Source organism: Vigna unguiculata, chromosome 6 (genome assembly GCF_037176805.1).
Source record: "Vigna unguiculata cultivar grain cowpea cultivar isolate G323 ecotype 2 chromosome 6, ASM3717680v1, whole genome shotgun sequence".
Classification (NCBI taxonomy): domain Eukaryota; kingdom Viridiplantae; phylum Streptophyta; class Magnoliopsida; order Fabales; family Fabaceae; genus Vigna; species Vigna unguiculata.
In genome coordinates, this window is record NC_140797.1 from 8,998,274 (window position 1) to 9,058,896 (window position 60,623).

At 35.5% G+C, this 60,623-nt stretch overlaps 1 protein-coding gene across 9 annotated transcripts; it reads right to left on the minus strand.

Moving 5' to 3' along the window:
* Positions 1 to 3,303: 3,303 nt before the first annotated feature.
* LOC114188717 (Major facilitator superfamily protein) lies at positions 3,304 to 38,020 on the minus strand. Of its 9 annotated transcripts, none has more exons than XM_028077343.2 (12): positions 37,879 to 38,020; positions 37,488 to 37,794; positions 35,414 to 35,614; positions 24,962 to 25,061; positions 23,672 to 23,784; positions 18,321 to 18,414; positions 18,100 to 18,256; positions 17,677 to 17,823; positions 17,521 to 17,594; positions 6,306 to 6,394; positions 3,944 to 4,058; positions 3,304 to 3,838 (listed from the first exon to the last, which is right to left on the minus strand). In XM_028077343.2, exons 2-12 carry the CDS (start codon positions 37,517 to 37,519, stop codon positions 3,656 to 3,658), a joined length of 1,305 nt encoding a protein of 434 aa, XP_027933144.1. In that variant the 5' UTR covers positions 37,520 to 37,794; positions 37,879 to 38,020; the 3' UTR covers positions 3,304 to 3,655. The 9 variants fall into 9 exon arrangements, with proteins under 9 accessions (XP_027933144.1, XP_027933145.1, XP_085531380.1 ...); XM_028077344.2 differs by having other exon boundaries at positions 37,488 to 37,791; positions 37,879 to 38,016; XM_085675254.1 differs by having other exon boundaries at positions 37,961 to 37,978.
* Positions 38,021 to 60,623: the final 22,603 nt, after the last annotated feature.

The following is a 60,623-nucleotide window of genomic DNA, read 5'->3' on the forward strand; positions in this document are numbered from 1 at the left end:
ACAAAAACAAATAATTTCCACGAAATCAAATGTAGAAATATACAATTTAAATAAAGAACAGAAAAGAAAAAAAAACGCCAAATAAAAAAAAAATTCAACCAAATTGGAAACAACCTTAGGGGTTTTACTCCTTACAAACGAAACAAAGAAAATTTAAAACAAAAAAACATAGAACAAGCAGACATTGAAAAATTGTACTTTTTTTTATATGATAGAAAAATAACATAGAAGAGGAAATTCAAACCAGAACCTTGCTCTAGATACCAGATAATACGATCTTATCCAGGAAAGAGTATGATGGTTTCTGAATTTGAATCCTCAAGAGGCACGACACGAATAAATAAGAGAAGAACGCAGAATAAGACAGAGATGGAGGACGCCACAATCTATAGATTGATAAGTCAAGTGAAGATTCGCCACAAAGATGTTAATCTTTGATAAGACCCAGAGGCCTAAGCCAAGAACAAAGAGAACCATCTCTTTAATGAAATCAAATTTAATATATGACTAAAAGTGTCTACATCAGTTTTTAGTACCTTTATTTATAGGCACATAAGTTTAAGCAAACTTGCAAACCCTACAAGAAGGCCCAAGCCCAAAACATAAAAACATAAACTAATTATAAAAGAAAGCTCAAAACCCAAAAACATAAAACATAACTAATTTCTAAAAGAAAACCCAAAAGTTCATTTTCAAGTTCTTCTTGTATGAAATCTTGGGATAGTCCTTTATCATTCTCTCCTTCTTGAAGAGAATTTGTGCTAAAGTTCGTACCACTTGAAGTTTAGGAAATAGACTTCTATCATACCCTCCATCTTAAAGAGAATTTGTCCTCAAATTCGTCTCACTTGAAGATTCTTTATCATAATGTTACCAGTGTAAACTTAAATGTTACCTGTATGCACAATGATAACAGACAAAAGTCAAAACATTAAAAGAAAAAATGTATAAAGTCGAGTTGAGAGACAGAAAATCAGATATTATCCTAATTTGCTGACGACCATTGTATTTTATTTTCAACTCTTTTGCTAAATTTATCGAAATTCTTCACTAGTTTATTTAGAAACCCTTACAAAATCGGAACAAGTGAACAAGTGAATATTAGAGACTCAAAGACCTTTACAAAAGAAATTGCTTTTGACATCTCAATTTTAAGTGAAATTTCATTTAGTATCCTCAGAATCTTTTCTTTTACCTTTATAAGCGTGGAAAAGTTCAAATTGTCTATGTATAAAAAATATTCCAGATTACATAATCTACAAGTTTATTTTGAATTATGCATTGTAATATTGAAAAATGTATTTTGGATTGTATAATCCAAGAATGTATTATAGATTGTACAGTTTTGTTCGACATGTATTTCTAAATTATATAATGTGGATACTTATTTCATTTTGGATTGTGCAATCCTAAATATTTTACAATTTATATAATATGAAAATGCGCTATAGATTAGCATGGATAAGTGCACCCTAGGAGCACTTGTTTTCTGTAATTGGTTTTTCTGGTAGTCTTTAGTCCTTCACTTGTAGTGCCTCTCAAAACAGTTTCTTACCTTGAACATAAAACTACATGTACAACCTATCAAAGTTCCAGGTAATGTCTTCCAAAGTAACCAACCACTTAATTCCTAACACCACATCACAATATCTAAAGGGTATACGAAGTATATTTGATGTAAATTCAGTGTTGTAGTGTTATGAAGCATCCAAGGAAATTGCTTAGCAGTTGAAGTAATAACTACCGGAGTGCTATCAGCTCATCCTCATATAGAAAATTACAGGTACTTCCTCTGTCAATAAGTATATGCAAGGGTTTTTGGTTATAGTAGCCTGCCACTCTCATGGTTTTGAAGCTAGCTATACCCATCAGGGCATTAACTGATATTCAGGGTCCAAGGAATTACTACCCTCTTCTTGAGTGTCCTCAAATTGATCCACCATTTTTACCTTTGTATCATTCATGTCTACCACATGAATCTCAGGTTTCTTCTATGTCAATGCATGTGTAGGGCTATATGTGAATTGGGAGGCTTGTCTATTAGGGTTATGTGCAAAAAAAATGGCTTTGTACTAGTTTGTGGTTTCTGGAATGTAGGAAAGGTTTTGGTAGTGATGTTTGAACCGTAGGCTGATTCATACAATTTAGCCAACTGAAATGCCTTTCTTATATCATAAGGTTTGAAACCTTCTAACAGTCATTTGAATGTCGTTTTTCAATCCTCCTAAAAATCAGCTTAACAAGTGAGCATCACTTAGGATTAATCTAAAGGTTATTATTGCATAGAAGTTTTCATGGTACTCTATCAATGCCTTAATTGCATAAGCTCGAACATGGGATTATCACATATTTCACCAAAACGGTCTATTATTAGTATTTTTCTAAGTTCAAGCCAATTAGTTCAAAAATGAGGTATGCCATTATAGTGCCTTCAAAGTGGATTACAACCAATGTTACATGAAAATCCTCACGTTTCACAATGATAGATCCATTATTAAATTGCATCATGTTATGAATAGTCAAAGTGTGAGTCAAAGTCCCACATTGGATAGAAAAGACAAAGTTAAATACTATATAAAAACAAAACCCATGACAATATTGCCTTAAGGTTTTAGGGTTAACGTAGTGTCTAAAGTCTTATATGTGTAAGACTAATGTCATATAACCATATATGCCGACTACAATTTCTCAATGACCATGACTATGACAATATGACCATGACCGTAACCCATATATATCCATATATATGAAAAAATATATAACCTATCACATCACCACTTAAGTGTAAAATATCAATTTGTGCCAACCACATTCCACAAGAATAATTGGAACTCGAAGGAAGATCTCCTTTTTGTAATGTCTCTAATATTCACCGATCAACTGAAGAATGAATTGCATGTTGAACTGGAGGTGTAATTTCCATTAGGTATGCTTCAATTTTAGACTTCATTCTATTCTCCAAACGTTCCTTTTGTTCACGTATGGCTACTTGACTACGAGTTGCTTCTGCCATAACTGTGGATGGAAGGTTAGTATTTCTGGATCCAGTTAGTATAGTAACTTCCAGAATGACTGTTCCGATTAAATTCAAAGCAAATTAGATCTATCAATCCAGAATATGTCATCAAATTAGTTATTCTGAGAAGAATATAATAATTTTTGTTAATTATTTTAAAAACAAAATATTGAAGGATAAAATGGTACATTATGTAAAATTGAGGGGGCAGGAAGAAGAATATGGGATGCAAGTGAAGATGGTACAAATACCCGAATATATAGTCAATGAATACTTTAAACATATACTTAAAAGCGAAAAAAATTATTTAATACCCTTAAAGTAAGTTCATTACACAAATAATTGTGACAATAATGCAAAGTCTTAAACCCAGACATCTTACCAACTGATACCTGAATTTTGACTATTAGTAAAGTAAATATATCACATTTTAATGATGAATTCTTATATTTAAGAGTACAAACCTCAAACTGATTCAATATATCAAAGTTGTGGTAATGCCAAATTATGTTGTCTAGATTACATAATGAAATCAATCTTCAAACATCCAGAATTGCTATCAGTTAATCTCATTGATGCTTAACGCCAAAACAAAACCATCCCAAAGACATGGATCGGTATACCATAAGATTCACCGGTTCAAGCTTTCACATTTAAGGATCGTTCAATTTCTTCTAAAGAACGACCCTTAGTTTCTACTATGAAGTAATAGGCAAATGTTGCAGCTGATAGGGAAACTGCTCCAAAGCTGGCATATATAGGTGCCACTCCAAATTTCTCCACCAACTCAAGGAAAAATAATCCCACAATAAAATTGCACACCTAGATATAAAGGACAAATTAAAATAAGCCCAAAAAATTCCATCACATTTAGCAACTAAATTGACATGAAAAAGCTTTCAATAGAGGAAAGGTTTCAATACACACCCAATGGGTAGAAAAACTTAATCCCATTATCTTCCCTCGTGTCCTCGTACTGCTAAGTTCTGATATAATGATGCCAGTTACGGGTCCAGCTCCAATTGCAAAAGAGAATATATACCTGTGGAATAATATAAAGGAAAAGTGGGCCTTCCTAGTGTGAATCTTGTAGAGAATATAAAATACGAGGAAAATCTTCAAGTTATCATCTATGTTCACGTTAATAAATAATAAAGGAATTATGCTAATAGTGGCAATTGCTTAATGTTGCAATGCTATAATAATGTGTTGCATGAATATTGTATATATAGCAGTTGAAAAACTGACTCCTTGGTTATTAGTTTTGTTACTATTACATATCTTAAATCGATTAAGAATAACGTAAAATTATAATTTATAAGTAAAGTGCAATCCTCACCTTACAAGTCAATTTTGAGAGGTTTTATTAAGCATAAACCCACTTATTAAGATGGCAACAAAACTATTCAGAGCCTATCTATAATCAAGTTTTTTGGGGCTATTATGCTACCCTTATCGAACTCTTGTTAGACGACATGTAAATATATCATCCTATGCTCAAGATCGACTAGGAATAAGGCCAGATTATAGTATATATAAGTGAGGTGCAAAGTTTATTTTACAATATGATTTTGAGAGGTTATGTTAGGCACAAACCTACATATTAAGATCTCAAATTTAAAAAAAAAAATGTTTTTTCAATATTTCAATAATGAGGCCATTAGACCTATAAATACACGAGCTTAATTTAGAAAATATACAGAGCTAGTTTTAAGGAAACAAATCCCTGTAATTGTGAGATTGTCTTTTAATACATAATCCTAGTTTTAATAGTAAGTCTTTGATACATTTCTTCGTGCACTACAATTTCATCCTTTGCAGTTCCTAACTTTATGTTTAGATCAATTGGAGTACTAGTTAGTCTGCAGGTTGTCTTCCTCGTTTTAATAACATACTTTTGTTGAGATGTGGAGATTCCTTTTTTGGAATGAGCCACTTCAATTTCCAAATAATACTTAAATCTTCCTAATGTCTTTATCTCAAATTCCATTTCAAGCATTGACTTAACATTTGCTGTTCCCTTTTGTCATCCACAGTTACTATAATATCATCATCATACACCAACAATATTGTTACCTCCCCTAAACTTGCAATGCACTTTCTCTCTCCTAAGCAAACTACCCTACATCCCACTACCTGCCTATGATGAGTTCTTGGTTTCCATCAATACCACCCACTTTAATATCAACCTTGTCCTCAAGGAAGAGGAAATAAACTTTCCCTTGATAGAAGTCGTTGTCTCCCCCATCCAGCCTTTTCAACAAGCTAAGATACTTGAGAATAAATTTATGAGAAGAGGTACTTCAGAGATCTCTCATGAATCTCGGTTGATTAATATATATCGTTGAGTAACAAGGAGATTTATTAATTAACCTGTCAATTGAGATATTGTAGGAACATGAATAGCAGTTATTAGGTTTGGTTTCTTAATTTTGATCAGCCACAAGAATATTGGGTGCCAAGGAACCTTAGTGCTATAGAAACTAGTGTAGGTTTGCCTATTTCTAAGGATTGAAATTTTGTGAAAATGAGCAAATGAAGTTGTATTATGATAATCATGCAGCTCTTAATACTGTCTCGAGAGAACTAAACATATGAAGATTGATTGTCATTTTCTTAGAGAGAAGTTGCTGTCCCAGATCTTATTACAGGGTTTGTCAATGCTAATGAACAACTCAGACATTCTAACTACATCTCCAAGAGGACTAAAGATCCAATGTATATGTTCCAAGCTGAACAAGCTTCCAGCTTGAGAGGGAGTGTTGAAATATAATGTTCTTTAATAAATATTTCCTTTGTGGGTACCCAGCTTTAGGATTAGGGTTTTAGTTAAATGCGTAGGCTTTTTTTGTATCCTATATATATATATATATATATATATATCAATAAAAAGCACAAAAGTGTAGGTTGAATACACTGTTTTCTATCCATCTTATTTGCTCAAGGAAAACCAAATCAACAAACAGGAAATGGATCAACGAAATGGAATAAAATTAATTCATATCTCCTCTGTTTATTGTAATGATTTGTTTTCTAAGTGGAGATAAAGCAACTGTGCTGTCTCAATCACACGATAGTTTAACATACCTATCTAGAGCCTCATTGTAACTCTATTAATCAATGAATATGAAAAATAAGTATTTCAAGATAGAAAAATAGAGAAAGAAGCAAATAAATTTGAATAGCATCTAGTAATTGTTGGCTAACTTTTATTGTGGATAGAAAAGCTAGGTTTATTTTGCAAAGACAAATGACAGTAGACTATTAGCAATGCCAAGTAAATGCTTACATAATAGTTCCTAGTATTGATAAGTTGTTGCTGAGTTGCTCGTCCAATGGACAGAAGACAGCAGAGGACACAAGAAACATTGAAATTGCCTACAAAGATGCACAGGTGAAAGTCAACTGCAATAGTCTTGGGCGAAAAGATAGACTCTTTAGAGATATATATGAAAGAGTTCAGTGTGTGCCTGTGATAGAAACTTATAACCATAACCCCGTTTTAATGATAATGTTCATCTTTTCATCTCCTACTGATGAGAAGGAGAGATCAGAATGTGAATAACAGAAACAAAAGTAGCAGCTGTCTCCTTTCCCCCATCACATTTTATGTTAGGAATATCATAACCAATAATGACATCAATAACAATATAACAACTCACTCAAACCTTTCATAACTCTGGTGTCTCACAACACCATTCACAAAGCCTATTGTATTAAACAACAATTTAAACATATCATCATAGGTTCAAAACATGTCATCACAACAATTAATACAATCACCACTTGAGCAACCACCCTTCCTGCTTCTCAAGCCTTACAGATAGGTTTCACTTGCCATCACTCTCCTTGAGAGCTTTCCCGACGAAGTATACAAGTGTCACTTTCCCTCACTCTCCTCGAGAGTTTCCTTGACGAAGTACATAGGTGCCACTTCCCATCAGTCTCCTTGAGAGCTTCCCCAACAAAATACATATGTGCCACTTCCCATCACTCTTCTCGAAAGCCCCCGGCAAAGCTCATCTCCGGTATAGTTACACAGAATTACCTTTTGCTCTACTCTCCCAGACACTTAGGGGTGGAGTCAACAGTCAAGGTCACACTCAAGCTCATCAGTAGAGACTGAGAGAGTGCCCACCTTTCGCTAAGTCACCACCACACAAGCATACATTTACATATCATTACAATCATACTAAATAACATCAACTCCACAATTTCTACTCATAAAATAATACATCACATAAAACATTGTTCACGTAACCCTTTACCCTCTCCACTTTCTTCCTCTCAATGTTCCTCCTTTCAATGATTATCATTACCTTAAAAATATACACTAATCGTCCCAAATTCCCAATATCGTAAGATTAAACTCTGAATTTATTCCATTCAATTCACATCAACTCACCAATTTTCTCAATTGATTCAACTTTTCTTAACATAAGCTTAACTCATTTTCCTTCATCTAACCTCAAAGAACCATTTCACTACATCAAAGAAAAACAAATCCATCACCCTTCAAACTTAATCACACTTTCAATACAATTACTGAGTCATTCTAATCCTACACCAATTATCATGATTTCATATATCACCATATATTCATACCACATAATATTAATTAGATCTTACTCAAAATAATGATCACATTTATGAAACAATATCTATCCATAAACCGAATAAAATAACTTAGCTTAATCATGTCATCTCTTACTATGAGAACTCAACAATCCATCATCAAAATAGTTAAATAACATTCAGAATATCCTCATGTTAAAGTGGAAATCCGTTCAATTTATTTACACACTAATCTCACTCAAAAACCATAAGTTTATACCTCATACATACTTTGACTCAAATCTTAAATTTTCCATCACAAAAATCTCTTAAAATCCTTGTAACTCTTAAACTCAATTTCCACCAATCACAACCCATTTGAATAACAACAATCACAAATTACCAATAAACACTTTTATTCCAAAGTCAAACCAAAAGCACAAATAAGTGCCTCACAACTAGCCAATAACTCAAATTAATAATGCTCTTCAAATTTAAAGAACCAAAAAAGAAAAACTTGTCAGAATATGTGAAAAATATTATATATTTATTGTACAATAAATATAGTATTATTTGAAATCCCTAAAATTAAGTGATTGGGATTAGGAGTAATTTGGCATATTTGCTCCTGATGTAGGATCTTTGTTTCAGGTAATATTTCTTTTATGAGTGCCTCATATAGTGGGAACTCTTGGATTGTGGATTCAGGAGCTACGGATCTTATGATGCATTTGTCTCAATTTTTTCATTCTTATATGCCATCTTCAAGCGATAGGAAAATTATTGTTGCTGTCAAGGAGCAAGCTGTTACAATAGCCAACATTAATTGTAGATTTTTTATTTATTGTGTCTTAATTAGTTGAGATTTTATTTTAATGTTAGGAAGATTGTAATAAGAATAAAATCCCGTAGTTATAGGGATTTATTCTTTCTAAGAATATGGTCCGTTACATATGTATATGTTTAAATAGGTCAGTTGACCTAATAATCATCAATAAGGAATAAACAGTTATTCCCTTCTGTTTACAAGATGGTATCAGAGCTCCTGATCCTAGGAGTCTCTGACCGTAGCCCAAAACACTAAATCGCAGTTGCCACTACTACGCAGCCTTTACCCATTCTGTTTCATCGTTGCCTCTTTTTTTTTCCACTGTAGCCTTCAATGCTGTTTTTATTTATTACTGCAGCCCATTGTTGCATCTTCAAGCAGTCTTCGTCACTGCATCTGCAATTGTCTTCCTGCAGCCTTCATTGCTGCACTTTATCTTTTCCATTCCATTATTCTTACTTCTATGGCCGAGGCGGTGAATTCTATCCCTGATTCAGGTGACAAATTCGTCCCTAATAATGAAGAATTGCAGAATATTCACTCTCCATACATATTCAACGGAAAGAACTATCTTAAGTGGTCCCAACTTACACGAACCATATTAAAAGGCAAAGGCAATCATCTTACAGAAAATCCTCCTAGTGAAACAGAAACCAAATTTAGATCATGGGAAGAAGAAGATTCAATGATTATGGCGTGGGTTTGGAATTCTATGATACTTGAGATTAGTGACACATGTATGTTTCTAAACTCAACCAAAGAGATTTGGGAGGCAGTCGAACAAACCTACTCAAAGGCTAAGGATGCTGCCCAAATATATGAGGTAAAGGTAAAAACTATGGGAGCTAAATGTTAGAAGTGGGTTTTAAAGCCTAACTCAACCTCACAAAACCAGCTTGTAAGGTGAGATTTGCACCTCATTTATATACTATGAATTGGCCTTATCTCTAGTCGATGTGGGACTTCCAACACACCCCCTCACGCCGAGGTATATTCATCTCGTGCGTGGGACAAGAAATTAGTGGGTGGTTCGTTAGCGGCCCGATTTCGGGTGGAACAAAATGTCCAAGAAATCTCGCTAGGATAGGCTCTAACTTTGGCTCTGATACCATGTTAGAAGTGGGCTTTTAAGCCTAACTCAACCCCACAAAACCGGCTTGTAAGGTGAGATTTGCACCTCACTTATATACTATGAATTTGCCTTATCTTTAGTCGATGTGGGACTTCCAACACTAAACAAGGCAATAAATTTGTCATAGAATATGCTAATCAGCTCAAGTCCCTGTGGATGGAATTGGATCATTATTGTGTGATAAAAGCAAAGTGTTCAGAGGATTCAGTGCTACTCAATGAGTATATTGAGCAAGACCGTGTATATGATTTCCTAGTTGGCCTAAATCCTGAATATGATCAAGTTCGGATTCAAATTCTATGCAAAGAAAGAGTTCCAAGTCTGAATGAAGTCATAGCCATTATCCGAAGTGAGGAAAGTAGAAGAAATCTGATGTTGGAAATTCCTACTACTGAGAGTACCGCAATGAAGGTAAAAGAGGGAGCAACAATGGTGGTTAACCAACAGAAGAACAATTTTCCTGCGGGGTAAAAGAAACAAGAAGTGTGGTGTTCTTATTGCAAGAAACCACGTCACACAAAGGAGAAGTGTTGGAAACTACATGGGAAACCACCAAACCGAGAATGGGGCAGCCAAAAATTTCATAACCAAAAGAGGGGAGGCCAAGGACAAGTAAAATCTGTAACCGGGCATAATGAAGAGATGGGGAAACTGAATCATGAAGAGATAGAAAGAGTAAGATCCTTTCTAAGTAAGATGGACAAGTCTACAGGTATACCTTGATACATTCTGGTAAGATTACATATTCTCTTGGCTTTAATGTTTCGGATCCAAACTTTTCACACTTGTGGATATTAGATTCAGGAGCCACAGACCATATGACACCTCTACCTCTATATTTTTCCACCTGCCTATCCTAGCAATAAAAAAGTTTCTACAGCTCATGGAACGCTTATAACTACAGCTGGACAAGGAGAGATCCACATAAACCCATCCCTCACATTAAAAAATGTCCTTCATGTTCCTAAATTATCCACTAATCTCATTTCTATTCAAAAACTTACAAAGAATCTCTCCTGTAGTGCTATATTTGACAGCAATGTGTATTTTACAGAACAGGAACTCGAGGAGGACGATTGGACGTGCTATAGAATGGAATGGTCTTTACATAGAAAATCCCAATTTGTCTACCAAAAGTCACTCTCTTGTTACAAAATCTGCCATGACCGATAAAGAAAAAATTCATCTTCACCACTGTCGAATGGGGCATCCTTCATTTCAAATTGTAAAAACTATCTTTCCCTCTTTATTTGAAAACATAGATATAAGGAGTATGTGTTGTGAAGTTTGCGAGTTAGCCAAACATAGACTTCTCCCTTTTCCTATTAATAATAAACTATTGATCAACCTTTTTCTCTTGTTCATACTGATGTCTGGGGTCTTGCGAATATTCCAACTTTTTCAGGTGCTAAATGGTTTTTAACTTTTATTGATGATTGTACTAGAGTTACTTGGATTTTTTTATTAAAACACAAATCTGAAGTCAGTTCCATGTGTATAAATTTTGTCTCAATGATCACAACTCAATTTGGTGTCACCATTAAGAAAATCAGATCTGATAACACCAAGGACTATTTTAACATAACTCTAAATTCTTTTTGTAAAAAAGAAGGTAATATTCATGTCTCGTTCACACACCTCAACAAAATGGGGTGGCTGAGAGGAAAAATGGGCATCTTCTAAATCATACTAGAGCCCTTCTTTGTCAAAATCATGTCCCAACAAATTTTTGGGGGGAAGCTATTCTCACTGCCACATACCTAATCAATCGTTTACCCTCAAAACTTCTAAATTTACAAAGTCCTATGCAGGTCCTGTCCTCATTCTATCCCCACATAGAGTCCTCAAACAAACTTCAACCTAGAATATTTGGGTGTGTAGCATTTGTCCATGTTTACAATAATGAAAGGGGAAAACTTGATCCTAGAGCTGTCAAGTGTGTTTTTGTAGGTTACTCAAATACACAAAAAGGATATAGATGTTACCACCCTATATCTAGAAAATTTTATGTGTCTAGAGATGTTACCTTTCATGAACAGGAAAGTTATTTTAAGGAATCTCATCTTCAAGGGAAGAGTATAACAAAGGAAGATGAATCATTAAGGAAAGATGAGCTTCTAATATTCTCAAGACCTGAGATTAATCCTAGTGTGGTGAACGTGGACAAACATGAAAATAGTCCAACCCAACCTGAAATTGAAATACAACCAGAGACCGAAACTACTGTCACCAAAACTCAGCCTGAGATTGAACCTCAACAAATTGAAAGCCAATCTGAAACTGAGATTACTAATGGTAGAAAAATTGGAAAAAATCTGGTGTATTCAAGGACAAAAACGAGGGCCATTCCAGCTTCTAGTCATGTTCAAGAATCCAATCCGGTACCACTATATGAGGTCACATCTACTAGTCCTGTAAATTTGTTTAATGAATGTGATGCTGGAATTTTGGAAACCTCAGAAGTACAACAAGAAAACCTTAGCCTACCCAACGAGCTTGACCTACCTATTGCTCTTAGAAAGGAAACCAGAACATGCACTAAAAAACCTAATTATCCTTTATCAAACTTTCTATCCTTCACACAGTTCTCTCCTACCCATAAAACTTTCCTTACAAATCTGAATAACATATCCACACCATCTTCTGTATCTAAAGCATTATCTAATACAAAATGGAAACAAGTCATGGATGTTGAAATGGAAGCACTGAACAAAAATAAGACCTGGAAGCTTGTTATCTTACCTAGAGGGAAAAAGGCAATAGGGTGCAAATGGGTATTTACTGTGAAGTATAAAGTAGATGGAACAATTGAACGATACAAGGCAAGGTTAGTGGCTAAAAAAATTACATAGACATATGGAGTGGATTACTTGGAAACTTTTGCTCCGGTTGCAAAAATGAATACGGTCAGAGTCATATTATCATTAGCAGTGAATAATGGTTGGGACTTACAACAATTTGATGTAAAGAATGCATTCCTACACGGAGATCTTGAAGAGGAAATTTACATGGAGTTACCGAATATGAAATTAGGAAGTATGGAGGAGAATGTGGCTGTGGATTAAGGGATGTATCAGAGACTTGTAGGCAAGCTCATCTACTTATCCCTACCAGGCCAGACATTGCTTTTGTTGTCAGCCTAGTAAGTCAATTTATGCACCAACCAAAAAGAGGCACATTTACATGTTGTCTTCAGAATTATTCAGTATCTAAAAGGTACTCCAGGCAGAGGGATTTTGTTCAGAAAAAACCAAAGCCTAAGTATTGAATCATACACTGATGCAGATTATGCTGGGTCAATTGTGGACCGGAGATCAACCACTGGATATTGCACATTTCTTGGTGGCAATTTGGTGACTTGGAGAAGTAAGAAGCAGAATGTCGTGGCAAGATCAAGTGTTGAAGCAGAATTTAGAGCCATGGCTCAAGGAATATGTGAACTTCTATGGCTAAAGATTATACTAGATGATTTGAAGATAAGATGGGAGAAACCTATGAAATTATACTGTGACAATAAATCTGCCATTAGTATAGCTCATAATCCAGTACAACATGATAGGATTAAACATGTTGAAGTGGATAGGCACTTTATTAAGGAAAAACTGGAAAGTGGGTTGATTTGTACTCCTTTTGTATCTACACAAGATCAACTTGCAAATATCCTTACTAAAGGTTTACACAGTATCACGTTTGAAGGAATTGTATCCAAGTTGGGAATGGAAAATATTTATTCACCGGCTTGAGGGGGAGTCTCAAGGAGCAAGCTGTTACGATAGCCAACATTAATTGTAGATTTTTTATTTATTGTGTCTTAATTAGTTGAGATTTTGTTTTAATGGTAGGAAGATTGTAATAAGAATAAAATCCCGTAGTTATAGGGATTTATTCTTTCTAAGAATATGGTCCGTTACATATGTATACATTTAAATGGTCAGCTGACCTAATAATCATCAATAAGGAATAAACAATTATTCCCTTTTGTTTACAAGAGTTTCCAATGGATCTATGGCCACTATTGCAGGATATGGAACTATCCAATTATCCTCCAATCTTATTCTTAAAAATGTTCTACATGTACCGAAACTCTAAACCAGTCTTATCTCCATAAAAAAAACTAACCCATGACCTCAATTGCTTTGCAATTTGTTCTACATCATTTTAGGATTGGACTTGCTAAAGAAAAGGATGGTCTTTACTACTTGGAGGCATCTAAAGAATCCAGAGGAGACCAACCAATGTCGCTTCTCAGTACGTCAAATAAGGACACCCTATGGCTATGTCACTATTGGCATCCATCATTTAATGTTTTGAAAATCATGTTTCCACACTTATATGAAAACTCAGATACCTCAAAATTCCACTGAGTCTTGTGAATTAGCTAAACATACTCGTGCATATTTTCCAAGTAGCAACAATAGAAGCTCTCAACCTTTTCAATTGATCCATAGTGATATATGGGGACCATGAAGTGTACCTAATATTTCTGGGGCACTCTGGTTTGTAACTCTTATTGATGATTGTACTAGGGTTACTTGGCTCTATTTGCTCAAACAAAAGTCTGATGTAAGCACTATCATTCCCATATTTCACTCAATGATTAAAAATTAGTTTGGGGTTAATATTAAACGGTTTAGGTCTGACAATGCTAGGGACTATTTCAACCAAACTTTGTTCTCTTATTTCCAATCCTATGGGATCATTCATGATTCTCATGTGTCTATACCCCTCAAGAAATTGGAATGGCAGAGAGGAAAAATGGCCATCTTCTTAAGACAACACAAGCACTTCTTTTCATAGGGAAGGTTCCAAAAAATTATTGGGGAGAAGTTGTTCTCACTACCACATATATAATAATAAATAGACTTCCCTCACGTACCCTTGAAACCAAGATCCCAGTTGAAATACTAAATAGTTTTTTCCTTGATGGTCTCATTCCTAGGATATTCAGATGCACGACTTTTGCTCATGTCCCTAGTCAAAACCTAGACAAACTTGAACCTCGGGCTATTAGATGTGTCTTTCTTGGTTATTCAGCAACTAAAAAAGGTTACAACTGTTTTAATCCTACTACTAAAAAATGGTATATCTTTGCAAATGTCACCTTCCTTGAAACACCCTTTTTTCTCTAATCTGAGCCCTTTATTATATCCATAACTGAGCCGCCAACTGAACAAATTAACTTTGGGTCAGAATTAGAAGCTGAACTGATACAAATTTTTCCACTGAGACCACTTGAGTACAAAGAGAAGCCACCCAAACTGTCACAGGACCTGTCCCGAGAGATGGTTCAAGATTTAGCAATGTCTACACAAGGAGAAAAAGCATTCCAGACATGCTGCAATTCCATGAATCCAACCCTAGTTCTGAGCCAAAAAATGTAGAGAGATCTGAACCAGACAACGAGGAAACATTCGACTTTAAAAAAGACCTTGATCTTCCAATAACCATCTTAAAAAGTACCAGAAACTGCCCAAAAAAACATTTCTATCCTCTATCAAATTATGTTTCACTTGATAGATTATCAACTAACCATAAGAGCATTTTTGTTAGCTTGAGTTCTGTTATTATTCCTAATAATGTTGCTGAAGCTTTAGCAAAGAAAGAACGGAGAGATGCCATGAAGGTGGAGATGGAAGCATTGGAGAAAAACAATACATGGGAAATCGTGGACAAACCCAAAGAAAATATATTGTTGACTACAAATGGATATTCACAGTAAAATATAATGTTGATGGATCTTTGGAAAGGTACAAAGCCAGGTTGGTGGCCAAGGGATACACTCAAGCTTACGGAATAGACTGCGATGAGACCTTTGCACCGATTGCCAAGATGGATACTTTAAGGATCCTTCTGTCCTTAACTGCCCACTTTGACTGGAAACTTCTACAATATGATGTTAAAAATGTGTTTCTTCATGAAAAACTAGAGGAAGAAATCTACATGAATATCCCTTGGGTTTGAAGGAGACCGGCAAAATAAGCTGTGCTGACTCCAAAAGGCACTTTATGGATTGAAACAATCCCCTAAAGCCTAGTTTGGGAGGTTCTCCAAAGCTATGAAGAGATTTGGCTACAAACAAAGCCAAGGAGATCACACGTTGTTTACTAAACATTCATAAACATTTGAGGTAACAATTCTTTTAGTTTATGTTGATGATATTATAGTAACTAGCAATGATGAAAACGAGAAGGAGACACTGAAACAGAGACTGATCCAGGAATTTGATCTCAAAGTGCTTGGAAGATTGAAGTATTTCCTAGGGATTGAAGTAGTATATTCTAACTAGGGAATCTTTATATCCCAACAAAAATATATAACTAATTTGTTGGCAGAGACAAGAACTATTGGGTGCAGACCCACTTTAACTCCAATGGATTCTAATCACAAGCTATGTAAAATTGAGGAGGAACCAACAATAGACAAAAAAATGTGTCAGACACTAGTTGGAAAACTAATATATTATGCATGAACCAAAGGAATCTCATCTTCAAGCTGCTTACATGGTTCTGCATTACTTGAAGGGCAATCCCAGAAAGGGAATTTTGTTCAAAAGGAATGAACGACTTAATCTTGAAACCTACACCGATGCAGATCATGCTGGTTCTCTTGTTGATAGAAGATCAACAACCCGATATTGTATTTTCTGTGGTGGAAACTTAGTGACATGGAGGAGTAAAATACAGAATATGGCGGATAGATCATCAGCTGAATCAGAATTCAGGTAAATTGCTCAAGGAGTATGTGAGTTATTATTACGGATAAAACTTACAACCATAGCTAATCATGATCACATACATACAAAAATAAACAAGATAAGCTCTCCTTACAAAATCAACACAAGCACAAGCAATAGAAGGAACAAAAACAGTTAGCTCCCTTACCTGGAATATTACTTCAACTCTAACCCTTGATACTTCACGACTTCGTTATTGCTCTTAATGCTAAAAAGCTCACTAATAAAAACCCTAATTACTCTTGAGGTCTTATTTCATGTTTACTACTCTTGTCCAATCCCAAAGAAACAAGCTCAAATTTATTAATCTTCCAAATTTAATTTTAGTAAATCTCTAAAATAAAAATGTTGCTCTTGGGAGTTGAAACCAATACCTCCATATGTTAAACAATACTCTAACTAAATGAGCTATGTGAAGAAATGGACTTCAAACCTAACTCAACTAAACAAGACTAGCTTGTAAGGTGAGATATGCAATCACTTATTCTAAAAATTATAATTTAAATTCATAATTCTACTTAATTAAATTTCCAAAGGTCTTACACACTCCCTTTCTCAACGAAAAATTAATAAAACAAAAAATCACACCAATCCCCACTCACTAAAGATAAAGAAGTCCTACTTAACGAAAATAACTAATCTCTTGACCCACTCAACTGATATTTACAATTTTAACCTTTCCCCTTTCTTTCTTTCTATAACAAGCTTGCAGAGGATTTTTCAATTTTAGAAGTTCCCTAAATTCTTTCCTAACATTTTATTTGCCTAACTAACAAGAAAGTCCCTCAAATCCTTGCCATATTAACTTTCAGTAGTGCTCCTCAGTATGAATATTCCCTTAATTTCTTAGTTTCACCTTCCTCCAATCCCTCATTGCCACTTGTTGCCATTGTTATTTTTCTCCTCCTCAACCAAATGGTTTCCCTTCTTTCTCTTGTGCAGTATTAGACCTTTATGATTTATTGTTTGGCCTACAGGACTCCTCCTATAAGTGGGTAATGGTAAGGGGCTAATCATCATCTGTCCAACTTACAAGAAATGAAGGGGAAACACTTGGAGGAGAGTTTTCTCTCCAAACCATATTTATTGAATAAAATTCATCCTCTTCTTTCATATTCTTGATTCTTAGTTTGTAATTTATTGAATAAAGTACATGTCTTCTTTCATATTCTTTATTCTTAGTTTGTAACAGATTTCTTCTTTTGTTCCCAGATAATTACAATTCATGAAGTTATGAATATCCTGTAAACACTCACCATTCCTAGGTAGCTTCCTATTAGAAGTTTCTGTCTCCCTTCCCTATCAATTAAGTATAATGCACAAAGTGCACCTGAAGAGAAACAAAAGATAAGAGCAATCAGAACCAGATTTCTAGAAGAAATTTATATTCATTAGTAGAGAAAAGTCCAAACCTGCAAAGTTAGTAAGCCCAACAAACAAGCTTGCTACAGCACCACTTTCAACTCCAACTTCTTGAAAGGTCAACGATGAAAAATAAAGAACTCCATTAATGCCTGCAAACTGCTGCAGTACAAAAAGAGCACCTCCAATAAAGGCAACTGCAATCATACAAGAAAACCCACACAAATTTTATACATCCAAGTTTCAAGTAGCATGCACAAGTAATGATGATAAATATGTACTTGTGTATAAAAGAAGAAAGTTCTGTTTTATGGATCTTGACTTGTTAATTTTAAGTGCTTGACTTGTTAATTTTAAGTGCTTGACTTGTTAATCAATCAATTAGGCTACTAGGACAGGGTAAAGTATAATTTTCCAATCGGTGAATGCAGCCTACTATCTAATACTTATAGCCAACACCACCTCTACACAACCTCTAGAGTGTGGCTCCTCCAAGATCTCTGACCATCTGCTGTCTGAATCGCTACCATCACTCTTGCATACTGACTGAAATTCCTCAATTGCGCTATCAATTTCGGATTCCCCCCAAAGCTCACGTATTACTGTTTTAGCATCATTTATTCTCCCAGCCTGAGCAGAAATGTTAAAAGCTGTATAAAGTGTAACAGTATATATATAAATAAAAAGCTACTACCTTGCAAAGCCACCGTGGACTATCAACAGTAAACTGCATACCAATTGCAACCAGAATACCTGGGATGCTAGCAATATACAGCATTGTCCTCCACCTGAAATATGTTTTGTTGGAACAAAATATACATTATTTGGAAAACAATTTTGAAAACTAAAGCCATATAATTGATGGAAGAATCAACGTGAATTTGCATGAGCACACACAATTTCAAATTGTGTTTATAATTCTTCCACTTTATAAACACAATTTGGAAAGTAAACTAAATTTTGCATTTTGATAATGGAAGGGAATATGTACACCATGACATGTCTAAATTCCTTTCTGAAAATGGTATTGTTTCCGAGCTTGTGTGTGCATATACCATGACAATATAACATTATTAAGATGTCTGTTTCTAAATCTTATTGGGAAGAGGTTGTCCCAACTATTGCCTATCTTATCAACTGATTATCCTCTTGAGTTCTATATGGACTTAATCCTATTGAATCTCTATCTTTTATTTTTCCATCTATTCATTTTCTCTTTAGCCTTCATTGACGGGTATTGAGATGTATTGTGTTTGTCAATGTTCATAGTCATTAAAGCTTTTTACCTTTATGGATGTCACTTTTCATGAATCTAAATGTTTTAAAATGTGTCAGCTTAAAGGGAAAGTGATTCTTTCAGATCTCTTAGAGTTGTCTTTTGTCCCTTTGGCATCCCAAACTAATACTACCTTTGGTACTCCTAGCACATCTCCTTGTACATTTCTCAGTTTACTTTACACAACAACGAAAGTTGCAATTAAATCACACGGTCAAAGGCTCCAAGGATCAGAAACTCTGATACCATCTCAAGTCTCCTTACATACATCTGAATGTGTGTGTGTTTGTGTATAGAATTGTATATGTTCTGATTGTATTGTGTGTATAATGCACAGCACACAATATGTATTTATACTATTGAATAGAATCAATTACAATAAAGGCTCATAATAATATAGAATCAATCACCCTAATTTACGAGATTATGTAACGGTTGATTTCCTAGAAATCTGTAACTGCGGTTATATTCTGACACTCTGATAGAAACTAGGAAAAACTGAAAAAGATAGTATGTATTATTCAGCAATTTATGCAGTAAAACAGTAATGGGCTATAATTCTGCAGCAACACAATAATTCCAGAGTCATAGACTCCTCCAGAGAATACCTCTCCTTCCACTCCAAAAGACTAACTAACCCCCCTCCACCACTCTCCTCTCTCTCATATACCCAAACCCACCAAAATAGAATCTTTTACACGTCAGCCCTGCTTCCTAACTAATTTCTCACTCCTTCCCCATTTGGCCCCACTTTCTTTCTTCTGGTATAAACATTCCATATCTTGGGCCTAGTGTCAATAATTGTGCCTTGTTGAGTAACAGGCCCATGCTCCTTTCTCACTGTATGACTCTTATTTGGAGTCCTATCACACTCCCCCTCAAGCTGGAGCATATATTGTTAAAAATGTACTCAATCCGAGATCCTCTAAGGGACTTGGTGAATACCTTAGCTAGCTGATTGCTAGAGTTGACAAAATCAATAGTGATTTCTCCATAGAGCACCTTTTCTCTAACAAAGTGACAATCAATTTCAATGTGTTTGGTTCTTTCATGGAAGACCAGGTGTGATGCAATGTGAAGTACAGCTTGATTGTCACAAATAAGCTTTGCTTCAGCCTAAGCCACGTAAGCTCACAAGTGGCTGCTTCCATAACATGGTATTCTGCTTCTACACTAGATTTGACAACTATATTTTGCTTCTTGCTCCTCCATGTGATAAGACTACCTCTGATAAGAACACAGTACCCAGAAGTGGATCTTCTATCTGGTGATCCTGCCCAATCCGCATCAGAGTAACAAGTGATCTTAGTACTGCCTTTGTCTTCATATAATAATCCTTATCCTAGAGCCTTTTTTATGTAACGAAGAATACGTGTCACAACATCCCAATGGCTATCACAAGGAGCATTTAGAAATTGGCTTACCACACTAATCGCTGAAAGTAATGTTGGGTCTGGTGATGGTAAGATAGTTAAGTCTACCTACCAAGCGACGATATCTTTTCATGTCTTTCAATGGCTCCTCCTGACCCAAAAGAAGCTTGATATTGGGATCCATAGGAGTATCACAAGGACGACAATCAAGCATAGCAATTTCAGTAAGAATGTCCAGGGCATACTTACGTTGATTAATGACAATTCCAGAAGCAGATTGAGCAACTTCAATGCCTAAGAAATATTTGAGAGGGCCCAAATCTTTAGTATGAAATTGCTATGAAAGGGTGATCTTTGAATTGTCGAATTCCAGGCTCATCATCACCCGTGATGACAATGCCATCAACAAAAACAAGGTAAATGCACTTGCCAAAAGAGGATTGGAAGTAGAAGACAGAGTCCAAGGAGGTTGCTTAAAAGCATAGAGAGACCATTGAGTCTTACAAACAAGACGAGAATCATTGGGAGCAAGGAAACCAGGAGGTTGTTGTTGGGAATCCAAGTGTGAGTCTAAGTCCCACATTGGCTAGAAATGAGGAAATATAGCACTATATAAGGATAAAGACCCATAAATTCATTGCCTTAAGGTTTTTGGTTGATAGTGGTGTCAATACCTTTTGTGGTTGAGCTCAAGTCTCATTGGTATTGTATCTCCCTAGTGAAACCCCCTCTATAGACCTAACAACTGGTATTAGAGCCAATGGTTAAAACCGGCTCAAGCAAGTGTAGGTCCTTGTATCGAAAGTCTTCCTGACAAGGATTCCAGGTAAGCGTGTCCCGTTAAGATGAACGACGGTACGAGAAGGGGTACTTGTTGTTGGGAATGCTTCCATTGGAGGGGGAGTGTACCAATGTGGTTGAAGGGACTCACCCTTGAGGGAGAGATTGTTAGGAATCCAAGTATGAGTCTAAGTCCCACATTGGCTAGAAATGAGAAAGTAGAGCACTATATAAGGATAAAGGCCCATAAACTCATTGCCTTAAGATTTTGGGTTGAGAGTAGTGTCAATACGTTATGTGGTTGAACTCAAGTCTCATTGGTGTTGTATCTCCAGTGAAACCCCCTCTATAGACCTAACAATTGTTCCATATAAACTTCTTCCTACAATTCACCATGTAAATGCATTTTCAATATCTAGCTGATGAAGAGGCCAATGATGAATAGCAGCCATAGCTAGAAAGAGACGAACAAAAGTTATTTTGGCCATAGGAGAAAGGGTGTCCCCATAATCTACACCAAAAATTTGTGTATATTGGCGACCAAACGAGCTTTTAACCGATCAATATGACCATCAGGTCTAATTATCTGTATAAACCCAATGAAAGCCAATAGTTTGATTGCCAGGAGGTAAACGAACAAGTTCCCATGTGCCATTAGAATGGAGTAAAGATCTTGTGTTGAATATAAGAGTGTGAGGAACCTGATTATTAAGGACAGAGGAAGGCATGCGGTTGATCAAATAACATGCTGTCAAAATGAAATCAACCCAGAATCGAAGAGGAATATTGTGGTTAAGAAGAAGAGTATGGGCAGTTTTAACCAAGTGTCGACTCTTTCTTTCAGCGACACCATTCTGTTGTGGTGTGGGAGAGCAAGATGTTTGATGGAGGATACTGTGTGAACTCAGAAAAGACTGAAATTGGGAAGAAATATATTCATGAGCATTGCCAGTGCGTAAAATTTTAATAGATGTGCCAAATTGATTTTGAATTCTAGTCGAAAAACCTTGGAAAATAGAAAAAACATCAGAACGATTTTTCATCAAGAATACCCAAGTAAATCAAGAGAAATTGCCAATGAATGTAACAAAGTAATAAAAACCCAAAGTAGAACAGACAAGACTAGGATCCTAAATATCGGAGTGAACTAAGGCAAAATGTGGCAAAGCACTTTTATTAACCGACAAGACTCACATTGAAAAGATAAACTATGTGAAAGACCGGGAATCATGAGACGCATTTTGGTAGGATTAGGATGACCTAAGTGTTGATGCTCAAGAGCATGAGACACAATGGAGATACAAGCAACCGATTGTGACAGATAGTATAATCCTCGAGACTCATGTCCGGCTTCAGATAGTATTAACAAAAAGAACAGAGTAATTTTGGGTGCGAGTGAGCTTGCTTATGGAGATTAAATTAAAGGACAACCAAGAATATAAAGCACAAAATCTAGGGTAACATTAAAAGAAGGATGTGTTTGACCAATGCCATGAACTTTTATTTGAGAGCCATTTGCCATGGTAACGGAGGGTAAAGAATCCAAATAAGTGAGTTGAGAGAAAAATGACTTGTTACTAGACATATGATCATAGGCACCAGAGTCAAGAATCCAAGGTCCAAGGGAGGAGGACTTGGAAATACAGGCTATAGGATTACCAGATTGAGTAATGACGACGACAAGTTGTGTAGGCTGCATGGCTGCCTTGTATTGGAGAAACTCATTACAGGCATCAACTGAAATTGAAACCTTATCTGATGGTTTTGGAGGATTCACTTGAGGAATATTAGTTGTCTTGTGTTATTGTCGTGCCTTTGTATGACATTCTGCCTCAGTATGGCCATATCATAGAAAAAAGTTGCAACAAGGGCATTTATCACGATATCTACAACTTGAGTGTGAGCTTTTGGAATCCATGGGACAAGTACCTGAAAAGGGCTAAAACGGGGGGCCTGGGTGTAAGGAAGGAGATAGAGGGAGAGCCAACAAGTGAGTTGCGCCGGAACAATGAACAAAACGCAAGCAGAGACAAGTGCTGAGACAGACGCGCCAGAAAGAAACTACGCGTGAGGGTGAGTGCAGCGGCGGATTGGAACGATGAACAAAGTGCAGCGTGGTCATTGGAGGCAAACGGTCCGGATCACAATAGGCACATAATAAATATGGAATCAATCACCCTAATTTACGAGATTATGTAACGGTTGATTTCTTAGAAATTTGTAACCACTGATTATATTCTAACAATATGTATGTATGTATGTATATATATATATATATATATATATATATGTGTGTGTGTGTGTGTGTGTGTGTGTATATATATATATTTACGTTGATTGGATAATTTAGGAAACAAGCACAACCTATTCTAGGAAACAAATCGTTGAGATTGTGGGATTGATATGCTAGTAATACAACCAAAATACAACCAATATACAAAATTGAAACTAATAGAATTAAAATCTAAAACTTCCTATAGTATTGTGACAGAATAAAAACTAAAACTTAAAACATCTCAACACTCTCCAACCAATTTAACATGAAAATACAAGTCAAAATTGTGATTTACACACCAAACACATGAATCTACAAGGAAAAAATACAAAGAAACTCACCAGTGTGGATCATTCTCAGAGGGTATTCCAAGAATTAGTGAAGTAATAATGCCAAGGCAAGTGCCAATTTGGCATAAAGACCCAAGGGCACCCCTATATTTTGTTGGAGCTACCTATACCACATGATAGCAAAGAGTCATGAGTGAGAAAGGCTTGTTATTTTTGTTTTAAAATGTCTTTCCTCGACATATCAAAAACAAAAGCACAGAAAAAAAAAGAAGAAGCATAAACCATCTTCGTTAGAAAGGACCAAACACATTGAGATTGACTGTTATTTTATTCGAGAAAAGATCAAGAGACATCAAGACTGAGTCTGTTAATTCAAGTGATCAATTAACAGATATTTTCACAAAATCTTTACAGGGACTTAGAATTGATTATATTTGTAATAAGCTTGGTACATACGATTTATATGCACCAACTTGAGGGGGAGTGCTAAATATTGTTAAGATATTATTAGTTACAACATATTTTTAGTTACAAAATCTTATGTTAGTCACAATAATGTGTATTTGGGCTTAGTCCATATTTTCCTTTATTATTCTTCATTATAAATATATTACCCTATGTATATATTAATCCTATACCTATGTGTATATTTTCCTATTTTCTTAATTTTTACTAAAAATATGTTATTTCTCCTTATGCCAAATGTTAGATATATCGCATTAATTAAGGAAACATAACGTCTATTGTTTATTAGAGAAAATAGATATTGTTTGATATTTGTAGATATTGTTTATTACAATATCTTCTATTTACCATATTTATGTTTGGTTGTCATATTTACTTATATCACTCTTTATTATAAATACATTCATCCTATGTGTATTTTAGACACACGGGAGACTAACCCTATATAATTTTCCTCAATATTCAACACCAAATGATAAATGTCATTTGGGGTGTCAACAGAACTAAGATGCCAAAGTACACATTGATGCCTAACATGATTTTTATTTAAAAAAAATAAAGAGGGAGATTTGAGGAAGAAAAGTAATCTAATCTTATTTCTTAATAATTAGATCAAAGTTTACACTAAAGTATTTATAGTCTCAGTACAGCTATCATAGTGACAGTTGTATAACTGAAAATATTAACGGCATATAGTCATGTATGTAACAGACTTACTACTTTGTTAAGAACTAATTGCCCAAGAGACAGTTGAATAATGACTCTTCCATTATGAGTAACATAAAGGTATTAGGAGTAAAGGGTAAACTGTACAGATGAGATAAGTCGGACAAGAAAATGATTATGTACAAAGCTAAAGTTGATATCCACATGTACCTCAGATATATATATTGGAACAAGAACCGTATTCACACCTATACCAAGACCAACAAGAAATCTTCCCCCAATTACCTCATTCAAGGAGTGAGCTTGTGCACTGTAAAACAATTAGAACATGTATGTTAACAATATGAGTTATAGCAAAGGACCTACAATTTCACATCAAAAAGCTTGCAGTCTGTGGGCAAATATGCATTGATGATCAAATTGGAAAAGTCAATTATGTTATAATCATAAATGACATATCCGTAATAAATCATGTTTTCGAACAAACAGTTAAAAATAGTAGCTAACAATGCAATAGTAGAATAACTTTACACGCTAGTTGCTTTTCAAAACAAGGGAAATAAGTTTGGGCATTTAAGTTAGCTCAAGAAAGTTTAATTATGAGAAACATGTGATACTGAACAATCATTGACTCCATACGCCAATGGACAAATAGTCACAGATTTTTATCTTAGCTTGAGAAAATACGAGTTTTTTCTTTTTTTTCTCTATAATTCATGAAGTTAGGTGAAAAAATTAAATTATATTCAGATCAACTAGAGAAGACAACATGAGAAATTTATGAAAGAGAGAAGATTGAGCTGAAACCATGTATTTTTGAGATCATTAATGCTTTGTTTACATTGAGAAAATGGAAACAATAAAAATAATAGAGAAGATTTAATATCCTATAATAATAAAGATATAATACGAGAATAAATAAAATCTTCCTAACAATAGATGTATGATCTAGATATACTTCATTGCATAAGATATGCTACTCATTTCTATAATTATAATAACACTCCCCTCAAGTTGCAGCATATAAGTCATTTGTGCCCAACTTGCTATAGGTATGATCGATCCTTGGTTATCTTAGAAACTTGGTGAATATGTCAATCAATTGTTTCTTAAAGTTGACAAATGTAGGGTTGATGTCTCCAAACTCTAGTTTTTCTCGTATGAAATAACAATCCACGTCCATATGTTTGGTCATCTCATGAAAGACATGACTAAACATACTGTACAATGTTTCTGTTAGGACATGACCTCCTATTATGAAGGTCTATTAAAGAAAAAACGAAGGAAAAGGAAACTACAACTTACTGTTTAAATTAAAACAGTTGTAAAATATGCTAGTAGTTATGTTGTCAGGAAGATTGTATATATAGGTTTCTTTAGTGGTCTTGGAAAAAGAAAATGGAAGCACCGGAGAAGTCTTTAGCAAATGGGCTTCAGTTACCACAGGGTTTGAAGCAAGATTATATGCAAGGTTGACCCAAATGGAAGTGGATTTGGAATCCCATTTTGCACAACAAAATTCACACATGCCACGAATGGAAAAGATCATGGAAAGATTTGTGAAAGAAGGATGTCGGAAAGGTTCTAGTGTAACAAATTCTATGAATCAGAGTCTTCGATGAAATTACACAAGAAAAAGAATTAGTGAGTGCAACATTATTGGCAAACAAGAATTGTGACAAATGGAAGCAATTGGACATTCCTCTATTTGAGGGACAACATGTTATGGGATGTATAAGAAAATTTGAGCGTTATTTCAACTTGAGAGGGGTACAAAAAGAGGTAAAAATGGAAGCACTAATGGAAGGGATGGAAGGCATTGTGCTATCTTGCTTTCAATGGTGGGAAGCGTGCAACCCAAATCAGTCTTGGTTTGGTCTCAATAATGCTCTTATTCAAAGGGTCCAACTGGTTTTGATGGGAAACCCTTTCAAATTGTTGTTGGCCTTAAAGCAAAAAGAATTCAGTGACCGAATTCATCACCCAATTTGAAAGATTCACTGGAGTCATTAAGGGGTTGGATGAGAAGTATTTGGTGAGGATTTTTTCCAATGGGTTGAAAGAGAATGTTTTCGTTGTGATGAAAAATATAGCAAAATCTTGTTTGCAAGAATAAACAACTCAACAACATGATGTTAATAAAAGGGCATGAGGAAGAAGACAAGCACAAAAATGGAGAAACTTTTTGTAATCGCTGAACTTTTCCCATAATTTTACCTTGAGAACAAACAAGGTGAATCTTGATGGGTCGAGTAGTGTTAGGACACTACCTCCAAGGGTGTCAAAGGGGGTCTAGCCCGACGGGCGAGCATGCCAACCGGACACCAAAAGAGTGGGTCGGGATAGGGTTTCCAACCCACAAACTCGTTGACACCCAGCTCGTTTGTGCTGGCGACCTAACAGGTTGCAGGGTGGGTTACCGCTGGTCGGCCCCCAACCCATTACCATGATTATGTGTTGTGTGGTAGGTTTAGCACGCTCATTCATTTTTTTTTCTCTGTGTTGTGTTGTGCAAGAGGCGTCAAGCAGAAACATTCTTCGTTGCCCTCTTCCTTTCTCAGGCATATGATATTCTCTTCCTCAACTACGAAGCCCAGAGTCCATGTCCATCTTCTTCATTACTCTTCTTTCTCTCCGCGACTGGAGTTTCGCGAGTTGGGTTTCGAGTTAGATTGGGGGTTTTTGATTGACGGTTGATCTGATTTTGTTTTTCCTTGTTCACTCCGCAATTGGAGTTTGGTTTGAGTTTGATTGGGGCTTTTCAATTAGGGTTTCATCTAATTTTGTTTCTCAGGTTAGGGTTTGAATTTAATTGGGGGGTTTCAATTGGGGTTTGATCTTGATTTTGTTTCTCCTTGTTCTATCCGCGATTGGAGTTTCTCGTGTTAGGGTTTAGTTCGATTGGGGTTTTTGATCTGTGATTGGGGATTTTCGATTGGGATATTTTTATATGTGATTAGGGTCGATCTGTTATTGGGGATTTTCGATCTGTATCTTATTGGAATTTCTCGATCTGGTAGTGGTAATTTTGTGGGTTGGGATTTTTGCAAAATGGGTTTTTTGCATATTGTGTTTTTCTCTTTTTGCAGATTGGGGTTTTGTTGTAGATTTGGATGTGATGATTTTTTGGGATGGAGTTGTTTATGGAGAAGGGTTCTCATTGTAGAGATGGAGACGGTGGATCTCTTGCACCAGTGATGGAGGAAACGAAGGCAGATGATGATGAAGAACACAATGAAAAGGATGAAGAAATGGCAGGTCAGCCCGCCAACATGTCTGACCCACCCTATGACGGGATGAGTTCACTTTTGCTACCCGTTTTTTGATGTCGGGCTAACCCAACACGACCCGAATTTGACGGGCCAAAAGCGGGTCAGGCCAAAACTAATCAGGTTGGCCCAAATTTTACATCCCTAACGACTTCCTATTGTGAAGGTGTTGTTGGTAGGATATTAAATGTATTCTTACAAGTAGTTAGAAGGTTCTACAGATCTCATGTAAATATTACTTTAGGGTTTGAGTTCTCTATATACAGAAGTTGTTGTACTGTTTCAAATGAATTAATTGAATAAAATTTTCTTTCAACAAGGGGATTATTGTTTAAGAGATGAAAAATTAAAAATGGAAAAGTATACTGGTGCAGATTATGTAGGTTGAGTCATAGATAAGAAGTCCACCGCAGGATATTGCATGTTCTTAGGTGGAAATTTGGTTACTTGGAGAAGTAAGAAACAATATGTTGTTGTAAGGTCTAGTAGGCTGAATTCCGAGCTATGGCACAAGAGTGTGTGAATTGTTATGGATGAGAATTATTCTAAATGATCTTAAAATGACATGTCAAGAACCAATGATCATTTATTCTGACAACAAGTAAGCTATTAGCATTGCTCTCAATCCAATTCAGCATGATAGGACCAAACACATAGAGATAGATCGACACTTTATTAAAGAGAAATTGGATAGTGGCCTTATCACTACTTCCTACATCCCATTTGGACTTTAGTTAACATATCTATTTACAAAAGGTCTTCCCACTAAGCGATTTCATGATCTCACATGCAAACTAGGAATGATAGATATCCATTCACCGAAATGAGGGGAAGTGTTGTTAGTTGGATGTTAAATGCAATTCAGAAAGTTATTGGTAGGACATTAAATGTACTACTAGAAGTTGTTAGGAGTTGTTAGATTGTTCTAGAGATCTCATGTAATTATTACTCTAGGGTTTGAGTTCTCTAAATATAGAAGTTGTTGTACTGTTTCAAGTGAATCAATTGAATAAAATTTTCTTTCTTTCATATTAATTCTGTCAATTAAAGGTCTACTAAAGAAGAACAAAAGGAAATGGAAAATACAGCTGGTTGTTTCAATTACAACAATTATAACATTTGTTATTAGTCATGTTGTTGGGAAGCTTGTATATATAATATAGGTGTTGTTAGAATATAATCTATATATAGTGTGACAGATTTATGGAAAATCAACCATTACATAATCTCAGAAATTAGTATGATTGATTCCTAATTATTATATATCTTTATTGTAATTGATTCTATTCAATAGTATAAATACATATTGTGTGGTCTACATTAGACACACAATATATTTAGAACATAGTTATATATGGTATCAGTAGTTTAAGGTTTCGATTTTGAATTTCTTTTTTCTTCTTTTTTTTCGGGTGAACAATATTCGTGGCAATTGGGCACCCCTATGCTCTGTCACCGGGCTTCTTTTTCCACCGATGCCCACTACGTTCGTCATTCTAATTCGCCAATACACACGCCTTCACACGTGGTTTGTTCTTGGTGCGTCTGTCTCACGTGCCTGTCTCCGATTGCGTTTTGCTCACTATCCCGACATGACCCACTTGCCGACACACCCTCTTTCTCCTTCCTCACACCTAGGCACTCCTTTTTAGCCCATTTCATGTACTTTTCTGATGGCTTCCGAAAGCTCACACTCAATTCGTGGTGCATATCGTGGTAAACGCCCTCGTTGCAATTTTTTTCAGTAATATGACCATACTGAGGCAGAATGTCGTACAAAGGCACGACAACAACACAAGACAACTAATATTGCTCAGGTCAATTCTCCAAAACAATCAGATGATGTTTAAATTTCAGTTGATGCCTATAATGAGTTTCTCCAATACAACGCAGCCAGGCAGCCTACACAACTTATCGTCGTCGTTGCTCCGGTGCCTCTGATTTTATGTTTGGTAACAAGTGCCTTTTCTCTCAATTGACTTATTTGGATTCTTTACCCTCTGTGACCATGGCAAATGTCTATCAAATAAAAATTCATGGCATTGGTCAAACACGCCGTTCTTCTAATCTTACCCTAGATTTTGTGCTTTATATTCCCAGTTGTCCTTTTAATTTAATCTCCATAAGCAAGCTCACTCGCACCCAAAATTACTCTATTCTTTTTGTTAATAATTTTGTTCTTGTCCAGGATTGGCGTACTAGACAGACAATTGGAGCAGAACATGAGTCTCGAGGATTATACTATCTGTCACAATCGGTTGCTTGTATCTCCACTGCGTCTCAAGCACTTGAGCATCAATGCTTGGGTCATTCTAGTCCTAGCAAAATGCGTCACATGCTTCCCAGTCTTTCTCACAAATCGTCTTTTCAATGCGAGTCTTGTCAGTTAGGAAAACTCACTCGTCATACCTATGGTACTCGAGTTAATAAAAGTGCTTTTTCACCTTTTGCCTTAGTTTACTTCGATATTTGGAGTCCTAGTCGTGTCTATTCTACCTTGGGTTTTTATTACTTCGATACTTTCATTGACAATTTCTCCGATGTACTTGGTTATTCTTGATGAAAAATCGTTCTGATGTTTTTTCTATCTTCCAAGGTTTCTCGACTAAAATTCAAAATCAATTTGACACATCTATTAAAATTTTACTATTAAAATTTTACACACTGATAATACTCGTGAATATGTCTTCCCAATTTCAGTCATTTCTGAGTTAACAGGGTATCCTCCATACACATCTTGCTCTCACACACCACAACAAAATGGTGTCACCAAAAGAAAGAATTAACATTTGGTTGAATCTGCCTGTACCCTCTTTTTTCACCACAATATTCCTCTTCAATTCTGGGAGATGTCATTTCGATAACATGTTATTTCATCAACCGCATGCCTTCCTTCATCCTTAATAATCAGGTTCCTCACACTCTGTTATATCCAACACAAGATCTTTACTCTATTCCTCTTCATGTCTTTGGTTGCACATGCTTTGTACATGACCTTACTCCAGTTAAAGATAAACTTTCTGCCAAATCTCTCAAATGTATTTTCCTTTTTTACTTATGCCTTCAAAAGGGCTCTCGTTGTTTTTCTCCTCAACTCAACCGATATATAGTTTCTGTTGATGTCACCTTTGTCGAGACTACCCCCTTCTACACTTCGACTATATTGGATGATAATCTTATAGTAGACTCTTCAGAAGTCTCGCTTGTTCCGACTCAAGTAATTGCTTCTCCTCAACGTCCTTTGCTACAATACCACAGACAAGTTTAAACTCCAATTGTGACTCACTCTACTAATTCTCAAACATCATCTCCTACTCCGACCACCCCACTACCCACTCTTTCTACACCTGAACTTCCTATTGCGATACGAAAAGGTACTCGTTCCTCTCGTAATCCCAATCCTCTGTATTTTCTTACCATTAATTGTGATTGTTGTCTCAATCATATTTCTCCTTTGTTTCTTCTTTGAATTTTGTGTCTATTCCTAAGACTATAAGTGAAGCCATGACAATGGTAGAGGAGATAGCAACCTTCCATTCTAATGGCACTTGGGAACTTGTTCCTTTTCCACCTGCCAAGCAAATTGTTGGTTGTCGTTGGGTTTATACAGTGAAAATTGGACCTGACAGTCATATTGATCAGTTAAAAGCTCACTTGGTCGCCAAAGAATATACACAAATTTTGTGTCTACATTATGGAGACACCTTTTTCCTATGGCCAAAATAACTTATGTTCATCTCTTTCTGGCTGTGGCTGCTATTCATCATTGGCCTCTCATCAGTTTGATATTAAAAATGCATTCTTACATGGTGAAATGCAGGAAAAAGTTTATATGGATCAACCCCCTAGTTTTCTTGCTCCTGGCGATTCTCGTCTTGTTTGTAAGCTTCAATGGTCTCTCTACGGTTTGAAGCAATCTCCTCGGGCTTGGTTTGGTCGTTTCAGTTTTGTCTTAATTCAGTTTGGCATGACCAAGTGTGAGGCTGATCATTCTGTCATCTACTTCCATTTCTCTTCTGGCAAGTGCATTTACCTTGTTTATGTTGATGACATTGTCATCACGGGTTAAGATGAGACTGAATTTCGATAAATCAAAGAGTACCTTCCACAGCAATTTCATGCTAAAGAATTGGGCCCTCTAAAATATTTCTTAGGCATTGATGATCAATCTGCTTCTGGAATTGTCATTAATCAACATAAGTATGCCCTGGTCATTCTTACTGAAATTGTATGCTTGACTGTCGTTCTTGTGGTACTCCTATGGATCCCAATATTAAGCTTCTTCTAAGTCAAACTATCTCACCATCACCAGACTTGACATCACTTTCGCGGTTAATGTGGTAAGCCAATTTCTAAATGCTCCTTGTGAAAGCCATTAGGATTTTGTGACACATATTCTTCGATACATAAAAAGGGCTCCAAGACGAGGATTATTGTATGAAGACAAAGGCAGTACTAAGATTACTTGTTACTCTGATGAGAATTGGACAGGATCACCATCAGATAGAAGATCCACTTTTTGGTACTGTGTTCTTATGGGAGGAAACCTTATCTAATGGAGACGCAAGAACCAAAATATAGTTGCTAGATCTAGTACAAATGTAGAATATTGTGCTATGGCAACAACCACTTGTGAGCTTACGTGGCTTAGGTAACTACTACTACTACAACTAAAAATAGGGGGTTTCCATGAAGCAAAGCTTATTTGTGACAATTAAGCTGCACTTCACATTGCATCAAACCAAGTCTTCCATGAAAGAATCAAACACATAGAAATTGATTGTAATTCTTTTAGAGAAAATGTGCTCTCTGGAGCAATCACTACTGATTTTGTCAACTCTACCAATCATCTGGCTGATGTATTCACCAAGTCCCTTAGAGGCCCTCGGATTGAGTACATTTGTAACAAGCTTGGTGCATATGATTGATTCCTAATTATTATGTATCTTTATTGTAATTGATTCTATTCAATAGTACAAGTACATATTGTGTGGTCTGCATTAACAGAAAATACATTCAGTACATATACAATTCTACAGGTTTGTTTTAGGGTTTTGGTAAAAAAAAAGGATTGGAAAATTAGTGAATAGTGGAAGAATCTTGGACCCTCGAAGTGCCAGTGGTATTTCTGTAAAGATTTCTAAATCTTTTATACGAAATTCTCAATTCTCAGTTTGAGTTCTCTTTCTTGTTTCTAGGTTTCAGGTCCAGGTTCAACAAGTTCCCTAATTGTCACATATAATGCGCTTTTGGGAACTTTCCTCAAATTTAAGTTCTTTAAGGAGTTACTTTAGTCATATGAGCTCACAAGTGACTAGTGTCACTGTCTTATGTTTGAAGTCCAACATCGACTAGAGATAAGACCAATTCATAATATATAAGTGGGTGCAAACCTCACTTTACAAGCCAATTTTGTAAGGTTGAGTTAGACTTAAAGTTCATTTTTTAACATGGTATTAAAGTCTGATTTAGAGCTTATCCTAGCGAAATTTGTTGTTTGTTGGGTCTATTGTTTCACCCACTATCTTGCCACTATCAGACCACCCATTAATGTTTGATCCCACGCACGAGATGTATATACCTCCTCGTGAGTGGGTGTGTTAGAAGTCCCACATTGACTAAAGATAAGGTTAATTCACAATATATAAGTGCATGCAAACCTCACCTTACAAGCCGGGTTTTTGTAAAGTTGATTTAGGCTTAAAGTTCACTTCTTAACATCCCATATTCTACTTCTGCACTTAATCTTGCCAAAACAATTTGTTTCTTACATTTCTACGATATTAAATTACTTTCAACAAGAACATTGTACTCTGAAGTGGAGTGTTTATGAATTAGTGATCTAGTCCAATAAATGTCAACATACCTAACAATTTGAGTATTTTCCTTATCTTCATAAATAATGTCTTTGCCAAGAGCATTCTTAATAGTATACTTTAGGATTCGTACAATAGTATACTTTTATGCTACATCCCGCTCTCCTACAAGAAACATATCAAAGTGTTCCACTAATAAAAACTTGAGTACGAACGAGTACATAGACCACTCCTAGTTATCTCTTCTTAATCTCCACTTGAGACTAAGAACTTCAGTATTCTTTAGCCATAACTCCTAGTTATAAGACTACTCTCAAAGAGCACAAAGGTTTCACACTTCCCACAAAAAACAAATCATAAGCAAGATTAGAATACTATATGTTGATTTAGGAGAAAATATTTGGATAAATTACAATAAGGCATTGTAATAATTACAATTATGTTATCGGAAGATTCTAAAGATCCCTTTGTAGTCGTTACTTTAGGGTTAGAGTTCTCTATATATAAGGAGGCTTATGTATTGTTTCAATGAATAATTCAATAAAACTTTTTTCTCTCATACAATTTAATCTTTTTCAAATCTTTATTTCTTTGTATATTTCAATGATGAGCTTTGGTACTTTGGTCCATGTATAGACTTCAAAAATATGATTGTTGCATAATGTAATCATTAGCAATAATATCTCTTTATGTGTGATTTCATGGTTGCTTGATATCTTGAGGGAAGTGACCTTACTTTGTTCAAGATATTAATATAATGTTGGAAGACAGTTTTTTTTAGATCCGGAAAAATAATATTAATAAAATGATCCAAGGAAAGAGAAAAGCATATCAGACTGCCAAACAAACTCTGATGGAGCCGCCGTGAAATGGGTAGAAACACATGGAGGAGGCAGCTTGAGTGTAGGTTGGTCAGTTGTCAAGTGTTGCAGACACCGCTACACACTGATCGGAGTTACAGTTGGAACGGGACAGAAGATGCATGTGAAGGCACGTGGATGGGTGTTTCGCGTCGCATTTAATGGTTGGATAGATCAGTGCAGCGCAATCCAAACCCTGCCAAAAACTCTTGCCAGAGGCAGCACTATAACAATGTGAACCTGAGAAAACTTCACCAAAAAATACGAGAAAAAATGTCCTTCAAAAGACAGTGGATCGACCTGGCCAAGACACTTTTGAAAAAACTACCATGTTAAACTCTAGGGAAGAGAGAGAAAAGAGAGACATGAGCTGAAACCGTGTACTTCTAAGACAACATATGTTTTATTTATACGAGAATATTGAATCAATACAATAAATATAGGAGATTTGATTTCCTCCAATAATAAACAACAGTCGTTACTTTATGAAGCACGGGACATCTGCAGAACAAAAAACTATGCATCTTAAAACCATACAAATAATTAACTAGTTTTAAAAACCATATTATAAGAACCTTTTGTTGTCTAGAAACTTGACACTGTAGATTGTTAGCTAGTTAAAAGGATTCATTCTCAAAATCTTTATATAAAGGCAGGACAATGTGATCCACAAGAAGAAATGAAGATATCAAAAATATCATTAACCATGTACACTACCTTATTATTGCCCCAAGGATTAAGGGTATGCTATCAATCTGAAATGTGAGCCGACAACCAAGTCTATCCACCAACGAACCAGAGCTTATGCTCCCTATAAATGCACCAACAATAAATATACTGACTACGAGTCCCTCTATCAAAGAGTTTCCTTCAAAACCAAGCTCCCGAGCAATGGAAACAATAGGGCCATTCATGACTCTACAAAATATACAATCAAGTTTTTTAAATGATTCAAACTTTACAAGAAGCTAGAAACTCAAATCCAGTCACCATGTAGTTTTAAAAACTAATCACGCTATTCTGAACTTATCACATAAAAGATTAGCAAATACTTGGCTACAGCATAATCTGTCCACATTAATTATCTATTCTTGTTTTAAGAGAATGAATACCATCCTGGCTTTTACTTTCACAACCTCAATGAAACACATTCTACCAGCTTTATTGAACTTTTATTATAACTACTGAACTATTTAGTTCAAATCCAGTCTCAACTTAAAATTTTGCTCATCAAATCATGTCTTGTAACTTCACTGTAAGATTTTTTATCTCACATGACATGACTGTTTAAAACAATTGAACTATGTAAGGAAATACTGAATTATTTTATTGAAAGCAATCACACCAATTACATTCTCATCACCATTATTTGTAACAAACTCTTTAAAATAAGAAAATAAAAATATGTTGAAATGAACAGGAAAGTTCTAAAGAAATGTTCTCCTAATTACTGTGGAAACATTGAGAATATTTGTCTCTGAATAATTTGTTATTTACAACACTTTGATGAAGCACCTCTATCAATTTCAATATGTTTACACTAGAACGAGATAATCTACCCCACTCTTTGCTTCTTCATATTACCAAAATTTCTGCAAGAAACAGACACTACCTAGAGGTGGATTTTTTGTAAATAACAAAACCTGCATAGTCTGTACCAATCTATACCTTTAGGGTCAAAGTGTCATTTTTTCTAAATTGCAGCCCTCTTTGTCTAGGCTTGACTTCAAGTGTTGAAGAATTTTATCAATTTCCTGCATGAGTCTTTCTCTTGAATCATGTATAAACTCGCTTACCAGACTAACTATATAGGCAATGCCAAGTCTTGTGTCTGATAGATTGTCATTAGATTTGTCAACTCTGATGAATAATTGGTTCCAATATATACCAATCCTTTAACAGTATCAAGGGTCAATCATATTTGCAGCAAGTTGAGTACGTAGAACTTATATGCTTCCACTTGAGGGTGAGGGTCAATCTTCTATTTAATGTATTGATTCCATTTTCTCAAATAAATAAAGCATCCACATTTTCTCAAAAACACACAGTTCCAGCTCATTTTGCATCTCTTTCCTATAGTTTAAACAATTGCTACGGGTTTCAATTAGCAACCTGGGTTTGATTATACTTAAATTGTTTCACCAATTATTAAGCCTGAAATTTCAAGTCTTGTTCATCTATGGAACTCTTTAATGTCTTTGATAAAATGAATATACACTACATCTTTAGGCAAACTTCTCCATTGTGTTTTTGAAACCATATTAATAAGACTGAGTATCCAACAGTTTTGTCCATAAATAATCTTATCGGGAAACTTGTTGACCGACCACCTTTACTCTCCCCTCCGAACTACTATTTTGCATCACAAGCTTCTAACTAAATCCAGTTCCAAATTATTCATTAATCACATTAAACTGATTTTATTTGTAATAATTAAACAAGTAAAACACCTTTTTCTACTTAAGAAGCTCATCTCATCTCTATATGCACAGAAGTAAGTGCGCCACTCTAACAAGAGAACGGACTGCACAGTGTCTCTTAACAAAACTTATCACAAAGTTTGAAAAAATAAACCAAGTTTCTGCATGCAAGTATATAAGTATATAAGGTCGGTCGGTGGAAGAAATCATGGTTCAACTCTCCGCTAACAAACTAATTAACATACAAGCAAACATTGCTTATAAAAAATAAATAAAAAATAAAAAAATCCTCCCAGCATAGAAGGAAGGGTGAAGTTGCAGTAAAGCGGTAGTCAAACAAAAATGTGAGAGAAATAAAAGCAAAAACTGACCCAATGTGATACCCAAATATAAAATTGGACATGGAAGCAACAAGAACGTGGGGAAAAGCAGGCAACCATCCCGAATCAAAATTTGCATCGTTTTGACGCAATGGGAGTTTCTCAGCTCCTTCATCATCTGCAACACCAGTCTGATGCGACTCGGAGGGGTCGCTTTTGAGGGCTGAAACTCTGAGCTTATTATAAGGGTGGCGAAAGGAGCAACTCAGATTCTGAGGTTTGGTTTTGGTTTTGGTTTTGGCTTTGTAGAAGGAGAGGGGTTTGCGAATTGGGTCGCATTGAGTGTAGACAATCGCTGCTGAAAACGAATAAAGGGAATTCATCCTTCAAAACTGAACAAAAATTAATAATTAAATAAATTCAAAAACTACAATCATCTTACACTCCTTCTTAAAGGATATTATTGATTAAGACTGAAAGTCACAACAGAATCAAGTTTTATAAAGGACGCGAAGGAACTCTACTTCGATTATATATGTTCTAAGTTTAGTGGCCGCCAATTACTTGTACTTGTTCCGCAAAACGCAGGCCGTTTAGATAATTTTGTTCTATGCTGTGTAAGTGCGGGTCTTTATAACCACGGACACTTCGTTTTTTTTTTAATTTTTATGATTAAGTTTTCGATATTTAACAAATTAAAAAATTTTAATAAGTTCACAAAATTAAGAAAAGATTTTAAAAAGTTAGATGATAAATTAATAATTCAACATTTTCATCATATTCATATTTGTACTTTGACATACATGATGTATTATTTAAATTCTAGCACGTTAAAAAATACATAATAATTGTTGTTTCCCGTCATACAAGAATTTGGAATGTTCATATAGAAGTCCAGAAGGTGAGTAACTGATATACACAAATGCAAGCTTTTTTATGCGAGCTAGCGGACCAGCCCGCACAGGTTGCAGGCTTTTGTGAATTGGGATTTTGTGGGCCAACGGGCTCAATGTCCTGACCTGCCCACATTTTTTTGGTGGGTTTGTGGGCCGACCCACCAGGCCAAGCCCATATTGTCACTCCTACTAAGGTTCATGCTTCATACACTTGTAGTAGTGAAAAGACCAGAATACTCCTCTTTACATAGTATATCCACAATTTGTAGATAGACAAACTTTTAAATTGTTTTTTTATTTTTAATTTGATAAGTTGAGAAGTAATAAAGTGAAAACTCACCATATGATAAATGATTGAGTACTCTGAAAACCTAAAGTATAGAAACAGAGAAAAGAGTATAATCATATACTCTTTTCTCTGTTTCTATACTTTCTTCTCTATAAACATTTGTATAGTTTGGATATACATCAGGGAACCTTTCTTTGTATGGGTTCCCTATTTTTGTGATTCTTCGAGTTCATATTCATGGAATTTCTTTTATCATATCATGATTAAAACTTTCTCACATTATTAAGATGCTCAATAGAAAAAAAAAGAATGTTGTCCACAAGACTAAATTTCATAATTTTCATATATGAAATTATCGCCTTCACTAGTGCACTTTCTTTCAACTTTGACCCTAGTGTAGTCTGAATCAGAATATCCTAATAAATTAAAACATTCTTATCTTTTGAGACATAGACAAGGTTAGTAGTGCACTTAAATATCTAAAAATGTGTTTAACAATAGTTAAGTAAACTTTTCTTGGATCAGGTTGTAAATTAGCACACAAGCAATCACTTTACATGATATTAGGCCTAGATGTTGTGAGATACAAAAGATATCAAATCATTTGTATTAACATCATGTTCTCCACTAGATTTGACTCTTTTTCTATACAAAAAGATGATATTGGATGCATAGGTGTATTCATCTCCTTTTTGTGTCATGTAGCTCGAACCTTTTCAACAACTCATTTACATACTTCATCTTTTGTATGAAAATATGTCTATATGTTTTGCTTGATTTGCAATCCTAAGTAGAATTTAAGTTCTTCCATCATGTTCATTTCAAATTCAGTGTACACAAGGCTTGAAAACTCCTTGCATATACGTTCATTAGTAGCACCAAAAGTTATATCGCCAATATAAACTTGTACTATAATGAAATCATTAGAATAATTTATGTGGAACAAAGTGGTGTTGGTGTCTATTTTTCCTGTTATAAAATCGTTTTCAATCAAAAACATGCTCAACCATTCATCCTGATCTCTTGGAACTTGTTTTAATCCATAAAGAGCCTTTTTTTTATTTTAAAAGCATGATTAGGAAAGGTAGCACCCTCAAAACCATAGAGTCATTCTACATAGACTTTTTATTTGATAAACTCATTAAGAAAAACACTTTTAACATCCATTTGAATATTAATTCACATTACTAAAAGTAGCAAATGTAATAAAATACAAAAAACTTTTAAATGTGCATCTGGTGCATAATTTTCATTATGATTTATACCTCTTTACTAGTCTAGCCTTATTTCTCACAATCTTACTTTGTTCATCTAACTTGTTTCTAAATACCCACTTTGTACCAATCATAGCTTTATCCTTCGGAGGACTCACAAGCGTCCAGACTTCATTTTTGGAAAATCTATCAAGTTCTTCTTTCATGGCTTTGACCCAACTTTCATCTTTTAAGGCTTTGTTTACATTATTTGGGTCAATATAAGATATCATAGCTATTTGGTCACTACAACAAAAATCACTTTAGGCAACAGTATAAAATTGTGATCTAAATTATAAAACTGTAGTCTAAAGATTACACCACAGTTTCATAGGTGTGGTATAGGTGAGTGTAGCTATAGGTAATAGACAACAATTTTTAGTACGACAACCGTTGCTTAAAATCCTCACAATAGACAACAATTTTTCAGGTTGATTTTAGACCTCACTTATATTTTTATACCACATTATTACTAGTTTTGGCCACATATTTTAAAGCAACATTTATATAATCATGGACTTTCATAATATTTATACAACATTTATAAAAATGTTGTTTATTATATGTTTAGGCCAGATTTATTTAGTTGTTGTCTAATTTAGTGTAGTCTAAACTACAAAATGTTGTAGTGGGTCCTTGATAAAGTTTTCTTTTTGGACTTAAGATTTAAACACTTACACATGACTTCATTAGATGATGCATTTCTACACTTAAGCATTCAAGATCTTTCTAAAAAAAATTTAAATTCCTTTTTAATGTTTTATATGCACCAATAATTCTAGCATTATTGGAAATTGATTTATGATATGCAAAACAAACATAATTTATGTATGAGAAATCTACCTCTTCGCCATTAAACTTGTTTGATATAGAACTAGCAACAACATTTGCCATAAGACCTATATGAACTTCCATTTGTTCATACTTATATTCTAATAAAGCCAAGTCTTTCAAAGTTTTCATGATGTTCTTCTTATAAAACTTCTTGTGTTGCTTTTCTTTTTCTTTGTGTTCTTGCTTTGAACATTCTATTTTGAACTGTCTAGTTTTCTTGTAACCATAACATACAACATTTTCCTTATACTCTTTGTCTTTGGGCTTGAACTTCTTGTTTTTGCCTTATTTTCTCATGGCTTTCTTAAATCTATAAGCTAGGAAGGATATAAAAATCTTATCCTCTTGAGGCTTTTCATTTGCATAACTAAAACATATTAGTCAAATAATAACCTTTACTTTCATTACTTAATAGTTTCATCATCAAAATCATTTAGAAATTTCATCCAATGGGGTATATTGTATTATCTTGTTCTAACATGTTAGGGCTTGTAAGGGTATTATTGATGAAATGATGAAAGAAATGTTGAAAATTGTCATTGGTTTGCAATAAAACCAATATTTTTTATGAAGGGACTTGCAAGGGTATATTGTATTGTCTTGTTCTAAAATGTTGGGACCAGCAAGGGTATTATTGATGAAATGATGAAGAAAATGTTGAAAATTCTCATTGGTTTGCAATAAAACTTGATCAAGCGATCAAGCCTTATTAAGGTGGAAGAAAATGCATACGCTGGTGATAAAATGAGTAATGAAACATTGACATTGCCAAAAGTCCTAGAAATAATTTTTAAAATAGGGTAGTTGGTATACAAGCTACCATCAATACCACATTTAAAAAAGGTGTGAGAGAGAAAGTGTAACACCCCATAACCAAGTGTTCCATTACCCATATCATGGATACAACCAAGTCGTCTAATAGGACATGATACAACAAAGTCATCTATTGCAACATATAACCATTAGATGCGTCTAGTGACCGAAGTAAAGTGCATTGTCTAATCAGTTATATTTTAGAGATAACATGCATATAATTTTCTATATACCCATGTAATTATTGATTCTTATTACTTTCCAAATATAAAAAGATTTACAATGGTCTCTTACAACTTAAAAACGTACTAGAGGGAACAAAAAAATAAAAGGTACATATGAATACAAAACTTTTATACTAAGGGTTTTCTTTCGCATCTACTATTGTTGGGCATCACCAGAACCTACTACCTCATCTACTCGTGTGAACCAACACGGTCATTGTAGGTAGAAACCACAAACCACAAACCACAAACACAAGGGTAAGCTAACTTTACAAGAACAAACATATAACAATATAAATTCACCTCTTCATACATCATTGATGCAAATCACCCTAAGAGGGCTTTTAGCATGGCCCAATGGTTAGGTCCATTTTCTTTACATGTCTTTAAATACTTAAATAAATGTATATGCTTATTTTTTTTTGGGGCTTGTATTTTGGCCGATGTTTTTAATTATTGCTCCCATATATTTCTTTTCTTGTATTTTGTTTTAGGCCACTTTGTAATCTACTTTGCATCGTGGGCCTGTTACACCATGGGTATGCTTTCAGCTTCCTTCACGCATGAGTAGATCAATGATGACTACAACCCAATGTTTTCTTTAGCGCTAGTTTTCTTGCCTCCTCAAAAGCTTAAGTGTTGGCATTAGGCCTAAGGCCCAATTGAATCTGCAACCAACACTTCTCAAATGATCCAGCATGCATTCCAAATCATTACTCAGCAATAAAGAGCAGCACATCTTGTGCTTTGGTCCATGGCCCAATATCACAAGCGCTAACCAGTGTAGCATGCATCCAAATCCATCTCACTTGAGTGGGACTACCTCCTTTGGTCAGCCAGCTTTGTTCATTTTTCCTTAGCTCGTTAGGGTTTCCTCTCATAATGGTTGATTCCTTTTGTTAAGGTTTAGACCACAATTGCCTTTCTTCGTCTATAAAAGGCATGCCAATTTATTGTATCGTTAGGTTTGATGAATAAAGTGTTTTCACTTGTTTATTCAAAGTTCACCTTCTATCTAAGGTTTTCACCTCCTAGGGTTTACGAATCAGTAAGAGTCCAAGAGGTTCCCCACTGGAACTTGTTCAAGAGAGACTCATGATTCCACCGAGAGTGTTTCTTCACATATTCCGCAACGTTTCTTCGATTCTCTTTGAAGGATCAAAGATTTAGAGGCTTTATGTCAATTTCGTGGAGTTGATCGTCCATCATGTGGTATCAAGAGCTCCGGTTCACCGATTGGGAATGCTGAGAGATAAGTTTCTTTCTTTTATCTCATTTCCTTTGTTTGCTTGTTCGAATTTCAGTCTCGTTCTACTTTCTCTTGAGTTTTGATTTGTTTCTTTCCATTGAATCTGTGCTAAAATTGTTTTGCTGAAATTGATTCACTGATTTTGTTCCAATTTATCATTAATCAATCCTTAATGCCAAAATGTCTAGGTTTTTGTTCTGCTACTTGATGTATGTCATAGTTAGGTTTAATTTCGTTTTTATTACCTAACTTTAATTTTTGAATCTTTGTTTTGTCCCTATAGTTTAGTAATGCATGGAATTCATTATCCAGAATAAGTAGTGTTAACTCTTAGGTGATGTAAAACCCTAGAAAACGGTATTTTAGAAGTGATAGTGGTTTAAAAATAGTGACACTCGACTATTTTAATATTAAAAGGTTTTAATATAAATAGAATCGCTTTAAAGGAGTTTTATTATTTTAAAACACATAATCTCTCTAGAAACCACTTTTTTAGAGTTCTTTGACTTCTCTCTAGGAGTTATGTCTCTCTAGTTATATCATTGAAGAATCGAAATTGTAGGAGTGATCCTCTCGGTGAGCTCTTCAATTTAGACCGATTAGTTACTTCATCCACGTAAGTTAAGTTTATGCCCTCTTTTTGGTTTAATTATGTGTTTTGTTGGATGTAAGCTCTCTTTTGCTTGCATGCATCGTTTTATTCGACTATATGAGTCTTTGTTGATCTATGATCATAACGCTTTATCCTTATCGTTCTTGTGGTGTTTCTATATATAGATAGAGCATCCTATGGAGTTAAAGGCGTTTGACGTTCATAGAGTTATTTGAGCAGGATATTAATTTAAGCAGGATATAAGGTAAGGGAAGCTAATTTTGTCTTTTGAAACCAATATGTGTTATAATTATGAATTTATTGATTAAGCTGTTGTGAAATTTGATGTATATGAATGTTAATTGAGATATGTAGTTTGTAAGCTATGAGGATTTTTTTTACCTACTAAACGAGAATAACTATTGTGCTATGTGTGTATCTGAGTTAAATTGATGTGGATATGTATGATAGAATGGATGTGTGATGGTTAAATTGTCTTTGGAAAGGTTTTGATGTTGTTTGTACGGGCTCGAGTAGGTATAATTATACATAAATCAGATTCTGTGTAATTTTGTAGACTCGCTGGGTGAGTAATCTCGATGGGCGAATTTCCAAGTCAGGGACTTCCAGACCTGGGCAGTCGTTGGGCGAGTAATTCTCGTTGGGAAAATTCCCAAGTCAAGAACTTCCAAACCTGGGGCAGTAGCTAGGCGAGTATTACTCGCTGGGCGAGCATGAGGCAATAATTGGGCGAGCAGATCAGAACCTAAATTATTCCTTATGTGGTTAATTGAGTATGTTTGAATTGTTGTGGATGTTATGTAAATTATTGACTGAGGAATGTGTATGTGAGCATACTTATTCGAGGAGAATTAATGGTGGTAATTATAGTGTAGAATTGATGTAGAAGTTCAGTTGGAAAGTTATCCTGATGCTCTAATGACCATCAATTTCTCAAGTAGAGAAGATGAAGCATGTGGTGAGAGGAGCAGGAGATCCCATCCTAGGGTTTTTACCTTGACCAAAGGTGTTAACAAACTTACCTTTTGTGTGGTAATGTTTGTACAACTTCGCAAAGCATTGGATGTCACCACAAGTGCACAACTTATTAGAAATTGACATCAATGCTTGTATCTGGATATTTGAGTCGTATATTTAAGTCTTAGTATGAAATAGAGTGATGAACGTAGTATGATTGATATAACTGTATATATATAGGGTTAAATATGTTTTTGGTCCCTTAACTTTTAGTGATTTTTGGAATTAGTCCATTTCGAAACTTTGGACCAATTTTGTCCTTCATCTATCGAAATATGTGGATTTAGTCCTTTTAATCAAATTTTGTTAGGTTTATTTGATGTTTCGTACATATTTTAGGATTGTATTTCAGTTGTTTATATTGTTTAACACATTTTTGCTTTAATGTTAAGTCAAATATTATTATGAAACACGCTTGAAATGTCAAATAAACTTAACAAAATTTGATTAAAAGGACTAAATCCACGTATTTTGAAAGATAAAGGACTAAATTGGTCTAAAGTTTTGAAATGGACTATTTCCAAAATTCACTAAAAGTTAAGGGACGAAAAACATATTTAACCCATATATATATATATATATATATATATATATATATATATATATATATATATATATATATATATATATATATATATACATACATACATATATATTATATATATTATATGAACTATTTGACTTTTTAATCTTTTGCACATTAGTTTATCCATCTTGTGTGTTTATATCTTGTGTTGTTTGACTTTCTTTTGCGATGATCACCTATTCGGTGGGAGCAGAGGTGGTTATAGGTTTAGAGGCATCCTTGGAGGATGAGGAGCGATGAGTTAGTTTACTTGAAAGTAACGTAGAGTTGTAGTAAGCGCTTAATCTGTCTAAAGAGTTAGATTAAGTTTTTAGTTGGTTTGTATAAATTTTATATTCTTATAGTCCTATCCTTTATAAGACTATATTAATATGCTTTATACACTGGATTATCTATTTTGAGTACTATAATGAAACAATCCAATTTTATTAATTTTTAAGCTGCTAAAATTTGAGATGTTACATTTTGGCATCAGAGTAGTTCATCCTTAGGATAACTTGAGGGTTGCGGGTTTGTCATGTCTTACATGTTTAAGTTCTCGGGTTTACTAGAGTTCGTTTGTGAAACCAAAATTATTAAGAACATGGAACCTCTTGATAAAGTAATGAGGGTGCACACTCATAACTAGATCAGAGGTAGTTAATGATTTGGGGATAGAAGAGTGATAAGCTAAAGGTTTTCGCTATCAATAGATGTAGAGTTTTGCTTGCTATGTTTTGGTTTGTCTTGTTTGCGACTCTGTGGTTTGTGTTTAGTGTTTATAGTGGTAATGGAATGCAAATTCAAGGTCAACTTGGCATGTTTACCTTTACGAGGGTTGGATGAGGTCTCTGAAACAACTTCTTGCCTCAAAGATATGAAGTTGTTGTATGATGCTTATCGGTGATTGAGAAAAGCCGTGTTTTGGGTTAGTAAACTAAGAAAAGATGTTGGAGTTTAGCAACGTGTGGAATGAGGGAGCTTCAAGACAGATTCTTGGGATAAAATACCACAAGTTTTATAAAAGGATTTTAGCTTAGAGGTTAGAACAAGGGAAGATATTTGTGTGTGCCAATGCAACAACGTTTGAGAAAATCAACTTGGTTCTACTTTCTACTAGTGTTGAGATTTAGAGATATGTAAATACAAGCGGTTCTAGGAGAAATGTCATTAGATATAGTCATATGACCATATTTAGTGTTTCTTGGATTGGTAAAAGAAAAGCAGATGACAGATCCTAGGTTGAAGGAAACAGTGAGGTTGTTTGGCACCGAGCAAGCTAAGAAAATTTGAGACCACTGTAACATCTACTGGCTCACCTACCCGTGACTAGAGCATGTCAGGTTACTACAGCCCGATGCACCCCAACCCATCACCCTTCTCCGTCCATTCATACTGGGTGGGTTGTTGCCAGTGGGAATCGAACCCCCAACCTGACCTTTAACACAACCGGTTTGAGGGTGGCAGGTGGGATGCCTGGTAAGCCCAAGAGGATCCGGGGGTGTTACAACCACGAATATGAGGAATCAATCAAGTAAGCTGATGTTTCCTTAGTAGATGGAGAAACAATATGGTGATGAGATTAAGGTGGCATAAAGGTTTCATATTAGGTTTAACAGTTAGAAAGAAGCTCTTTTCAGTTGGTAGCAACGTCAAAGTTGATTAGCAGGGATGTTTCAAGGAAAGTAGTTCACATGAGAAAAAGATCTGACCTTGGGATGAGGAAGAGGATATTAAGTATTGAAAGATGAAACACATCATTAAGTTTGATCTTTGAAGAATGAAAAAAACTAGTGAAGAAAGAGCATATTAAAGGAGAAAAAAAGTTTGAAGTAGCTGAGATGGTGTTCACTATAGTTGGTGCTAGAACAATTAGCGCAAATGATCAAATTCAAGGATACAAGCTATAAAGGGATGCTTGGGCTATGGGTTTTGGTTTCGATTTGGATCGTATACTCCTTGGTGTCGCCAATATGGTAAATGAGTCATGGTTAACTATAAGGACGAGTTGGAGTTTGAACTGGTGGGTTTACTACAGTTGCAGATAAGTGAAGATTTCTTGGGTATGTGGTATGTCTCATGATGATCAAAGAATTCACATTCAAAGTCAACGTGAATCGTTTCCTTTGCAAAATTTTGAGTATAATCAAAAGGGTGAGTTTGTTGTTTTTCGAGCTCATTCTTGTGGATTGTAGTATCATAGGAAGTGATATTCCTTGTTTTAATCATGTGAGTATGTGGTTGTTCATCAAGTGTGGAACAAATTGAAAAGTGAAGACAGTGTGTTTTATGTATGAGTGCTTATTTAATAAAGGCCATTGAATAACATATGTAAATGATCTCAATTGTGAAGAAGTTTTGGTTATGTTCCTAAGCAAAAACTAGGACTATTACCTAGAAGAGGTGAGGTTCATTGTTGGATGGTTTTTGCTGAAAGTGTGGAGTAAAGACAACAGGTGGAAGAGCTTTGTGGTTAGTTGCAGTATGTCACTATAAGGATTATAGTATAACAATTTTGAAAGAGAAGTGGTTGTATGTTAAGATATACATGTGTATGTGTGTTAAAGTAGGTAAATCTTTTATGATGGATGGTTAAGATGAGTGGAAACATGTAAAGGGAAAAGAAGTTCTAAGAGTGAATTTTAGTAAGGTTTTTCAAGCAAGTTGTTGTGGTTATTAAGGTTTCATGACAAGTTTCACAAGTCTGAAGAGTTTCGAAAAGATGTTGAAGAAGAGCATAATTGGTGCTTCAATACTGATCATTCAGTCTTCGAGGTATTTTGTGACTGAACACTCGGATGTGAGAATGTTTGCTGATCAGAGTGGCGTAGCAAAATGATGGTGGAACATGCTTATATATAGTGGAAGTACGTGAGGAGAAGTATCTTTACTCATGACCTAGTGGTTGATGTGTAACGTCCTAGCTGAAAATTACTTATTTAAAATAAATATCAACTAAAATATAATAATAACAACCTCATTTATTCGCAAAGTCTTTCCCAAAACATAGGAAAATTTAAAAAGATTTAATATAGCGCAATAAACCAATTACAACCGTGAGGTTCAAGTATTACAACCATAATTAGTTATGAAATCAATACAAATAGTTCATAAACTTCCAAATAAAATCCAGTGAAATCCCCATAGTGATTCCTCACTCCATCTCTACGCATCCACACACTCACCTGCACCAACCTCTGCTCCCATGTAACAATTTACATGATCATCGCTAAACACACAAAGATAGGGTGAGCTCATTTAAAAAGAACAAATGTAACATATCATAAAGAAAACATCTCAAAAACAATATAATTCATGTTAGCATTCCCCCTTTCCGTAGTCTCTCGACTTTTAACCCTTATGATAACCGTCTCTTGATTCTACCCCCTTTATTAAGTTCACTGGTCGATCTTTGCCGCACGAGTGTCTACTTGCCCCTCCGACTACAGGCTACCACCTAGTAGTCCACACGCAAGAATGAATTTGCCACGACCTCACTAAGTGGAGTTCCCCCAAAATGAACAAAAGTCTGTAGTTGTTCCCAGACTACTAAGACTCTATTAAATGCACTAAAGAGGGCAATCATTTGAAATTGTGTTACCCCAATACAAGATACCCCAATACAATACCCCAATACAACCTAGAGTGGCCACGTGTTACCCCAATACAAGATACACTCATAATTGGGCCCCCAGCCAAAGCATCGCATCATGAACATCACCTAAAGTTGTGTAAAAATTCTCCTCGTGCACCAACTCTGCACCAAAACCGCTTGGCGGCCTCTCGCGTTGCTAGGCGGAACCTGGTTCCAGACCGCTTGGCGGGCATCTCACACCGCCAAGCATTAAGCGCCTCCCAGAAGTCTTGCTGCTCCATCACTGCCTGGCAGACTCCACCCTGCCGCCAGGCACCTTGCATAGATAGTGGCCACTATCACTATTTTGGAATTTTATCGCCTCGCGGCTCGCCTCGCGCCGCCAGGCGCCATACCAGTAGCGCAATGATATTGGTTTTTTGCATTTTCCTCAGGTCTTAAGAGACCCCAAACATACAATGCATCATTTTGATATCAATCATAGTATTTCAGACATAATATTATAACCAAAAACTCAATATATACAAATAATTCATGCCCAAATCAAGTATTATCATGTGTTAGCATGCTTTACTTTATTCACTACTGGAACAAGCCACAAAATTGTCAATATCGTACCCACCATTTGCCATAACACAATTATACAGTTTACAGTACCATGCCCAAATCACATATACACACCTAAATCATACCAATTCGATTATTATCATGCACACATACTCTTCATCATTTACTACCTTAAACCTGCCACATACACTCAATATACTCCAAGTTTTATAATCTTACAGTCTAATATTCATATAACTCATGCCACCACGATTTGGACTGTATTGCACATGAACTTTATTCAATCATGCTCTTGATAGAATCACACTACCAAACATTCACAGTTTCACAATTTCAAACCCACATTTTTACAACTATAATATTTTCTACTACTCACTCATCATATTATCCATTAACATTTCTCAATCATATAACCCAACCATACATGGTGCACATAATTACAGATTTCTAATAACTTCAGTTCATATCAGCATGCAACTTTATTTAGCTTAACACATATATCTCAATTACCTTCTCCTACATTTTCATTTCGTATTCCATGCTTGAAGTTCCTTACACCCCACTACCCTACTAATCCCTATCATACACACAAGTTATCCAGCCTAATACTCAATGCACGTAATCACAAAATAACTCAATATAATCACAAAAACTGAGGTGTCGCCCGGCGGCAGCCCAGGCACCGGTGCCTGACAACATGGTTTTCTGCTTAGTTTTATTTCGATTCGTACTTGATTTCCAAGCACTCAAATCACAATACCCGTTTTCACACAAACCTAATTTCACATGCATTCATATAACAGAGTTCATACTTTATTCATATTAACATCGATTCCATAAAACAATGCATTGATCCTATATTTAATTCATGCTTGGTTATTTCAACCCCCAACAAGAATCCAAATCCCAAATTCATTCAAGTATTCATGCAATTTCTACCAATTGAATAATTATCGTTCAAAATACATCATGCGAATCATATGCATAATGTCTAACACCACAACACCACTGACAAGCCAATAAAACAGGAAAAACTAGGCAACGCGTCATGTGCCGCCTGACGGGTCACCCTCAGCCGCCAGGCGGTTCATAGGAAAAACCCATAATTGGGTTCTAGAACACATATCGCCTGGCGGGCTTCCCCGATGTCACCGGGCGATTTCTGGGATTTTCTAGAAACATGATGAAATTCGACAAAAATTGCAGTAACCACACCCCATTCATCAAGTTTCGCACGAATACATACATTTGGCATACAAAACACAAAGTAGAACTCCCCTAACCTGGATTCCTTGCTTAATTTGATAAATTCTCTAGTTACGCCTTGATCACCAATGGCCTTAGTTGCTCCTCTTCCAATCCCACTCTTCTTATCACTCCCAACTCGGTTTCTATTCTGAATTTTCCTCTCCTCACAGCACTTACCAATAGCAGATTACCCAACCCCTTTTCTTCCCTCTTTGGTCTCTTTAATCACTCCTTTTATTAGAGTTAATAGCCATAAAACGAAAATGAGTATTTAGTGGGCTTAATGATCATCATTCAATGAGTGTTTTGAGATACTTTTTCCAGCCATCCTAGCTGCCCTCTGACGGCTAGGGTTTGTGTGGCTCTTCACTTCATTCCCAAAATTCAATTTAGCAAAAAGAAGTTATTTCACTTAAGCTAAGTTTTAAACCCATGACCCCCCAATATCAAACCAAGTGCACAACCAATTCAACCAATGCATGTTTCACAATAACCTTTATAAATTTAGAAGTTTATACTCTCTTCTCACGCCCCAAATGTATCAAAAGAAAATACTAAATTAAATAACGCACAATTGGCATACATAGGACTTGAACCCAAGCCCTCTCACACAATTAAGTACTCTCAACCATTTGAGCTAGTACTTTTCCATGTCATACTAGTCAGAATTTAATGCTATAAAGGCTCCCACTACCCGCATTTATTAATTATTTATTTATTTAATTAATTAAATTTCACGGGTCTTACATGATGCGATATCAAATTCTCTAAAATAGCAAAGGTGTTGTTCGTAAGTGGACTATTTAAAAGTGTTCAGTGATCATCCAAAGCCAGAAGTGTGAAGTTGCACACATGAAGTTGGACAAGAGAAGTAGGAGTTGAACAGAGCTATGGTTTCAAGATGGAATGCCAATATAGAAATGAGAAAGTGAGAAGGGATGCTTAACTAGAAAGGGGTTCAAGACTTTGGTTTGATGAGTTAAGGGTAAGAGTTGATGAAGTATAAGAAACTGAGCTAAGAAGTGTAGTGATGAATTGGTTTCTTTAGTGTAGTCCTCTAACTATAATCGACGAGTTTCTCAAAATGATTGGGGAAAAGATAGTTGGAGAAATCTTAGATTGAAATGTAATATGGAAATGCTTGGAAAACAATCAAACCAGTGATTTCAAGTTGAGAAAAGATGTGGTTCTAAAGTTTATTTGTAGATATGATTACAAGTTAGTGGACTAGAGATGGAGATGGAGTGCCAGAGTGAAGATGGTGATTGCATCAGTTAAAAGTCTTGGTCTGGAAGTGGAATAACTTGGTTGTGAATTCTGTTATCCTTGGTCAAAGTAAGTAAAGGAAGTAAGATGTTATAAGGATAACTATGAATAAGAGTGGCTAAGAGTATTAATGTGTGGTAGAGAAGTTGTGTGTGATCAAGTTAGTGGAGTGATGCTTTAAGAATGGAATAAAGTGATGTGAAGTAATAACTAACATGTTTTAGTTTGAGTCCTGAGGCTATCTTTAGATTTTGTTGGGAACCTGCAAAACGTAGGGGGAAGCTTATGGAAGGTAAGTTGGTATATCAGACACTAATTGGTTGTTCAGACATAAAAGATCTTTCAAGTTTGAAGTTTTGAGTTGAGAATTTACTTTGAGAGCAAGGATTAGATCAATTTGCACTATTGAACACTATATCACATAGCATAGAGACAAAGTTTTTAGTGAGTTTAGGTGTTGTAGTCATTACGTCAGTCTAGTCTAGGTTGTTGTTATAAGAGAAAATGAAGAGAGCATAATTTTCTTCTACCTGATTAGTGAATTTTCGAGGATAAAAATTTTTCTCGTTGGGAAGAATGTAAAACCCTAGAAAATTGTTTTTTAGAAGTGATAGTTGTTTAAAAATAGTGAGACTCGATTATTTTAATATTAAAAGGTTTTAATATAAATAAAACTGTTTTAAACGAGTTTCTTTATTTTAAAACACGTCATCTCTCTAAAACCACTTTTCTAGAGTTCTCTGACTTCTCTTTAGGAGTTATATCTCTCTAGTTATCTATTTGAAGAACCAAAACCGTAGGAGTGATCCTCGTGGCGAGTTCTTCAATTTAGACCGATTAGTTACTCTATCCGTGTAAGTTAAGTTTTTGCCCTCTTTTTGGTTTAATTATGTTTCTTGTTGCATGTGAGCTCTCTTTCGTTTGCATTCGTCATTTTATTTGTCTATATAAGTCTCTATTGATCAGTGGTCATAACAGTTTGTCATGATCATTCTTGTGATGTTTCTATATGTAGATACAACATCTTGTGGAGAGAGGTGTTTGACGTTCATAAAGCTGTTTAAGCAGGATATTGGGCAAGGGAAGCTAGTTTTCTCTTTTGAAACCAATACATGTTATTATTATGAATTTGTTGATTGAGTTGTGGTGAAATTTTATGTATATGAATGTTAATTGAGATATGTTGTTTGTAAGCTATGAGGATTATGTTTTTTACCTACTAAACATGAGAATAATCGTTGTGTTATGTGTGTATCTGAGTTCAATTGATGTGGATATGTATGATAGAATGGATGTCTGATGCTAAAACTATCTTTACAAAGGTTCTGATGTTGTTTGGACTGGCTCGAGTAGGTATAATTATCTAGATATCATATCTGTGTAATTTTGCAGACTCGCTAGGTGAGTATTACTTGCTGGGGGAATGAGTTGATCTGCAAAATTATGTAGATTAGCAATTGTAAGACCTAAGAAAAAAAATTAAATAAATAAATATTTATTTATTTAATAAATGCGAGGGAAGAAATTTCTAAATTAATTAATGAGGAGAGTCATGACAAAGAGTAATGGTAGGTTAAGTGGTTGAGCGTTTGGAGTGGTGTTGAGAGGACTTGGGTTTGAGTCCTTTGTATGCCATTAGTGAGACATTTAATTATTATGTTTTTTAGTATGCATGAGCATATGATGTCTACTTTGTATTTATTTTTGTGCATGCAATAGTAAGAAACATGTAATGAATTGTTGGTTGGTGCTTGTGCTTGGTAAACTAGTAGGTGTGAGTTTGAACCTTGGCTAGCTCAAAATAGTTCTTTTTATGTTACAACATTTTTGCTATGTTGGTAAGTGCTCATAACCTTAGTCGTCTGTATGGAAGCTAAAAAGGTAGAAGTTATAGGAATATTGGAGGAGAAACTGGTAGTTAATGGACAAAGAATGGCACTTAAATTATAAATTTGTTTTTCATCAATTTGGTAAAATTCTTAAGTTAAAAATTTAATTAAGGAAGGGAGAAAAGAGTATTGGTGAGGCTAATTTCGTGTGGCCAAGTTAGGAGAGTGTTTCAGACCACAAAACTGAATAAAAGAGAGCTGGTGAGTGTTCTGGTGTTAAAGGAAAAGGTTGGAACCAGTCAGATCAAAAAGGAAATTCCATAAGGGATTTTTGAGCAAGGAAATCTAGGTAAGGGGAGTTGCACCTGTTTGTTTAATTCTTGTTTAATGTAATTGTGAAGTATTGGAGCATGAGTGTCCTATTTTCCCTCGCAATTTTTGTTGGTTTTTTTTTGTTTCTGGGTCTCTACCCAGAAATAGCTTGTCGGTGTTCCTGGACCACCAGGTGGCGCATGCCATTTGAACCTAGTTTCTGGGTTCTGCCTAGAAACTACTTCGCAGGCCTTTATTACCACTAAGCGACGCGAGCTCTAATGGGACTTTTTCTTCATGTTGATTGATGCTATGATTGTTTTTAATCCTCTGAACATGTTTTCTTGTATTGTGTTGAGTGATTAATGATATAACATAGGGAAATTGTTGTTGTTCGGGGTTTCCTTAATGTTCTTGTGATTGCATTAACATGAGGTTTCATGTTAGGGCTTGGGGAATGTAGTGGGAAACATGATGGGCAAATTCCTATTATGTTGATTTAATGAATGTATGAGTTAATTGTATGGGCATGCATACTGGAAACGTGAGAGGATAGGGTTTCTTTGCAAGCAAAGAATTGAGTCATACCTTTGGGGGATTTGGGAATTCCTCGTATGTGAAAAAAAACTAGGTTCTGCCCAGAACCTGATGCACCGCTTGGCATCAAGGATGTACCACTAGGCGACGCGGGACATCACAACATAATGAGTGGTATGTCTGTTGTGGTGCAAACACCACAAACACATGCATATAATTTCCTTAACTTAGGAAACACCAAGCAACCATCTCAAACAGTGCACAAAAGCATGAACTCTCGCCATTCTCGCTTAAGCCATGGGTCTTCGCCCAAGCTAGTCCAATTGTCTCGCTTAAGCTGAATCATGTCGCCTGAGCAAGCGTGAAACAGTGGCTTCACCACATCATCTCGCTTAGGCGGGCTCATCTCGCTTAGGCGGGCTCTTCTTGCCTGAGCGAGACCTTGGCTCGCTCAAACACACACAACTCCTCGCCTGAATGAGGATTCGTGCTCAACATGCACAGTTCTCATCGCGACCTCGCTTAGGCGAGCCATCCTCGCCTGAGCGAGAGAACCTGTCGCTGAACACTAACACTGGTCACCTAAGTGAGAAACACGAACCAAAACCAGGAACGAGATTCTATAACTCTCGCTTAGGCGAGAGGGACACGCCTGGGTGAAACTTGCAGAGTTTCGTCTCTGTTCACGCACACAATTCACCAAGACCATGCCAAAAATACAGTTTAACCATTCCCAGTCAATCTATTTCAAACAATCAAACCATATGAACATGTTTTACATCCATTTAAAATACCAAAAGTCGAGGTTTAATCAACAACAACCATCCAATACCCTAAACCCTCATTCCCAAATCATATAAGGCATAAAAGGGTTTTGCACCCCACATCAAACAACCAATTCTTACTCTCATCACACATACACGAAATTTCCAACATGCAGACTCCAAATGTGACTAGCAAACACAAAATCACATCACAAAATTTATACACATGCAAGGAAAGCTTCCCCTAACCTGGAATTCTTGATTAAAATTGGAAAAGATGAAGGTTCCTTGGTTCACTAATGCTTTGCTTCAGCCTTTCTCCCAATTCAGCCTCTTGCACACCCAAAACCCTTTCTTTTCTCCTAAAATAACGTTTTATATGTGTCTCAATTATGGGTTTAAGTGCTAAAACGAAAAAAATGGCTTAATGGTGTTTTTAATTTCCAATTAAGGGTAATTACTTAGTGGTTTACTACTATTTTTCCAGCCCTTTGGCTGCTCCTCATTCTAAGTTTACCTTTGCCCTTTCACATCCATTCCAAACTAAAATTAGAAAAATAAAGTCTACCTCATGCCATCAAGGTTTGAACCTATGCCCATCCTCTCATAAGGCCAAAGCACAACCATTATGCTAATTCATATTTTGTGATAATTATCAAAATCCTAAGATTATACTATCACTTAACAGGCTCAAATGTTTTATCAAAGCAAATAACACACAAATGACATACTTAAGACTCGAACCCAATTCCTCTCACACAATCAAAGTACTCTCAACCACTTGAGCTAGTATTTTTCCACATCATACCAATTACATTTAATGTCATTAAAGTCCCCCCCCCCCCGCATTTATTAATTAATTTTCATGGGTCTTACAATTATCAAAGTGTGTAGAAGCTGGATGAAAATGGTGCAAGGCCATGGTTTATAATGTGTGAGGATAAGGTTCTTAGAAGGGGTTTTGGGTTAACTTAAAATTATTTGGGTGAGGGTTTATGCTATGTCTTTTATACTTGTTAGTTCTTCGAGCTCACCCTTTTTTTTTTTTGGTTTGGCGATGATCGTGTGACTTGACACATGAGAGTAGTTGATATTGCAGGTGATGCGGTTGATGCATAGGGCCAGAGTGAGGGCTAATTATGGGGATCATTTTAAAGAAAAATATTTGTTTTATTATGTATTGCGTTTAATTCTGGTCTAACTTAGGAATTGGTAATAATTAAGAGAGTTATGGATTTTTGGATTTAAGTGCGTTTAATAAAGTATTGAAATTTGCCACACTTTGGGGAAGATGTTTTATAATTGACCAGTAATTATTATTTAAACTTTTATTTCTATTTAAATTAGTAATATCCGGCCAGGATGTTACAGCAAACTGGTTGGACGAGTAATTCCCATTGAGAAAATTTCCAAGTGTGAGGCCCAGTTAATTCTTTTTCCCTTTTCTGCCCTAACCTTAAAGGGCTACCCTAGTGTAATGGGCCTAAGGGCTGGTCCAGGGGATAAAGCCAAACCCTAATCTGCCCTAACAGAATTACCCTCACTCAATCGCAGAACGTAGACGTCTTCCTCCACTGACCTAGAGAGCTCTGCTAGGGTTTACGCAATCTCGATCAAACCAAGCCCAGTTTCGTTTCTACTTTCCAAGTAAGTTTCTGTTAGCTAATGACTAATCTTTCCCGGCTGCGGTTTGATTATTCCAGTTAGGGTTTTCGTAGTAACCTTACTCTGTTTCATGTTCCATCGTGTTCCAGTCTTGGGGCTGCTTGTAGAGCTGTGGTGTTCACGTCTACGTATCAAAGTTTCTATTAGCTTTTCCAGGTAAGGGAAGCTAGACCTTACCATATCTTTTTCGGTAGAATCTGTCTGTTTGATGAGTATGTGATGGTTGGATAGTCTGTGTGTGGATTTAATCGGTTGAAAATGCTTGTTGGACTGTGTGGATGCATAAGTGTGGTTGTCGCTCGAAGGAATAGTGGCGGGCACTGGTTTTCTCGCCCAAGCGAGCTGGCCTCGCCCAGGCGAGCTGGCCTCGCCCAAGCGAGTTTAGCAGAGGCTCGCCCAGGACCTACTGCTCGATCTCTCGCTTAGACGAGAGGTTTTTATTTTTGAGCGAGAAGTGGTCTCGCCTAGGCGAGAAGGGACTCGCCTGAGCGAGACCTCGTAGAGTCCACTCTCCCCCTTTCGCGATCTCGCCTAGGCGAGAAGGGTTTCGCTTGAGCGAGAGGACCCCCTCGCCTGAGCGGGACCTGTTAGCCTGAGCGAGACTATGGGGTAGGTTTAGTGCTATTGTTGAATGGTGCACTAGTGTGTGATTGCTTATTTGATCTAAATGCTTTACTATGTGGGTTGGGGGATGATGCCATGATTTATATATATGAGGTTGTGGTGGGAATGGTATGTTGTTGTATGTTATATGAATTGGAAAGCATGAGTTGCATGATGGGGTTGTTATACATGAGGTTAGCATTATGGGAGCTTCTGATTGGTTGGTGTAACATGCTCAATGTGTGTGTAGGGCGTAATTCCATGACTCTTATAGTGAGAGCTCAAGGTGGTGCCTCATCTATTGGACATAATTCCGTGGACCCTTTTAAGGAGGAGTTCCCGGTGGTGCCTCACCTATTGGGCTTAATTCCATGAACCTCGAGGTGAGAGTTCACGGTGGTGCCTCGAGATAAGGACGTAATTCCACGCGAGTATCGTGGTGGTGCCTCAAGGCCAGGACGTAATTCCACGTAGGCCACGTGGTGGTGCCTCTTGTAAGGGTGTAATTCCGCGAAGGCCTCGCGGTGATGCCTCACTGCTAGGACTTAATTCCACTGTCTTGTGGTGGTGCCTCATTATGCATATCCGGATAGTCAAGTCTTGGAGTCTCATATATTTTGATAGCTTTGGTATAATGCTTGTTATTTATGCTTGGCTTGAAATTACCTGTGAACTGTTATAAAATGAGATTCCTTTACACTAGCTTACCCTTTGCTTGCTTGTATGTTGTGTGTGGTACTCTCTTTTGCGATGATCATCAACCTTGTTGATGTGAGCATATGTGAGAACCCCTAGCAGTGGTAATGTTGATAAGGATGTTGCAGCTTGATGGTTTGGACAGGGTCGGGCCCACTGTGGGGACCACTACTGGAAGATTTTATGTTGTTTATGTTGTTATTGTTGAACAAGGCCTCGTGCTTTTATTTGTTTTCTTTCAGTACATTTCGGGTTGGGCCATGTGGGGCCCCTTTTGTTGTAATCTGGGCATGTTCAACGTATTGTATACTTTCACACCTATTGATGTATCATTTATCGAGGTTATTCAGTTACTTGGGATGTTACACCAAGTCAAGGACTTCTAAACTTGTGCAGTCGTTGGACGAGTAATTCTCACTGGGTGAATTTCCAAGTCAGGAACTTCTAGACATGGGGCAGTAGGTGGGCGAGTATTACTCGCTGGATGAGTAGGTTAGAACCTGAATTATTCCTTATGTGGTGAATTGAGTATGATTTGAATTGTTGTGGATGTTATTTAAATTATTAATTTAGAAATCAGTATATGAGCATACTAATTCGAGGAGAATTAATGGTGATAATTATATTGTAGCATTGATGTGAGAGTTCAGTTAGAAAGTTATTATGACGCTCTAATGACCATCAATCTCTCAAGTAGAGAAGATGAGGCATGTGGTGAGAGGAGGAGGTCTCAACTTAGGGGTTTTACCTTGACCAAAGGTTTTAATGGACTTACCTTGTTTGTGGTAATGTCTACAGCCCTACAGAGCATTGGATGCCATCACAACTACACAACTTACCAAAAATCAACATCAATGCTTGTATTCGGATAATTGAGTCATAAATTTAAGTCTTCTTATAAAATAGGGACATTATTTCGCATATAAATATTTGAACTAAAAACATACTTAGCATAAATAATTATTTTAAATTGATTATTATATTTTATAAATGTTAAATAATAACATTTATATAAAGTAATATTAAAATAACTTATTTATTAATATGAAAATTTTAACATTTTTCTAAAATTAATATAAATTAATTAAATTAAATATTTATTGAAATGTTAAGTGTTTTTTAAATTTTAAAAATATATAATTTATTATAAATTGATATCTTATATACATAATTAATATATTAAAAAATTTTAATAAGTTCACTAAAATTCATTTAGTGAATATATATTCGCATAGTGAATATATAATGTACAAATAATTTTTAAAATAATTTAATCTACATATAGTGAATATATAAATAATTTTTAAATTCACTAAATTCACCTAGTGAATATATATTTATTTAATGAATATATAATCTAATATAAATAATTTTGAAAATAATTTAATATATACTTGGTGAGTATGTAAATAATTTTTATAATTCATTAAGTGAATATATAATATACACTTATTTAGAAAATTAGTGAATTTATCACATAATTTTTGTAATATATTAATTGTATATAATAATATTATCATTCATAATAAGTTTTAAACTTTTAAAATTTAGAAAATACATAATATTTCAATAAATAATTGATTCAACCAATTTATATTAATTTTAACAAAATGTTAAAAGTTCGACTTAAATTTTTTTCTTAAAAGTAAAATAAATTATTTTAATCTCAATATTAATTTATATAATTATTATTATTTACTATTTATATAACATAATAATCAAGTTCAAACTATTATGTATGCTAAGTATATTTTTAATTTATATATTTACATATGAAATTCAACTTCGTCTCTCTCCCTCAAAGTTTATATAAAATTTATTATTATACTTTAGTAATACATGGAATAAGACATCTATGTCAGAAGAAATATATATATATATATATATATATATATATATATATATATATATATATTAAAAATATAAGAAAAAAACATTTGAAATTACACGTGTTAATTATTAATTATGTGGCCACCATGTATTTTGTAAGGCCCAGTTTTCCTGTCCTAAAGCTTTAAAGGTTGCCCTTGAGCTATTGGGCCGAAGGGCTGGCCCAAAAGATAAAGCCACCCAAGTCTGACCTAATTTCACACTTTCAGATTTTTGCTACCTTGGTGCTTAGAGTCGCAGTCGCCTTCTTTGTTAGGGTTTCACTGTACTTTCAGTTCGCATTCAGCTTGGCCCCGTCCTTAGCCCACGTAAGTGCTCTCCGACTCGTAGTTTCCCCCTTTGGTCTGTTTTCGTAGTTGTTGTCAGGGTTCCGTAATGACCCACTCTTACTCACTGTTTTCCAGCTCTGAGTCTGTTCCTAGAAGCTGTTTGTGCTCCACTGTTTGGGTGCTCAGGTTTCCA

Bases quoted from the DNA above. Each gene is read 5' to 3' on its own strand.
- LOC114188717 (XM_028077338.2), bottom strand. From the start codon at position 37,819: ATGAATTCCCTTTATTCGTTTTCAGCAGCGATTGTCTACACTCAATGC. The intron at 35,615-37,487 runs GTCAGTTTTTGC...TATATTTTGTAG, and splicing joins ATATTTGGGTATCACATTGG to AGTCATGAATGGCCCTATTG. The intron at 18,415-23,671 runs GTGAGTTTCTTT...AACATATTTCAG, and splicing joins TCTGAGAATGATCCACACTG to GTGGAGGACAATGCTGTATA.